Source organism: Dipodomys merriami, unplaced genomic scaffold, assembly GCF_024711535.1.
Source record: "Dipodomys merriami isolate MVZ:Mamm:240054 unplaced genomic scaffold, mDipMer1.0.p SCAF_16, whole genome shotgun sequence".
NCBI classification, from domain to species: domain Eukaryota; kingdom Metazoa; phylum Chordata; class Mammalia; order Rodentia; family Heteromyidae; genus Dipodomys; species Dipodomys merriami.
In genome coordinates this window covers 14,639,020-14,711,108 of record NW_027202937.1, presented here as the reverse complement: position 1 = coordinate 14,711,108, position 72,089 = coordinate 14,639,020, and the positions used below count along the sequence as shown (strand labels likewise).

The window sequence follows — 72,089 nt, the reverse complement described above, 5'->3', positions numbered from 1 at the left end:
CTTGGCTAGCTAAAATACCAAAAAAGCTTCAATTGTCACAATTATCCTGTCAGGAAAAAGAAGCCCTTACAGAATTTTAATCCCTAAAGTAAAACTTGCTTTTCCCTCCATAATTATCATATTTGTTTGGCTTAGAAGATGTCTTAGGGTAATTAAGTTTTAATTATACTGGCTAGAAGACTGAATTGAGAAAGTCAACCATTAGCAATGTGTCCCACTTCCTAGGACCGTCGTTACAACTTCAAGATGTCAATTAGCCTACCCACTAGAATCTGAGACACAGAAATAAGTCATTTCATTTTTTCCCCCTCAAGCCCCTTTTCAAACTCAGGAATGTAAAGTGATGATTAATATAAAGAACTGTGATTTCTCAGCAACCTGCGTACATAGACTTGAAGGAGACAAGTTATTTTGACCCACTTAGGCTGTTTGGAAGGTCAAAGTCTTTGCCATGTTTATTTATTCTGTTTATTAAATAGCAAGGCCAATAAATGCATCCATGCATAATGCACCAAGAACACTTTTCTAGTTCAAATATACCAAACAACAGTCTTTCTCTCTATTACTCACAATACTCTCAAAGAGGAACTCTGTAGTCCCTGATCTAACGGAATGGCAAAATATATGCACACAAGTCTGAGAGCAGAAGTAGGAGCAGCACCATTTTCTAAAAGTGTGAGCAGTGCTTGGCTGGCTCTGAGGCAGTCTCCTTCCTAGTCAGCAGTCTGATATTGTTTTTTTATGTGACGATATTTTCTTATCTATGAATGAACTTTGGGTAGAAAAGTATTATACTATACTTATGCCATACATGTAAATGGCATTTTGAGATAAATATGTTTGACCCTTGACTTCAATAAGGCAATCAAGGTTCAGAGGCAGATAGTATTTGGAAAATGGTATAAGTAAGAGTAAATGCAAATTGAAAGGTTAAATAATTATGTAAAATAATAAAATTTTCTGACATAATAGAGTGCTTTCCTTTTAAAATTTTATTAGATTATATTGCTTTGAAAATTCTTTGTAGACACAAATGCATTCATATATTTATATAAATATATATGAATAAAATGTATACATGTTATATAGAAATATGTATATATCTGTACCTATATATTTGCATACACATATCCATATATACTTATAATGGCACATATATATGGGTACTATATACAGAAATATGTGTTGTTCACTATATATTTAAAAATATCTTTCTTTTTTAATTTGTTTTATTGGGAAAATACTGTACAGAGGGGTTACAGTTACATGAGCAAGATAATGAGTAGATTTCTTATCAAGCATTGTTGCCTCCTCCTTTGTTTTTCCAATAAAATATATTTCTCTGCACAAATACTCATGCACACATACATATGTGCAGCACATGTATACACAAGCACATATTTTGATGTGCACATGTATGTGCACTTACATGTGTTCATGTATATTTATTCATTTACTTATTTTTTATTTTATTCATTTACTTATTGTTTATTGTAAAGGTGATAAACAGAGAGGTTACAGTTATGTAAGATAATAAATATATTTCTTTTGAAAAGTGTTTTTCCTTCCCTCATTCCTACTTCCCCCCACTTTCTTTCCTTCCCCCTTCCATCCCAACTCTTTTCCCCTCCAAGCTATAAAGTGTATTTCCAACATAGTATCTAATGAGTACCTCTATTGCATTGGTTCACTCATTGTCCAGCTGTTTCTGTGATTCCCCTTCTCTTCCCAGATCAGATAAATTTATATGAAAGACAAAGGTTACCGAAATAAAAAAGGGACCACAAGGAATAAACAAGAAGGGAAAATGAAAGAAAAAAAGAAATAACTGCCAACAGTATACTAAAACAACAACAAGAAAAAAACAACAAAAGCCCTCTTGTTTCCATATCTTGGAGTTCGTTTTGATTAGTATTATTTTATGTGATCGTATAAATAGCTATGTCCTATTGTGATCCTCTGTTAGGCCTATGCTAGGTGCATACTAATTTCTACAAATGAGGGAAACCATGGAGCCTGTTTCTTTGGGTCTGGCTTACTTCAATTAATATGATTTTTTCTAACTTTCCATTTCCTTATGAATGTTTTCTGATAGAAGCATAGAATTCCATTTGTGTGTGTGTGTGTGTGTGTGTGTGTGTGTGTGTGTGTGTGTGTGTGTGTGTGTATGTATATATCTCACATTTTTATTTTTAATCCATTTATCTACTGAGGGCCATCCGGGTTGATTTCTATATCTTAGCTATTGTAAATAATGCTTCAATGAACATAGTTGTGCTGGTAACTTTAGTGTGGCCTTGTTTGTGGTCCTTTGATTGAATGCCCAGGAGTGGGGCTGGAAAGGTGGCTCAGTGGTAGAGCGCTTGCCTTGCATGCCTGAGGCCCTGGGTTTGATTCCTCAGCACCACATAAGCAAAAAGAAAAAAGCCGGAAGTGGCACTGTGGCTCAAGTGGTAGAGCGCTAGCCTTGAGCTGAAATGCTGAGGGACAGTGCCCAGGCCCAGAGTTCAGGCCCCACGACTGGACCCAAAATAAAAAAAAAAAAAAGAATGAATGCCAAGAAGTGGGATTGCTGGGTCTTAGGGGAGTTCTCTGTTTAGTCTTTTGAGGAACCTTCATATTGCTTTCCAAAGTAAAACTATATAATGCACTCATTAGTTTGACAACTGGTTTGTTTTTCCCAAGACCACAGAGCCTTATTTACAAACATAATCCTCAAGGGAAGTACTTCCTTATCTCCTCCATTCAGACTTTTTGCTTGAATTTGTGAGAGAATGAGCAAGCTCAAAGTTTTGATATGTAATGAATCCACAAAGAATATAACTAATACATATTAGTTATAATTAATGTATAAATTATTATGTCATTTATAGTAAATATTATTCATGTTAATCATATATTATTTACTTATTCTTTTTTATTGTTACTTATTTATATATATAGAATATTTATATTATCTTTAAATAGTTGTACAAAAGAGTTGTCATTCACCAAAGCAGTTTTACTAATACTCTTTAAAAAGCAAAATTTAAAAGAGAATGAAGATAATAGTATTTAAAGCAGAATGTAATAATATATTCATTTCGATGTTCTGTACATTATGAAACTGAAAGATTATTAACAAATTTGGTGAATAGTTGCTGCCTTCCAAAGTACCTGTTTATTGGAAGCAATTGTCTTCATATATTCTGATGTGTTATGGATTTAAATAAATTCTATGAATAAAATTAATTTTAAACACAATTCATGGCTCCTTTCTCATATCATTTTTTAATCTTTGTTTTTTAAAACTATTATTCTATAGATGGTGTACAGAGGGGTTATAGTTACATAAATTAGGTAATGAGTACATTTCTTTTCCCTTACTTTTGTTCTTTTCCTCCTGACCTCCCCCTCCATCCAAATTGTATAATTCATTTTAGCATAGTGTCTAGTGAGTATCACTACTGCATTTATTCACACTTTCCCCCACCATTCCTGTGCTGCGTCTCCCTCTTACTCTACCTGAAACAGATAACCTTACATGAAAGACAAAAGGTACAGAAAACAAAAACAATGAAAAAGGAGAAAAAACACACAATAACAAAAACCTCTTGTTTCCATTTCTTAGAGCTCATTTAGATAAATATAATGTTATATGTACATCGTTGTTGAGCGCTTGTGATCCTCTCCTAAGCATATCCTCCTTTGGTGTGAATGTCTATAATTTAGGATGTCCAGTATAATTTATGATGTCCATGTGTATTTTTTTTATCTTTTACCATCCAGCAAGTTTACTTGTAGATTTATAGGCTCATTGAAGTTACAGAAAATGAGGGAAACCTTGCAACCTATGTTTCATTGGTCTGGCTTACTTTGCTTGATATAATTTTTCCAAGTCTTTCAATTTGTTTACAAATGGTCAATATCATTCTTGGTATGGTAACCATAGCTGATCATATATAATTTACAAGCAACCAAAATGAAAATTTTACCCTTCTTCTTGAGTGTGCTTTTATATTACCCTAGGTAAATAAATAATTGTTTACGTCATTCAGTGTGTCATCTTTCATTTTTCTGGCCTGTGGCAGCGGGTTCATGCTTTTCCATCTGTACAAACATCACAACCAGTTCTCTCTACCTTCAGAACTTAAGGTTTGCAAACAATTCCAGCCTGCCAAAATAGAGTGACTCTCATTCTCATGACTTATTTTCATCTCAGGGTTCTAATATTATTTTCCCCCCTCTACACAGATTCCACTGAACTTTGAGTTCAAGGTCAGGACAGAATGAAGTTATGAAAAGCTACCTCAAAAAGAAAAGGAAAAAATATATAATCAAAAAGCCAAGGAAGGTTTAAATGGTAGAGAACTTGAATGGCATATGTAAAAGGTATGTTTATAAAGCACAAACAGAATGCAGTAATCATTCATCCTTGTTAAGTAGAATTGTTTAAGTCCAAATATTCAGGCATAATAATGAAATCTAGTAGAAGAATTCTTTGAAGAATATCGTGTAAACCTATTTGTATCAAGGCAAAGATTTTGTGTTCTTAGCCTCTTATAACAAGTGAAATATCATAAACAGCTTTTCAAGATGTTCTCAACTGATACTTAATTGCTAAAATGACATATTCAACCCAAGTGTTTTATCATAAGAACTCAAGGATTGAATTTCTCATTTAAATTAAGAAATAATCATATTAATTTTCATAGACTCTCTCTCTCTCTCTTTTGTTAGACATGGAGTCTGAGCTCAGGGTCTACACTCTGTCCCTGATCTCTTTTGCTCAGGGCCACTCTACACAGTGCCACTTTTTGTTTTCTGATGGTCTATTGGAGATAAGAGTCTGACAGGCTTACCTGCTCTGGCTGATTTTGAACTGTGATCCTCAGATCTCAGTCTTCCTAAGTATTCTAGGACTATAGGCATGAGCCACTGGCACTCAGCCTCACAGAGTCTTTTATGATATAAAAAAGATTGATAGCATTGTATCGCTGAGAACACCAAGACACTAATAAGTGATATCCAGAAAGAAGCCACAAATGATTTACAAACATAATTTATTCTTTTTTTTTAATTCACATTTTTAACCACTTAGAAAATATGCAATAATAAAACAAATTTTTTGTTTTGTTGGTAGTGGGGCCTGAACTCTGGGACTGGGAGCTGTCCCTCAGCTCTTCAGCTCAAGTTGAACACTCTACCATTTGAGCCACAACACCACTTCTTGCTTTTTCTGCTTATGTAGTGTTGAGGAATCAAATCCAGGGCCTCATGCATGCAAGGCAAGCACTGTACCACTGAGCCACCTTACCAGCCCTAAAACTTTTTCTACTGTGTGTTCATTTATATTTTTATACAAAAAGTACAGTTTTTTCTATTTCTCACAGTTTCCTCATTTATTTAACATCAAATTAAACATATGACACTCCAGTTTGAATTCCATTGGTCTTGCATTTATCTCCAATTTTTCCATAAAATAAAAAGGCTTTAATTCATCAAATGTCTTTCTCTCTACATGTTTTCATCAAATGTTGTCAGAATCAAATTTAAACTAATGATTTCAATCTAAACACGTTATTGACCAGTTTACAGTAAAAAAACAATAAACAAACCCCAATAACTCATTCTGTGTATAGCACTATTCTAGGTGCAATAAAAAGGAATCTTAATCTATGCCAGGTGTTGATGGCTCATGCTTGTAATCCTAGCTACTCAGGGAGGCTGAGAGCTGTGGCTCTCAGTTCAAAACTGGCCTGGGCAAGAAATCTGAAACTCTTTAAAAAATTTAAATATATATTTTTTATTGTAAAGATACAGAGAGGTTACAAGTACATGAGCAAGGCAATGAGTCCATTTCCGATCGAGCATTGTTACCCCCTCCTCAGGGACAGCACTCAGACCCCAATTTCAAGCCCCACAACTGGCAGAACAACAATAAAAAGGAATCTTAACCTAGAAATATGTTTCAATTTATCAAATTACATTATCTCCTGTCACAAGGACTAAAAGTAAAAATCGCTCCTTCTTGTAATCTGGTCTATAGTCTCTTCTGGCTCACAGAAAGTTGATTTCTGGGGAAAAGTTTTTTAAGGTGATACATGAATAATTTGGACAAAACTTGTCAATTTGTTTTCTTCTTTCCTATTACTGGAACAGTGGCCATAAAAGCCTAGGCTCAGAAGTACTAACAGCAAAGCCACTTCATGAAAATTGTAGAGAATAAGATTTCTATTTCACTCTAGATACCTATATAAGCTCTGAATCAGCTCAGACAAGCAGGTCTAAAAGATTGCTGCCTGAGAAAATAAAAGATTATATGTCAACCTGTTTGGTTTGGTTTTATTTCTCAGACAGACTAACACAATGGAAAGGTTTTTACAGACTAGCTAAATAATGAATGAAACTCAGATATTTTGTGTTTAAAATCTCTGCACTGAACTTGGCACCATTCAGCCAGATGTCCATCTCTGTGAATCAGAACAAATGGACTGAAAATTGCATAACCAAGGGTCAGAAATTCTTGAACATTTATTAGTATGGAAATATGTTTGAAGGAGATAGTTAAATATAAAGAAATCACTAAATCTATCAAATAAAAGGAAAGAAAAGAAAGCATCAGAAGAAGAACACTTTGAGCAGCTTTCATTTCTGGAGGAGTTTTGTAGACAAACTGGGAGTTTTGAAGGTATAGAACACGCTGGTGATGCTTGTAGAGAAGAAATATCATGTAGACACTGGCCCCACCCATAGCACTCTGGGACACAGCATCTCTCATAGCCATGAAAGTGAGGAAAATGCTGTTGATTTTCTGACTTCCTAGCATAGTATAACAATAGAACTCACTACCACCAAATTGAAATTTGACTAAGCTGGTATTTCCAATGGAATTTAACAAGTTCATGCTGATGAAAGAATTGAATATCCAAAAGAAGAGCAACACGGGAAGGATGTGCCATGCAGACCTTGGTTTGAGCCTCCTCCACACAGAATCTCTGGGGCTGATGGTGCTGGCCTGGACCAGTGTGAGGAGACTGCTGGTGCAGATGGACAGACCCCGAGACACCCTCTCCAGGTAAATGATAATTCTACAGCCTATAACACCTAGAAAAGTTCCCAACCCCAAAGCTGCTATTGTCCATGGCAATCCTTTGGAAAGAAGTATTATGATATTTGTGAGAACCACATGGATGAGAATCAATTGTATAGATTTCTTCTTAGCTCCTCCCCATAAACTGCACATATAATTCACAAATACAGAGATGTTTCCTATAATCCCAAGTCCTGTTAGAAGGATGAAAGGCAGTGCCTTAAGTGGCTTCAAAGCCATTTATTACTTCATAGGCAGATCCAATCCTTTCAAAAGAATGCATCAGAAATGATCATTTTCACATCTTCAAAGTATTTTACACTATAACGCTTTCATGATATGCTTTTAGCACTCATGATATGTGTGTGTGTGTGTGTGTGTGTGTGTGTGTGTGTGTGTGTGTGTGTGTGTGTGTGTGTGTGTGTATGCAGAGTACATAGAGCTCGTTTCTTTTCTTGTGGCACTTTTTGTACTTTTTACAGTTTCTTGATGCCTACTTGGCAAAAATTAAAATTCTTCCCTCAGATTAGTAAAACCAATCTAGTGTTCACATCATTATGCATTATGTATCCCATCTAAGTTCAATCTCAACATGGCTGTATTGAACCCCAATTATTTTGCATCGTAATTTCTTCATTTTAAAAATTTTTATTGTGTCATGTTCATATCACCAAATTCCCAAAGTATACATTCCATGCTTAACCTGGTTTTTTTCTCCCATATATAACTTGGATAAACATATATAATCCTGTTGCTATACCTTCTTCCACATTTCAAATTTATATATGTTTTAATTTGCACAACTTTATTTTGCTCAATATTCCACTCTATCTCACTTTAAAAAAAAAACAAAACAATCCTGGGGCTTAAACCCTGGGCCTGAGCACTGTCCCTGAGATTCTTTTGCTTAAGGCTAGCACTCAACTACTTGAGCCACAACACCATTTCTGGCTTTTTTCTGTTTATGTGGTGTTGAGGAATCGAATCCAGGGCTCCATGCATGCTAGGCAAACACTCTACCAAAGACACATTCCCAGCCCTATCTCTCACTTTCTTTTTTTTTTAAATGCCAGTATTGAAGTTAGGACCAGGGTCTTCTTTCTTAGCTTCTTATTTAAGGCTGGCACTCTATTACTTTAACCACACTTCCACTTCAGGTCCTTAGCCAATAATTGGAGATAAGAATATCTGGACTTGCTCTTCCAGGGCTGGAATCCTAATCCCTAGATCTCAACCTCTTGAGTAACTTGGATTACAGGCATGAGCCACCAGCTTCCAGTTCTTTATCACATTTTGATGAATATGAGAGTCTAAGATTCAGGTTTTATGTTTATATTAATATTATCAGAGATGTGTGTGTGTGTGTGTGTGTGTGTGTGTGTGTGTGTGTCTTGGTTGGGGCTTGAACTCAGGCCTTACACACTGTCCCTGAGCTTTTGTACTGAAGGCTAGCACTCTATCACTTGAGCCACGTTTCCACTCCCAAAAGCTTTTTGGTGGTTAACTAGATATACAACTCTCATAGACTTTCCTGTTCAGGCTGGCTTCAAACCATGATCCTGGTATCAGGTTTTTAAAAAAATTATTTTATTTTATTTTTTTAATGAGATGAGCTGACTCCTAGGGCTTGAACTGAGGACGTGGACACTGTGCTTGAACCTTTTGCTTCAAGCTAGTGCTCCACCACTTTGAACCAAAATGCCATTTCTCGCTTTTGTTTGGTAAGATAATTGGACACAAAAGTCCAATTGTTCAGTGATTTTGTTTTATTTTTGTGTTTTAAATGTCAAGTTAAATTTTAAGCATAATGAACCAAAGACATCCAGGATCAAGTGCTTTGTCTGAAAAGTTTATATGGTCAACTGGCTGCAGCCAAGGAAGTACTCTTCAGGAACCTTAGAATTTTATTTGGCATCAGAAGGCCTATCAGAAGGCTCCACACTGGGCTGGGAAGGTGGCTCAGTGGTAGAGTGCTTGCTTTGCATGCATGAGACCTTGGGTTTGATTCCTCAGCACCACATAAGCAGAAAAAGCCAAAAGTGGCACTATGGCTCAAGTACTAGCCTTGAGCTGAAGAGTTAAGGAACAGTGAGTGCCCAGGGCCCAGAGTTCAGGCCCCATGTCTGACAAACAAAAATAAATAAAAAATAAAAAGAAGGTTCCACACTTCCCTGGTTTCCTCGTTTCTTTTTCTTTTTTCTTTTTGTCAGCTGTGAGGCTTGAACTCTGGGCCTGAGCTCTTCAGGTCAAGGCCAGCACTCTGCCACTTGAGCAGAGTGCTTCTCCTGGAACCTTAGAAATCTAAAAGTGTTTCAAGATGTTAAAGTTCCTTTCAATGACCTAAGATGACTAAAATAGCTTTCATCAGTTTGTATGTGTTGATAATTATCAAAATGGATTAGAGGAAGAGGATTTGGTATCAGCTGTCATGAGAAAAAAGGAATTTAATAATCTACAATAGTCTCTTGTAGGTAAGTAAATTGGGCATCATTACTGTGAACTGAGGTCATACAAACAGGAATCATGATGGCATTTGACCACAGCTATATGACCTTGTGAAAAACAATAATTTCTGTTTAATTAACAGCCTATTTTATCTGTGGGTTTTGCTTTTTTTTTTTTAAACATAATTAGTATTAGTTTTATTGTGATTGTTAACTCTAAGTTTCTGATATTCAGACTTTAGGCCTGGATAGGATACTTTTTCTTTCTTTCTTTTTTTTTGCTGCCAGTCATGGGGCTTGAACTCAGGGCCAGGGCACTCTGTCCCTGAGCTTCTTTTTTGCTCAAGGCTAGCACTCTACCACTTGAGCCATAGTGCCACTTCTGGCTTTTTTTGTTTATGTGGTACTGAGGAATGGAACCCAGGGCTTCATGCAAGCTAGGCAAGCACTGTACCAGTAAGCCACATTCCCAGCCTGGATACTTTTTCTTCACATCGAAAATCTCCAGCCTCATGGGGCTGGGAAGGTGGCTCAGTGGCAGAGTGCTTGCCTTGCATGCATGAGACCCTGGGTTCGATTCCCCAGCACCACATAAGGAAATCAAAAAGCCGTGACTCAAGTGGTAGAGTGCTAGCCTTGAGCTGAAGAGCTGAGGGACAGTGCCCAGGCCTAGAGTTCAGGCCCCATGACCGGACCCCTACCCCCAAAAATCTCCAGTCTCATATTATTTCAAACTATGGACAGTATATCCAGGTAAAGGAAGCCAGAATGATTGGCTCAAGCCTCATGATTTGTGTATATTTAATATACTTGTGAGGCAATTATCAAGACTTCTCTCTCTCTTTCTTCATTAAACATGAAAGGTTTTATTTACATTTCCTTGTTCAAAAGATCCCTGGCAGCATGAACTGTGAATATAGGTGTTTATCTGGGTTTGGCACCAGGTAGCTATATGACTGTAGGAATGTCAGTTAGTGCCTTTAACTCTGTTTCCTCCCCAAAATATACAGATAATAAAGATTGCCTCAATGTATTTAAGGAAGCAAAACATAATCTTAAATGTATAATATATGTAGAAAGAATATATTCATATTAATACAGATTTATAGGAAATAGGCAGCATAAAAGAAAAATGATGGTCTATTTTTTTTTTTTTATGGTTGTGGGGTCTGAACTCCGGCATGGGTGCTATTTCTCAGTTCTTTAGCTCAAGGCTAGCACCCTACCACTTGAGCCACAGCACCACTTCTGGCTTTTTCTGCTTATGTGGTGCTGAGGAATCGAACCCAGGGCTTCATGTATGTGAGGCAAGCAATCTACCACTGAACCAACTTCCCAGCCCTTTATGGTCTATTTTGAAATACAGAAATGTAACAAAAGTGAAGTAAGCATGTTTTATGAAAGCTAATAATTATGACAAGCATAATGATGATGAAATTGGAATCTAAAAACAAGCACAAAGCTCTTCTATCATTCTACTTTTTAAAGAACACACTGAAAATCTTACACAAAGACTCACCTTGAACATAGGAACAAAGAGGCTGAAGCATTTCTGCAATAACATCTGCTAAAAGCATCCCACTCATACTTCAATTATACATACCGAGCTATTAGAAGAGTGGAGTCCTTCTGGTTTATAGACCCTTTCATTAATTTACATACTAAAAGAGAAATTAAGATTATCCTTGTAAATAAATCTTACAAAGGACACACACACACACACACACACACACACACACACACACATATATATAAATAAATGTATCTTACTTTTATATATAAGTAAAACATTATCAGCTCTACTCACATTGGTATCTGTGGTACTGACAAACCCCTGGTTGGTGCTTCTGGCAAGAAGAAGCTTCCAGGTGTTAGTGGTAATTCTGGATTTGTAGAGTTGTTGGTTGTTTTAAGTACCATGAAGGCTTCCATTTTCACACTAGTCAGTTTTCAGCTTGTCAGAGGAAGGAAGCCCTGCAGAATCTTAATCCCTAAAGTAAAACTTTCCTTCTCCCTCCACAACTATTACAATTGTTTGGCTCAGTTATTGTCTTAGTATAATTAGGGTCTAATTATAGTGACAGGAAGACTGAGTTGAGAAAGTGAACAACTAGCCAAGTCTCTTTATCTAGACTTTCCCATTTCCTAGATCTGTTTTGACTGTCACAGTTTCAAGCTGTCCCTCGACTTGGGGATCACAGAGACACAGAATGAGTAATTTCTGCTCCCCGCCCCCCTCAAGTTCTTTTCTAAACTCACAAATATAAAATGATGATAAATACCAAGGACTGTGATTTCTCAGCAAGCTGCAAACACAGACTTGTAGGAGACAAAAGTTATCTTGTTCTGTCTAGGCCCATTAGAAGTTCATGGTGTTTCCCATAAGTGGTTATTTATTCCTGCTTTATAAGGAACTAGTAGTACTCAAAAACGACGTGAAAGTCGGGCGCCAGTGGCTCATGCCTGTAATTGTAGCTACTCAGGAGGATGAGGTCTGAGGATCTCGGTTCAAAGCCAGCCTGGGCAGGAACGTCCATTAGACTCTTATCTCCAATAAAAACCACTAGAAAACCGGAAGTGGCGCTGTGGCTCAAGCCGTAGAGCACTTGCCTTGAGTTGAAGAGCCCAGGGATGGTGCCCAAGCCCCAAGTTCAAGCCCTACATTGCACCCAAAACAAAACACAACCAAAAAAAAAACCACGTGAGCCCACATCTTGCATGAATCCACTTACCTTGCATAAGGCAACAGACATATTTGTAGTTCAAATATACTCAAGAATAGTCTATCATTCTAATCATGCTACTGTCAAAGAGGAACTCTGTAGTCCCTGACAGAAAGGAATGGCAAAATATTTACACCCAGGGCTGAGATTAGAAGTGAGAATAGCATTATTTCCCAGAAGTGTGACTAGCACTTAGATGGCTTGTGAAGTAAGTTCTTGGTGCAGTGTTCTGACTTTCATATGAGTTGATTCTCTTTACCTAGAAGTGAACTTTGCATAAAAAAGAGGTTGAAAACACTTGTGCCATAAATGGAAATGACAATTTGAGATTTGTGCCATAAATGAAAATGACATTTTGAGATTTGTTTGGGTTTTTTAAACTGTATTTTTTGGTCTTTTCTTTTTTGGTACTATGTACATCGAACCCAGGTCATTATACTTGCTAGGTAAACATTTTGCCATTGAGGTACATCCCAGCCTGAGATAAATAGAATTTTGTTCCTTGATTTTTGTATATAAGCAATCAAGGCACAGAAGTTAATACTTGGAAAATTATATAAGTGTAAAGGCTTGGGAAGCAATATGGAGGTTCCTCAAAAGACTCCACATAGAGCTCCCCTATGAGCCAGCAATCACACTTTTGGGCATTACCCAAATGATCACAAAAAAGGCTATATTAAAGCTACCAGCACGACTATGTTAATTGCAGCATTATTTACCATAGCTAATATATGGAATCAACCCAGATGCCCCTCAGTAAATGAATGGATCAAGAATGGAATTCTATGCCTCTATTAGAAAGAATGACATCACCCCATTTGTTAGGAAATGGAAAGACTTGGAAAAAATTATACTAAGTGAAGTAAGCCAGGCTGCCCAAAAAATAGGTCCCGTGGTTTCCCTTATTTGCAATAATTAGTATATGTGTAGGACAAGCAGAAAAGGTCAAAAGCTATGTACATATGACCATATAAGATGATGCTAAGTGAAATGAACCCCAAGATAGGGACACAAGTGGTTTTATTTTTTTTGTTATTGTTTTTTTTAATGTGTTTATAATGTACTGTGTGATTTTTTTGTTTCTTTTGTATGTTCTTCCCCCAAGGTATAACACCTGTTTTCACTGCATTTGATTCCAGTGTCCTGCATCTTGTATATACACTTCTCTAACTTGGGGAGGGGAAGGGAAAAAACAAAATGCTTAAATAGGAATACAAGTCGACCCATTGTAACAATGAGATGTACAAGACACTATGTTGAAAATGAGCTTTACAACTTGGGAAGTGGGGAGGATGGGGAGGAAGCGTTGGGGAGGTGAGGAGGGAAGGGATGGTAGGGGGAAAACAAAGGAAGAGGTAACAATGCTCAATAGGAAATATATTCATTACCTTACTCATGTAACTGCAACCCCTCTGTACAGTATTTTTACAATAAAAATATAAAAAATAATTTTCATTAGGCATCAGTGGTTCATGCCTGAAATCCTAGCTACTCAAGAGACTGAAATCTAAAGATCACAGTTTGAAACCAAGCCCATGCAAGCAAATCTGTGAGAGTCTTATCTCCAATTAAGCACCAAAGAATAAAACAAAAAACAAAAAAACCCAAAACCATCTAGAAGTAAAACTGTGGCTTATGTGATAGAATACTAGCTTTGCATATAAAAGCTCATGGACAGAGCTCAGATACTAGTTCAAGCCTTGGGATGGGCAAAAAAAACAAACAAAGAAACAAACAAATACCTTAACCTTAAAAACATGATTTTCCTGATGCAATAGAACACTTCTCTCTCACCTTTATGTTGGATTACTTTATTTTGGAAAATTAAAAATTCCCCACACATATTCATATATACATATATACAAACATAACTGAATTCATATATGAATTCACTATATACATAATTAACATATCTATTTAAAATTATACAATGCTCTTGTTAGTTGGACAACTCAGGTATGTTTTTTTTCCCCCCAAGACCATAGAGTGATGTTTGCAAATGTAGTACTCAAGGAAGATAATACTCTATTTCCTACATTCAATTTTTTTCATGGAACTTGTGAGAGAATCAGCAAGTTCAAATGTTTTTAAATGTAATGATATTTAGGTGTATTTTTAATTAATTTTAAAAGGTGTGAAAAGAGCCAGGCGGCAGTGGCTCAAGCCCGTAATTCTAATTATTCAGGAGGCTGAAAGCTGAGTTTTGAGTTTTGAAACCAGCCAAAGTAGGAAGTCCATGAGATTCTTATCTCCAGTTAACCACCAGAAGCCAGAAGTGGTGCTTGGCTTAAGTGGGTAGAATGCTAACTTTGGGTGAAAAATCTAAAGGAAGGCACCCAGGCCTTCAGTTCAAGTACTGGCACACAAAAAAGTTTTGAAGAATAATAGTATGTAAAATGCAATACATTATGATCCTCTAAAAAAATACAAAGAAACTTTTTTAAGATAAGTAATTGCTTCCTTCCAGTAACCAGTTTTTTTGTAGCCATACCAATAAGAATTTCATTTTTCTCTTTATATTTTATGATTTAAATGGATTTTATAAATGAAGTTAAATTTTGAACACAATTTATGACTTGTTTTGACACATTGTTTATTATTATTGCCTCTGTACTGCTTGATAATATCAGTTTCTATCTCTAGAAATGTACAAAATATTCTGGTTCTTAATTGATGACTTCCTTTTCATTTATCTTAAGTTGGAACCAAAACATGTATTTGTGTACAATGTTTTGACAAAAAATGTATGATGAAGTCAGTTATTTTTGGTAGTGCTGGAGGTTGAACTCAGAATCTAGTGCTTTTTAATCAAGTGTTTTATTGCTTGAGCAATGAATGCCTCCAGCTGTTTTGCTCTTAGTGTTTTAGAAATGGTAATTTGCCAGAACAGCTCTTGAACTGTGTCACCTCCTGAGTGACTACAGAACAGAGGCTTCCACCACTATGCCTGGTTTATTTATTTATTTTTATTCCACCCCCCCCCACCACGCCAAAGTTGTAAAGTTCATTTTCAACATAACATCTTGTACATCTCATTGTTGCAATGGGTCCACCTGTATACCTATTTAAACAATTTGTTTGACACAGGGTATCCCTGACATTTTTGCCTAGATTGACCTTGACCCACAATACTTATGTCTTCCCAAGTATTTGGAATTATACACATCTACCACTATGTAAGCTATTTATAAAACATTGTGATGCTTGCTGGTTCCACATATTCATAGTACAAAATATTGACATTAATATAAAAGGAACTTCCACTCCCAAATTAAGAATATTTCATCTATATCTCTTGTTTTGTGTATATTTGGGCATTCTAATTTACTAGAAGACAAAGATGAATGACAATTTTTTTGTTTGGTTGTGCCATCTTCACACAGGCTTTAAATAATTCACTAAGGGTTAGAAATTTGATATCTTTATAGCGTTTTGGCATATTTGAAGAGAAGAACATCTTATCTATCTTGGAAAATTATTTTTTAGGGACAGTTCTTTCCTAATATCTACCAGAAAAAAGAAAAGTAAGCAGGTCATTGGTAATTGATTCAAAATAAAAGAATTCAAATCCCGGAAATGTTCTAGAGAATAATGTCAAAAAATCACAAAGAAGAGGAGATGGAACATTAAAATATATAGTTATCTAGAAGAGTACATTTTGTGACTGTTGCCAGAATAAATACATAAACAAATAAATAAGTTATGTCAAGCTTAGCTTCCCTGTTACTCTATTTTCCCCAAAAAAGTCAGAATTGCTTAAAAAACATAAATCACATCTGGAATCAAGAGTAAAAAAATTGTCAGGAAGCTGGGTGCTGGTGGCTCATGCCTGTAATCCTAGCTACTCAGGTGGCTGAGAACTGAGGATCACAGTTCAAAGCCAGTCCAAGCAGGAAAGTCTAACAGACTCTTATTTCCAGTTAACTACCAGAAAAACCAGATGTAGAACTATAGCTCAAAGTGGTAGAGTGCTAGCCTTGAGCAAAAAAGCTGAGGGATATATAGTTATATATTATATATTTATATATATATTTAAGACAGAATGATATGATTAAAATTGTTACACATTTATTGCAGTAAAAAGTACTAAAAATTCTGGTTATGAGGACAGACTGACATGGCTTATTGAAGAGATATCAAAACAAGTGCCAGATGAGAAAAAACCAAAATGATTCTTCCTTGATTCTTCCTCTGACTCTTTTACCTAAGTCTGGACTTTCCTCTTAATAAGTTTAATCATCCTAATATCCTCAATGGAAAGGACCAGTGTAATACATTGTAGAGCACCAATGCAATCATGGTCCATGCCAACTAAATTAGGACAAGGCTCTGATATACTTACTCCAAGGAAGAACAAAGCATTGGCTGGCCTTGCCAACAAAAACAGATTTCTTTGTTTTCTTCTAGGAAGGTATAGAGAAAAATATACTTATGAGATTCAAAGCTGCATTAATACCAGGTACCTGTAGAAGTGTTAATGCAGAAAATCAATGTTATCATTTCTTCTAACACAGCTGCAATTGTTGTCACCACCTGAATTATTTTATGATGATTCCCCTGTCATTCAAGGTCATTTTGATCTGCTATCGAGGCAAAATAGAATGGTAAAACTGGTATGTAATGTGCATCACCACACTTGCATCTTTCAAGACCTTGGCAGTAATCCACAGTAATTCCTTCCAGGAGTTTGGTCTTACTTGTGATTCACTATTTTTCTAGATAAAGGCAGCTCTTTCTATAGTTTTTTTTTGTCCAAGTCAATATGGGGGAAAATAGATGAAAATTATGATATTTTATTGCATTCATTCACTAATACTTTTATACATCCCTTTTATATGCATAATCCTTCATTGCATTCTAAAGACAGAAATTTATAGACAGAGAGAATCAATATTTATTATTATTATTATTATGAAAATACCTTACAGGGGAGTTACAATTACATGGGCAAGATAATGAGTACATTTCTTTTTCTTTTAATTTTTATTTTTTTATTGTGAAAATACTGTACAGAGGGGTTACAATTATATGGGCAAGATAATGAGTACATTTCTTATCAAGCATTGTAGCCTTCCACCTTTGATTCCCCTTCCCATCCCTTCCCATCCTCCTCCCCCTGCCCACCCACCCAATCCTCCCCGCCCCCGCCACCAAAGTTGTAAAGAGTACATTTCTTATCAAGCATTGTTGCTTCTGTCAGAATTTGTGAGATTAAGCAATATTTGAGAATTTCTTGTTGACATGCTAGAATCCATTTGAGGGGAATTGACTAAGATGGAGCAAAAATCAAACAAATTTTTTTGTAGGAGCTCATTTCTGAAAGTGGAGACTCACCAAAGTACTAGGGTTCTAAAAGTGATTTTTAATATCAAATGAAAAGATGTTTAATTTACCTGATACTTCTGTGTCTGGATTCCTCCATTAAAATCAGAGTATAGAAATCATACTTATCTCAAAAGGTATATCACTGACAGCCTACATGATTTTTAATTTTTTTTGTTGTTGTTGTTGGTCATGGGGCCTGAACTCTAGGCCTGGGCGCTGTCCCTCAGCTCTTCAGCTCAAGAATAGCACTCTACCATGTGAGCCACAGCACCACTTCTGGCTTTTTCTGCTTATGTAGTGCTGAGGAATCATTACTTTGTAGTGTTCTACCATTGAACCTCATCCTCAGCTCCCACCAGTTTTTCAACTCACATTTGCTATTTAATGAACAAGAAATAAAACAACCATTTAATCCAAGTGCTGATGGCTCATGCCTGTAATCTTAGTTACTCCGGAAACTAAGACCTAGAGGATTGTGGTATGAAGCAAGCCCATGCAGCCAAGTTCATAGACCCCCATCCCCAAAATAACCAATAAGAAGCTGGCTAGACCTGTGGCTCAAGTGGTAGAAGACCAGCCAAGCAAGCAAGTATGAAAGGTTTAAATTTCAAATTCTGGCACTGTTTTTTTTTATTTTTTAGCTGATGATACAGACCTCCAAGTTCCAATGAGCACAAATAGAGCAAAATTATTCTTGTCCTGTTCAAATTCCTGGTTGTGACTTTCTCTGAAAGCAAAGCCCCCAATAATGACCAGCATTTATTAAGTTCTTGTGTTTAAAAAATGACTTGAGAAAGAAAGAAAGAAATAGCCACATTGTGTTTCCAAAGCTGTTCTCCATGATGGTTCATAGCTTAGAACTTTGGGCAGATGAAGTTGAACTTGCTTTGCTGTTCCCTTTCCTACTTCACATCATTCTATTAAAATAATGAATCCCTAATTAAGTCTGAGATAATTTCGAGCCAAACAAATGTAGTTAATTGTAGAGGGAGAAGAAAAGTTTTATTTCATTGACTGAGATTCTATAGAGGGTTTCCTTCTCTCTGACAGGGTAATAACTGTGAAAATTAAAGTCTTTATGATATTTCATAAGAGACAAGAACTCTACAAATTCTGAGTTACAAATATGACATGGGAAGCTTCATCATAGCAGGACTAACCCAATGCTTGTCTAGCCCATAGCTACAAGGTAAGTAAACCTAACAGTAATCTAATTTATTTCACAAGTGCCATGCGAGTTTCACTCGGAAGTATAAATGCTAATCTGTTTATGCTTTATATATTTGACTAAGTCTATAAAGACTTAATGAGAAGACCTATGATTTTAGTATTTTCTTTTCTTTTTTTTTTTTTTTTTTTTTTTTTTTCGGTCGTGGGGCTTGAACTCTGGGCCTGGGCGCTGTCCCTCAGCTCTTCAGCTCAAGGTGAGCGCTCTACCACTTGAGCTACAGCGCCACTTCCGGTTTTCTGGTGGTTTATTGGAGATAGGAGTCTCACGGTCTCTCCTGCCCGGGCTGGCTTTGAACCGCGATCCTCAGATCTCAGCCTCCTGAGTAGCTAGGATTACAGGCGTGAGCCACCAGCGCCCGGCCTTTTCTTTTCTTTTGTATTATCTAAAGCTATATACCAGATAAAACTAAGGGTATAGTCCTGTCCATTTCTCTATAGAAATGCTTGAACATCTTTGACTTTATGTTTAGCATCTGGCATTATCAGAGTTATAGGGTAGGTTTTCCACAAAGCTCTTTTCCTTATAGTCTTCAAAAAGGTAGAAAGATACAAGGAGTTTTCAGGCTAATAGCAAAAACTGTTTTTATTAGCCTCCAGTTTCACCAGCAAATATTATGACATTAGCAGGTTCATAATATTTTAAACTTAATATCTGGTTCATTTCTATATTTTTCTCTATAGGGCTATTTTATCTTTTTTTTTTTTTTTTTTTGGTCCGGTCGTGGGGCCTGAACTCTGGGCCTGGGTGCTGTCCCTCAGCTCAGCTCAAGGCTAGCGCTCTACCACTTGAGCCACAGCGCCACTTCTGGCTTTTTTCTTTTTGCTTATGTGTTGCTGAGGAATCGAACCCAGGGCCTCAGGCATGCAAGGCAAGCGCTCTACCACTGAGCTACCTTCCCAGCCTGGGCTATTTTATCTTTTAGAGGAGGTTTAGACACTTTAGAAAGGTAAAGTGAGTGCTGGAAAAGAATGGGGAATATATACCCACATAAAAATAAAAAATGTGCATATAGATATATATATCTACCATATATATTTGTGTATATGTGTATATATAGATACATATGCTATATACAGATATACTTGCCATATTTCAATGTGAGTGTGTGTATGATTTCTCTTGGTAGTCTTTATAGTTTCTGAGCTGAGTGAATGTGCTTCTCAGTTTAGTAACTCCTAGTCCTTAGACAATGTTTGTTTGGTGAGTGAGACCTACCCAAAACACAGGTAACCTTCAGGACATCCTTTTGTCCTTCATTCTTTCTGTCTCTACACATTCACGAAGGTTTGCCAGATTTTACCATTTCAGAGTAAGACAGAGCTAGATAGTCTCCCCTATATTTTAATCATTTTGTATTATTTAGCTATATTTAGTACTGCTAATAACAGTTCTTAGCTGGTGTAGGCCTCCCTGAGAGCTCAAATATGACATAAAAACATATGCCCCGGTGCAATTAAAGAAGGAGAAAAATGAGGAAGGAAGTAACAAGTTAGACAAGAAATATATTCACTACCTTACTTATATAACTGTAATCCCTCTGCACATCACCCTGACAATAAAATAAAAAAAATCATCTACCCTTTATTCCTCCAAACCTAGCTCACTTTGCTTAATACACTGGAGCTGGAGATTATAAATTATTTTTGAGCACTTATTATCTGGAGATGTTAAGAATCGTAGATACTAGAAGGAAAGACAGTATCACCCAGGTATTCTCAATGGAGATACACAGGTAACATAGCCTGACCTGATAAGTTCAGGAATGTTTATGGAGCTAGATTCTAGGCTGACTTATGAAGGATGGACAGAAGTTAGACACATAGTATGCTAGTTGAGTTAGATTAATCTAGGATCATTATGGATACTCATGTGGCAAGGTAAGTGCCAATGTTATATTTGTTTCTGGGAATTATAATAAATTCATACATATTTTTGGTAAGGAGAGGATTCCGAGTTGAAGAGAACAAATGTTGTTAAGATTGTCTTTACAGGCTGGGAAGGTGGCTCAGTGGTAGAGCACTTGCCTTGCATGCATGAGGCCCTGGGTTCCATTCCCCAGAACCACATAAGCAAAAAGAAAAAAAAAGCTGGAAGTGGCGTGGTGGCTCAAGTAGTAGAGCGCTAGCCTTGAGCTGAAGAGCTGAGGAACAGCGCCCAGGCCCAGAGTTCAGGCCCCACGACTGGACCCAAAAAATAAAAAAGATTGTCTTTACATGTTTTGCAAGAAGTGAAGCAAAAGGAGCAAATTATTCAATTCAAACATTCATTTGAAATAGAGAATATTTATAAAGTAGTTACATAATGTACAGTGTAAGATGCTACTAGGGATTGACTTACAGGTAGGGAAATTCCTGACTCAGATAGACATTAGACTTGACAATATTTAAAATATAGAATCAGAAGTTGTGTCTTTAGTTAGAGTTCTTAGGACAAGAGCCTCAATATCAAAGTGGGTTTTTTTTCATGACATTTCATTTTGAAGAGCCAAACTAGGGTATGTGTCAGAACAAAGTCAGCTGCAATCTGGTTCTGCATATGTAGAAGATTGTGAGCACAAATTAATTAGAATCTTACTCTTACCTTGAGGTAATGGGAACTGGGTTGTTCTCTGACACTAAACCAATTGTGTTGCATTTATGGCCAAGGTCTAAACTCGGTTGGGAGAAAGGGGACTTTGCATGATCTCCCTGCAAAGCTCTCAATTTGCCGAGGTATATTTTCTGGAGAAGCTACAAATTCCTTGTTTGAGGAATGAATGTGATTTTTTTGAAGAATGAACGTGAATAGAATGGGAAAATATCCTGGATAGAGAACCAACAAAATCCACGAGAGTCAGATAATTTATTAGGTATTCACTTTATATAGAGGGAGACATCTAAGCTGATTCTCAGGAAAATGGGTTAGAAATTAGTGAATGATGATGCTCTTTGTTTAGCTCTTGTCTATCAAGTAAATTTTAGACATACATGATACAAAGAAGGGTGTTTGGGAAAGGCAGGTGGAGGTGCTCACATAGAATTTGTCCAAATTGTATTTATCATCATTTCCATATGAGAGGCAGCAAGAAAAGATGATGAAGAAAAGCAAACAATGATATCATGTACCTGTTAGGAAATAAGTGTGCATATTCATGTATTTCAGAAACTGTTCTCACTAAACATAGAGAAAATCAATACACCGGAAGCATGCCTTTCCACTCATTTGTGTTTCTCAAAATGTATTTCCTAGTGCTGAGCATGAAGTCCAGAGATGGTGTGGAGTAACATCATTCAGAGGATAATCTTCCTTTCTCTTACTGGACCTGGAATTGTGGGCAACATCCTTGTATTTGTGAGACATGTGTACACTTTTTTCACAGGTCCTGACAAAAAGCCTATAGACCTCATCCTCATCCACTTGACTTTTTCTAATGGGATCATTATCTGTAGCACAGTTATCAGAGACATAGCCATAGTTTTCCCTTTCAGAAGCTTTATAGGCAATACAGGTTGTAAACTTTTGATTTATCTGGGAAGAGTGGCTCGAGGCCTTTCCATCTGCACCACCTGTTTCCTCAGTGTGGTCCAGGCCATCACCATCAGTCCCAGGACCACCCAGTGGAGAAAGCTCAAACCACAGACGGCATGGCAAGTTCTTCCCTATCTCCTCTTCTTTTGGATCTTTAATTCTCTGGTGAGTTTTAACTTGCTCCACTATATCAAAGCAGCCAGTAGCACAAACAGATCTGGAATTAAAAGGCATGCTCTGTATTGTTATATGCTACCATCTACGCAAATAGTTAGGTGGCTTTTCCTCTCCCTCATGGCTCTCCGGGATGTGATCTTTCAGAGTCTCATGGGCTGCAGCAGTGGGTACATGGCTTTCCATCTGTATAAACATCACAAGCGAGTCCTCTACCTTCATAGCTCCAGGTTGGCTAACAATTCCAGTCCAGAAATCAGAGCTACTCTAAGTACTCTCATTCTCATGACTTGCTTTCTGGTTTTTTATTGGGCTGATTTCCTTTTGTCTTTTTATATAGGTTCCACTATTACAAATGATTCCAAAATACAAAATATCAAAATCGTTCTAGTACTTGGTTATGCCAGTTTTAGCCCCTTAGTCCTGATCCTTAGAGATAGTCATGTTGCTAAATATTCAGATTCTCACTAGGAAATGTAGTTACTTTCTATACCCAGTACCACTCCCTCAAACCCAAAGTGTATAAACTAAGAACATCTTTCTACTATTGTTTTTTACTTTATCAAGATGTTAACAATAAGGCTTACTTTAACAGTTACAACTTCATTTTTAAAATGTCTGGTACTAGGCAGTCTATGACTAGTTTAGAGTTTTCAGCAAGTTGAAAATACATATTATTCCCAGGTTTTTAGCTTCTCATTCCAATGGGACATTCCAAGGGCTTCTTGTTTGCATGGAGGGAAAGTGCTGAAGATAACTTTCTTGCCGGAAATCAGTGTTATTTTTTCCAAAAGCTTTTGAATTAAACAGGAACATCCAAGTATTTTCTACCTTGTTTTGTTTTTTCAAATAGATTTGAAATATCTCCTTAATTTAGCTACTCAGTACTCATGAAGTATGTGCCAGGGGATACCCAAGAAACAATGAACAAAGTACAAAATAGTGATGTAGAGTATCAGGAAATACCGTGTATCTCTACTGGAAAAAATGGAGATGGTCAGTGAGAGACAATAGTTCACTGGAGTACAATGGATGTGGTTCACAATTTCTTGGTGTTATTGTTTCCAAAGATCTAAGGAACTTGTAACATATATAAACATAGTGAGTCAATTCAAAATACACTGAAGACTGAAGTATGGTCAGTAAATGCATAGGAAAGCAGAGGGAAAGATTCTCCTTCCAAGGATACTGTTTTGAATTCAAAAAGGATGCTCCTTTCCAGGCTCAAACTCACACCCTATGACATATACTTTGTGTAAGTACTGCAAACAACTTCTTTTTTGACCTCGATTTCTGGTTGAGTTCATTGCATGGCCTATCAAAAACATACAAAAGCTTTTGCTTGGAACCAAGGAGCCTAGGAATTTCCTGGTGCATGCTCATGGCTCATGTCTCTTTGATATGTCAAATGTGGCCTGGGTTCAGCTGTGGACTTCACTGGAACTACTTGTACTGAAGGTAAAGACAATGCTCTGCTTGCTGAAACTGTGATAGACACTCCCTTCCAAAATGACCAGAAAACCTGTGGGCTCCCGTGGAACTCCTAATGATTCAGGCACCTTGAAGAAGATTCCCAATGGTGACCTTGTGGGTGGATGGCCATCTCTTGGCTGTATAGATAAGAACAATTTTCCTTTCTTCTCTTCCTGATGATTTTATTTGTTGGTTTGTTTATATTGGGAATGTGATGTACAGAGAGATTACAATTACATAAGTCAAGTAATGAGTCCATTTCTTTTTGAACAGGGTCACTTGGTCTCTCCCTTTCTCCAATTTTTCCCCCTCCCGAACTCCTTCGCCCACAAAATTCATTTTCAACAGTGTCTAGTGTGCATCAAGCCGCATTTGTTCACCCTTTGTTTCACCATTTCTGTGCTCCACCTTACCTTCCCCTAAGTGATTTTACTTTATTCTTTTCTCTTTTGGTGCTATTTTTTTTGTAATTTCTCTACATTTTGTGTTAAAGGTAAGTTTTTCCTGGTGACTTTTTTCTGTGCCACAGTAAGATTCTTGTTGTAGAAAGCCTATTGGGTGTCATCGTAGGAGGAACTCCAAGCCCCTTCAGGTGTTTACTAAAGCCACTGCTGCCAGCTTGCTTACATTCTCCCTCCCTCCCAATACATATGCTAGAAAAATAAAGAGGAGGTATTGAACGGAGTGGTGCTTGAATTGAAATTTCTAGGGAACACAACTGCAAAGGGGTATGAAATGGGTCTCTGAAACTCTGGAAGTTTGTAGGTTAAAATCGAACTAGGGTAATATTTTGGTGGTGGTGGTGGTGGTGTGTGTGTGTGCACATGTATAAATATGTGTATATATGTATGTGCTTACATGGTCTATAACTTATAACTGTTTTCTGCCATGTTGTTTCAATTATAGATTGGCTTCTTTGTTGTACAGAAGCTTTTTATTTACATATAAACCTGTATGTTTATAGAGTTATTGCTTCAGTGTTTTCAAAATTCTTATTGCCCAGGACAATTTCAAGGAGCGCTTCCCAGTTTTTCTAGGAGTTTTATGGTTCCAGGTCTTATGCTTCAATATTTATAGCAATTTTAGTTGATTTTCCTATGTGGTTTGCAATAAAGATGGAATTTCATTCTCTGTGAACACTCAATTTTGAAACATCATTTACTAAAGAGACATACTTGAATTTTCTTCATTGTGTATTCTTGGTGTCTTGTAAAATCAATTGACTGTATATGTTTGAGGTATTTCTGGGCTTATTCTGATCCATTAATGTATATAGCAGTTCTATAATATTTTGATTATTGTAGCCTTTTACAAGTACTTGACTGTGCTGGCCCCTTTATATTCTCCAAAGTTATTTTGTATTATTCTTTCCTCCATTGTCACTGCTTTAAACAAATTTATGTACCTTTTGTCTTATACTCAAGTATTGTGATAACTCAATAGTTTAATTCTCAAAATTGATTTGGTCTTTTGTGCTTCCATATTTATTTGAAAAATTGTTTATTGTGGAAAGCATCATTGGAATTTTGTGTAATTCTTTGATTAGATTTCCTTGGATGTGTTAGTGCTATATATTATTTCAATTCATAACTCTCTTTCCTTCTGACAATCATTATTGCTTTTTTGGGGTTAAAACAACTTTTGATGAAAGCATGTCTAATTCTATGTCCGTATGCTGGTTTACAGTTTACAACTTTGGGCAGGTGTAGTTAAAAACTTGCTTTGTAGTTCACATACTCAGATCAAAATCTCCCATTAAACTAATTAATCCTTAATTAAGTATGAGATAATTTCTGAGACAAACAAATATTGTAATTGGGGGAGGGAATTGTACTTTAGGGACTGAGATTCTGCAGAGTTTTCTTTTTCCTGGCAGGATGATAACTATGAAAACTGAAGTCTTCATGATATATTATGGGCATCAAGAGTTCTATAAGTGTTACATGAAAAGCCTCAACTTAGCAAAAGAATTAATCCAGAGCTTGTCTACAGCACAGCTCAGGTAGGTAGATATGATTTTTTTGTTGTTGCTATTCACAGATGCCATTTGAGTATAAATGTTTATCTGTCTTTGACTAAAGCAGAAAATCGATAAGAAGGCCTATGAATCTTAGATACTACTTTCCTTTTCTAATATCTAAAGTATCAATTGTGAGTAAGAAAGTGAAAGGGACTATTCCAGCAGCTATTCCTCTAGAAATACTTGGACGTCTCTGACCTGAGGTTTAAGATCCAGAAGAAAGCTCTCAGTGGGTTTTCCATAAGATTCTTACTTTGTGTTTTCCCCAGTGTGAAGATAGGAGGGATTTATAAGTTATTAGGAAAACTGTTTTTCTTAGCATCCAATTTTGCCTGCCAATGTTATTACTGTCAGCGTGGTCAGAATCCATAAAATTTATCTAATATTTGATTCATTTCTGTTATTTTGCTAAAGATTTTGAAATTGTAAAACAGTGAAGCGATTGATGGAAAATTTTGGGACTCTATAGAAAGATATCATTAAAAATACTTATGTTAAGTCTGTTATGAGTTCCTTACCTTTTATGGACACTCATATTTTTGTTTGGTTGGTAGAGGGACTCACTGTGCAGCTCAGACTGGCTTCCAACTATCAAACCTCCTGTCTCAGCCTCCTGTGTACTGGAAGTCTAGTCATACAGCACCATGTCCAGCAAGTTCAACAATTTTTAAGAGCTATTGATATCAGACTAAATACTAACCACTTACTATTCCAGCCATACTAAGCAATTCCTTTGTTCTTATAGAAGCTTTGGCATAAGTCACTACATGGTAGACATTTGGGATTATGTTCTGCTTTCTTTAATGCATCTAAGAATCCTGTTTTAAGATTTTTTTATTATCTTTAAGTAGCTATATAAAGAGGTTTCAATTCAATATGCTCATTTATGAGTACAATGCATCTTGTCAGGAATTTTTTTTTTATTTTGAGAATACCGTACAGAGGAGTTACAATTACATGGGCAAGATAACAAGTACATTGCTTATCAAGCATTGTTGCCTCCTCTTTTTTTCCCCTTCCATCCCTTTCCATACTCCCCCCCCCACCTGATCCTTCCCCAGCCCCCACCAAAGTTGTAAAGTTCATTTTTCGACATAACGACTTGTACATGTCATTGTTGTAATGGGTCCACCTGTATCCCTAGTTAAACGATTTGTTTCTTCCCTTCCCCACCACAAATTATACCAACATCAAATACAGTGAAAGCATGGGTTATACCGTGGGGAAGGGACATACAAAGCAATAAAGAAATAAAGAAATCATCTCATAAATATGTCAGAAACAATTTGTCAGGAATTCTTTAGTCACTCAAATTTAGGGGACAAGGAAGAATCTAATAGACAATAGCTGCTGCTCCTAAAGTCAGCTGATACAAACCCACGTACAAGTCTATGTTCTTACAATCCATATTTCCAAGAGAGAAATAGGAGAGAAATATAATTAATGCATTTATATGTGATAGAGAAAGAGGAGAGGGAAATATAATAAACCCATTTATATGTGATAGGGAGTCGAAGTGGACTGCTTATCGAATTGCATTCTATGCATAGAGAATAAATGCAAATACTATGAGTGGACTGTATGTACTGAGTTCTTTTATTCTTTTAAAGTCTCCATAGTTTGGTTAAGTTTGTAGATGAGATAGGAATTTGGACCACTAAGATTTTATCCAGTCTTCAAGTCTGAAAATCAGCTTGAGCTGATAAAGACCAAAGAGGCCTCATTTTCTATCAGGTCACTTTTAATCAAAGTAATCAAGCTGAAATTTTAACTTTTTTTTTAAAATCGTTTCTCTCATAGAATTATGCAGTACCTCTAAAATACCACCATGGCCCACTATATGAGCAATCTCCTTTCAGAACAATTATGCTATTAAAGCTATTATCACAAATTCCTACATCTTATGAAAACATATTAACACACACTCCCTTCTAACAGCCTGAATAAACATAAACATGTCTCAAACCCATTCAGGAGTCTGTAACAGGTCCCAGATATAAGTCAATGCAAAATCAAACCTTTCTCTAAAGACCTCCTAGTAGCATTCCAATCTGTAGGGTATCATTCCTGGCTGTAGCCATTCACTTATCTAATTTTTTTTTTCAGATGGATACTTGGTGCTTGTCTTTGGTTGACTCAGTTTTAACTATTGAATCCTAAATGAAAAGGCTACAGAATATTTGTAAGTAACTAAATCACAGAATCAGTTTGGGGCTCAAATTTATCTCTGTGAATATTAAGATTAGGCAAAAAAAGAATTATAAAATGTGGAAGCAAAAACCAAACATGGAAATTATACTCATGAAAAGTAGAAAAAGGAAAATTGAAAAAAATGTAAGAGACAGAATTGAAGTTGAACTGTGGCAAAAATTAAGAAATATTAAAGAAGTTGAAGTGCCAGAATTCTACATATGTCTCTGTGCAGCATGTTAGGAAATCAGAAGGTTAAGCATGAACCCCAGGCATTTGTAAGTAGATATTGGAAACATGACAGAATAAAATAAGAAAAAAGAGGAAAATATCCTGGCCCAAAAATTGGGGCATTTACCTTAACCATGCTGAAATTGAAAGTAGATACAATATATTAGGATTTAAGCAAATTGAGTTCCTGGTTACTATGGACCTCAAAGGAAAATTTGGGTAGAGAATTTAGACTATTTAATATTAGTTTTCAGGATGACATTAGAGACCAGAACCAATGACCCACGAAGAATGAAAAAAAGAATTCAGAGTTACTGAACAAAAAGTTGATAATATATAAACTAGACAATATCTATCTATCTATCTATCTATCTATCTATCTATCTATCTATCTATCTATCTATCTATCTATCTATCTATCTATCTATAGAGAGAGAGAGAGAAAGAGAGAGAGAGTTTTCCCCTGTATGCCAGGAAATAGCTGTAGGATGAAGTGTTTTTTATACAGATACATTCAATCACTACTGATACTTTTCTTCAAAACAGGATTTGCTGCATCTAAGTTTTTCTCCCTATGAAGACAACAATGGCTTAGAACATTGCTAAGGAGAAAACTTCTTTATTACTGGACTTGGTATTGTGGATAAACCTTTCTGCTTTTGTAATTAATATGCTCAGTTTGGTGGGAAGCACAGAGAGGAAATCTAAGCAATTTTGTTTAATTCACTGGGCTTTTACAAAGACACTAATGCTGCTTTCCAAAGGAATTCTAAAGACCATAGTAGCTTTTGGTTTGATAAATGTACTAGATGCCATAAGCTGTCAGAGTGTTGTTTACGTGGACAGAATGGCCCAGGGCCTTTCAGTTGGTATCAGCATTCTCCTAATGGTGGTCCAGACCATCACCAGCAGTCCCAGAGCTTCATAGTGGGAGAGAATCAAGCTGGTGTCTCCATGGCACATTTTTTCCATGCTAGTCTTCTTTTGGATTCTTAATTCATTGATAAGCATGACTTTATCCATTCCAACAAAAAACTAGCATAAAGGCACCTAAAATTAGCAAAAGTGACAACTTTTGCTATTTTCCACCAGAAAGTCAGAACATGAAATGCATTTTTCTCACTCTTATGATTCCATGTGATGCCGTGTTTCAGGTTATCATGGCTAAGGCCAGGGCATTTCTTCTCCACATGGCACCGTTTTAGAACTCTGTGCTCTCTACCTTCAGAGCTCCATAGTTCTTTGCAAGCATCAACCAGAGATGAATGCTGACCCTTCTGATGCTTTGTTTTCCTTTCCTTTTAACTACACAGTTTATATCCTCTGTTCATATTTAACATTATCCTTAGAGAAAGATGTCTTAGCAATGAGTGTTTAAGGAACTGTGACCCGTTGTTTGCCAGGCCATTTGTACTAATTCAAAGAGCCGAATTTTGGCTGAAAGTTGGCATCTTAGTGGGAGAGAAAAATATTAGAACTTTTGTTTCATTCCTTTTTTTAGTATGAAAGCTTCAAGGTACTCTTTGTTCAGATATTCTCTGTGTAAAACAAAATCACATCAAGTAGCATAAATATACACATATTTATAGTTGAACAACAATCCTAGTAATCTCCAGCTAAGGCTGACACAGAAACTAGAGACAAGCAGAATGATCTAGAAATCTCATTTTTACTCTGCTACTCTTATTCCTTTCAAACTGGCTTTTATCATTTATGTGGGGGAGGAGAATCATTGTTACTGCTTCACACATGTCTATAATTTCAAGTCCTGAGACTAGTCTTTCACTACCCCTATTCTCATAATAGGGCTCCCAAAATCAATTTTGTAAATTTTAGTCAACCTTGTTAGATCAGAACTAATCATACAGAAAGTTTTGTGCTTTTAGAACTGTGTTATGGAAAATTTATACATTGTAGTGTTCCTTCTCTTGTAACACAGGTATCATAAATACTAAGAAAAGGATCTTTTGTGGCTAATTGATAGCATTTGGTAACCCTAGTATTTTCTGCATAGAATGGGATTGTGGAACTTAGAAAATAATAGTAAGTTCAGCATGTATTCATGTGGAATGACATAAACTTGTAATTTTACTAAGTAGGTAATACATGCCCTAGTAAAGGCATTCAAAAGGGAGTGAATTTGATGTTAGATCACCATTCAGAAACCTCTGTTATTTGGTCTGTGATGGAGTCCTTGTGCACAAATGTGTTTACTGCACTGAAGACATTCTTTTCAAATAAGTCAGAGGTGTATAGGAGTATGGGTGTAAGGACGCATTTATCCTATGTAATCTCTCCATAACATTTGTGCTTTTTTCCCCCATCAACCAGATGACATTTTTTAAAGTTTAATTTAATTTTATTTGTGAACATACTGTACAGAGGGGTTACAATTACATGGGCAGGATAATGCGTACATTTCTTACCAAGCATTGCAGTCTCCTTCTTTGTTTACCCTTCTCATCCCTTCCCAGCCTCCCCCCTCCCAGGTGACATTTTTATTTAAGCTTTTTTTCTTATTGATAGAGTTCCTCAGCCTGTTAAGGATATTATATTCTACCTTTATTAAAATATTTAGTATGTATTTTCTCTTTCCTGGATCCAATATATAATCTAATTTCTAATTACAGGGAAATAGACATGAGGATCCATAATAACACTACCAATCAGCTTAAGAAAATTATTATTTAGGGTCTCAGAAGGTGGCTTATTGGTAGAGCGCTTGCCTTGCATGCATGAGGCCCTGGGTTCGATTCCTCAGCACCACATAAGCAGGAAAAAATACTGCCGGAAGTGTCGCTACGGATCAAGTGGTAGAGTGCTAGCCTTGAGCTGAAGAGCTGAGGGACAGTGCCCAGGCCCAGAGTTCAGGCCACGACTGGATCTCCCCCTCCCACAAAAAAATTATCATTTAATATTTGCTTCTCACTTTAATAAGCACTAGATGCTTCAGTTCATTGAGTCAGCATAATACATCTGGGTAGTACAAAGAACCATAGTTAGTGTGTAGATGAGAACATTGGATCTGAGAAGCCATCTCCTTTGTTTTTAAAAGTCATTCATTTATGAGATGGGAAGGAAATCCAGAGTGTGGAATCTAGAGTGGCTAATTGGAAACCTTCTAATGAACCCCAAACATCATACTTCTCAAGTTTAATGATAGCTTCCATCATCTAGAATATGTGCATCTTCACCACAACTTGTTGCACAAAACTGTGACTTAACTAGATTCACAAAATCTGTGTTTGGTTGATTCTTACATGCTTGGAAAAAACTGATGCAATCTTGTTTAATTATTAAACGTATGTATCTTTTCTCAGCAGCCTTCAGAGGAGTTGTAGATGCATAGCTTTTCCAGCCCATATGTAACACTATTCAGGAAAAGAAAAACAACATCTTTATTCCAAAATACATTGATATCTTAACAAAGTGATGTCTATCTGAAAAAAAGTTCAGTCCTAACTTAGTAGAAGACACGGTTACTGAAATGTAACCATGATTTCTAAGTCTCTTTATGGATAACCTATGTCATTCATGGATTATCTGGATGGGTAAGTATAGAAACTCACCTTTTTACTTATGAGAAAACACTAAAATCCTGACTAAATATTTCATCTAAAGAAGATTATTTTCTATAGGCATTTAGATGAATATTCATGAAAACACACAGACCAACTCATGTCTCCCAGACAGGTTTATCAGCTCAACTCTGATTTAATGATAAACTTTAGTAAGAAGTGTGTTTAGTATTTAATAGCAGGTGCTATGTTAGATAACTTAGATGCTAGGATGGAAGCATATGCATAGGAAACTAGTTTGGTAAGCTTGGGAAAAGTGTATGAGATCAAATTTTAGGCTCATTTGTGATGAATATGGGGCAGTTAGCTGTGAAGTGTGATGGTTGGGCAAAAGATTGACTTGTGGGCATTATGATATTCTAAGTGTCAATGTCATATTTGTTTTGTGGGAGTTTAAATTAATTTGGAAGTAACTATGACAAGAAGCAATTTTCCAACTGTGGAAGAAAAATACGGTGACGTTTGGCATGCGAAGTTTTAGATTATTTGTTCTAAAATGCGAAGTTTTAGATTATTTGTTCTAAAATGCCATTTTGTTTATAAAAGGAGAAGAAATAAAAAGGGGCTTGATTTATAAAGTTGATATATAAATCACAGTGTGAATGATGAGAAGATATTGACCTACAGTATCTGTTGTTATTAGAGTTCTTGATTATAGCCATTCTAACTGGGTTGAGGTGGTATCTCAATATTGTTTTGATTTGCATTTCTTTTATGGCTAAGGGAGGTTGAGCATTTCTTCAGGTGTCTATTGACCATCTTTCTTTCTTCTTCTTCTTCAGAGAAGTTTCTCTTTAAGTCTTTAGTCCACTTATTTATTGGGCAGTTGTTTCTTTAAGGATTTGTTGTTGGGGGATTTAATTTTTTGAGTTCCAGGTATATTTTAGATTTGAGACCCTTGTCTGTTGTATGGCTACTAAAGATCTTCTCCCAATCTGTGGGCTTTCTATTGATCTTGCTAGCTATGTCCTTTGTCATGCAGAAGCTTTGCAATTTCATGCAGTCCCATTTGTCCAACCTTTTTTGGATTTGTTGTGTTTCTGGGTCTTTTTAAAGAAAATTTTGGCATATGCCAAGGAGACTTAGGGTTTCTTCTATTCCATCCTGTAATGTTTTCAGAGTATCTGCTTTGACTCCGAGGTCTTTGATCCATTTGGAGGTGATTTTGGTGCAGGATGATATATAAGGATCTAGCTTTAGTTTTCTACAAATGATTAACCAATTTTGTCAGTACCATTCACTGAAGAGGCTGCTCGAGGGGATGTGGACAGGAGGGAACTTTACTGCATTGTTGGTGGGAATGTAAACTTGTTCAATCACTTTCAAAAGTAGTATGGAGGTTTCTCAAAGACTTCACATAGAACTCCCCTATGATCCAGCAATCCCACTTTTGTGTATTTACCCAAATGATCACAAACATAACCATACTAAAGGCACCAGCACAACTATGTTTATTGCAGCATTATTTATCATAGCTAAGATACGGAAACAACCCAGATGCCCCACAGTAGATGAATGGATCAAGAAAATGTGATATATATACACAATGGAATTCTATGTCTCCGTTAGAAAGAATGACATTGCCCTATTTGTTAGGAAATCGAAAGACTTGGAAAAAATTATATTAAGTGAAGTAAGCCAGGTGCAAAGAAACATAGGTCCCATGATTTCCCTTATTTGCAATAACTAGTTTAGGTCTGAGACAAGCAGAAATGATCAGATAAGTTGTTAAGCAAAATGAACCCCAAGTTAAGGACTCAAATGATTTTTCTTCCTTGCTATTGTGTTTAACATATTTATAATATATTTCTTTGTTGCTTTGTATGTCCCTCCCCCATGGTATAACCCTTGTTTTCATTGTATTTGATGTTAGCATAATTTCTGGAGGGGAAGGGAAAAAACAAATTGTTTAAATAGAGATACAGGTGGACTCATTCCAACAATGAGATGTACAAGATGTTATGTTGAAAATGAACTTTACAACTTTGGCGCAGGGAGGAGTGAGGGGGGGCGACAGGGGAAGGGATGGGAAGGGGAAACAAAGGAGGAGGCAACAATGCTTGATAAGAAATGCATTCATTACCGTGCCCATGTAATTGTAACCCCTCTGTACAGTATTTTCACAATAAAAAAAAAAAAGAAATTGACCTACAGAGGAGGGACTTTCTGATTGAGAAAAATCACTTGATTTGACAGCATTTAAAACACAGAACCACTTAAGTTGTACCTTTGGTTGATGTTCATAGGACAAGAGCCTCCGTATCTGAATGTTTTTCTGGTGTTTTATTAGAAGAGCACTCTGGGGAGAAATGAAAAATAAGGAGAAAAGCATATAAGGAGAAGAATCAACTTCAGTGACCTCCAACACATGTAGAGGTTTGGAAATTCACATTAAACAATCTTAGTCGTACTTTTAAGGAGGTCGTACCACTAGGTCTACCCATAGGGCTGAGGAAAAGAGCACATGACTTCTCCAGGGAAGCTGCTTCATTTGATTAGATAAAATTTTCTAAAGCAATTACAATCCTTTGTGCTTAATAATTCTTTAAGGAATAAATATGTATAGCATGGTAAAACTAACATGGGTGGAGCACCAACAAAACCCACGAGAGCCAGATAACTTATTTATTAGGCATTTATTTTACAAGTAAGGAGGCACTTAATTGCATGCTCAGGAAATGGATTAGGAATTCAGTGAATGATATTGCCCTTTTTTTAGTAAAGACAATTATAATATAAATTTTAGATATGAAGGTTATAAAGAAAAGTGTTTAGGAAAGGCAAGTAGTGGCAGTTATATGAAATTTATGCCCAAGTTGACAAAGCAAGAAAAGATGAAAAAAAGCAAAAATGATATCATAGGCTGTTAGGAAAGAAGTGTTTACATTCATTTCAGAAACTAAGCATGGAAAAATCAAGACACCTGAAATATGTTCTTCCACTCATTTGTGTTTTTCAAACTGTGTTTCCCAGCGCTGAGCACGAAGTCCAGAGAGGATGTGGAGTAACATCATTCAGAGGATAATCTTCCTTTCTCTTACTGGACCTGGAATTGTGGGCAACATCCTTGTATGTGTGAAACATGTGTACACTTTTTTCACAAGTCCTGACAAAAAACCTATAGACCTCATCCTCATCCACTTGGCTTTTTCTAATGTCATCATTATTTGTAGCACAGGGGTAAGAGAGATAGCCACTGTTTTTTATGTCAGAAATTTTCTAGGTGATGTGGGTTGTAAACTTGTGCTTTATCTGGAAAGAGTGGCTCGAGGGCTTTCCATCTGCACTACCTGTTTCCTCAGCATGGTCCAGGCCATCACCATCAGTTCCAGGACCACACAGTGGAGAAAGCTCAAACCTGAGACTGCATGGCAAGTTCTCCCCTATCTCCTTCTCTTTTGGATTTTAAATTCTCTGATAAGCTCCAACTTGCTCCACTATATTACAGCAGTCAATAACACGAATGGATCTGGACTTGGAATGTATGTTGTATATTGTCATATGCTACCATCTATGCAAATAGTTAGATGGCTTTTCCTCTCCCTCATGGCTCTCCGGGATGTGATCTTTCAGAGTCTCATGGGCTGCAGCAGTGGGTACATGGCTTTCTATCTGTATAATCATCACAAAAGAGTCCTTTATCTTCATAGCTCCAGGTTTGTAAACAATTCCAGCCCAGAAATCAGAGCTACTCTAAGTACCCTTGTTCTTATGGCCTGTTTCCTTGTCTTTTATTGGGCAGATTTCATTTTTTCCTTCTATGTAGGTTCTGGCATAACTTTTAACTCCATCATAATAAATATTAAAGTATTTCTAGTTCTTGCTTATGCTAGCCTCAGCCCGTTTGTTCTGGTCATCAGAGATATTCGTGTTGCCAAATACTGGTGTTCTCACTGAGAAATACAGAAATTATATATCATTCCTCCATAACTAAAAGTATAAAAATGAGGAATTGGTTTGGCCATATTTTTAGCCATATTTTAATAGATTTATTTTCATTTTGAATAGATCTCATCCTAAGCAATCTAAAATGGATTCATTTGTTCCAAGAATTTAGCAGGAAAAATTCTTATCAGCCTCCCATTTCAGTCATCCCTATGATTTAGCTCTCAGTTTCTTGCTTTCATGGGGAAAAAACTAGAAATTGAGTCTGTTGCCATGATTTGTTGTTGTTGCTGCTGGGCCTGGAGCATGAACTCAGGGCCTGAGTGTAGTCCCTTAGCCTCTTTGCCCAAGACTAGCGCTCTAACTACCACTTGAACCACACTGGCACTTCTGGCTTTTTCTGAGTAGTTTATTGGAGATAAGAGTCTCCCAGACCTTCCTACCCAGGCTGGCTTTGAGCCATCATCCTCAGACCTCAGCCTCCTGAGTAGCTAAAATTACAGGCGTGACCACCAGCTCCTAGCTGTTGCCATATTTCTTGAGCTTAAGCTCTTCACCAAACAGAAACAACCAATTATTTTCCACCTTTGTGAACCCTCAAATGGATTTCATTGCTTATAGCTCACACAAGTTTTGACCTGAGATACTACTAGGTATATATTATGGCTCCCAAAGAACAATGACCTTAAGAGCAAGCTTATGAAGAAGATTTTCAGGTAATATCCCTTTTCTGAGTTCTACTTTTAGGACATACTGATGCTGATCTGTAAGAGACTCTAACTTTCTACACAACAAGGGATTCACCTGGCCCTTGCGTGGCATTGGTGGTTCCGGAAGTACTAAGGAAACTGACAAGAAAAAAATAGCATGAGCCAGTTACAAGCCTAGTGAAAACCATGAAGTATAAGCATCAAATATATAGGATAACACAAATAGATATGTCTTCCTTTAACAGAAGCAAACTCAGGTTTCAGAAAGATGCTACCAATTAGGCTTAACTTAATAACTACTGCTATATTAATGCCATGAGTTAACCAGTTGTAACTCTGGAGCACCAATCTTCCATTCCTGATCACAGTCTTTTTTTGGGGTGGGGGCAGTCATGGGTACTGACCTCTGGGCCTGGCCTCAGCTCTTCAGCTCCAGGCTAGCAGTCTTCCACTTGAGCCACAGCGCCACTTCCGGCTTTTGTTCTTTTTGCTTATGTGGTGCTGAGGAATCGAACCCAGGGTCTCAGGCATGCAAGGCAAGAGTTCTACCAGTGAGCCACTTTCCCACCCCTCACAGTCTTTTCATGGTCTACCAAGTACATCTGAGTTTTTGCTCAGATGTACTTGGTACATTGACTTACAATGGTTGAGGGATCTTGGGTACATGCTGGGATTGTACTACATTTTCTCTTGTCCAATGCAAAGGTATATATGGCCCTAACTGTTGTCCTCAATACAGAAAAAAACTAACATCAGTATAGAAATTTCTCAATAAATTCAAGACAAAAATCTGTATGACCTAGCCCTATCATTTCTGTGAATACTCAAGCCAGTTTACTGTAGAGGTATTTTCACACCCATGTATACCATGTCACAACTCACAATAACTGAACAACGGAACCTGTGTAGGTGTCCATTAGCAGATGAATGAATGAAGAAAGTGTAATATGCATACACAATGGAATTTTACTTACCTACAAAAAAGAAGGCAACTAGGTGGAACTGGAGATAGTAACTTTGACTGAAATAAATGAGTCTATCCAAGACAGGTTACATGTTTCTCTCATTTATTGGAGCTATGGAAGCAGAACACAATGAAACACCAACTAATGAAAGTAAAAGGGATGACTATGGAGATGCAATTGGAAAAAAGAAAAGAAGGAGGTGAAAGAAATAAGAAGATAATAGAGAGGTGAATATAATCCAAGTACATTATATGCATGTAAGGAAATATAACACAATTCTTTATTTTGTACAATTAATATATACTAATAAAATTTAAAATGGATCCAAAGGATGTGTGTGTGTGTGTGTGTGTGTGTGTGCATGTGTGTGCGGGTGTGTACATGCACACACATAATACTAAAATGAAATTAACCGAGTATTCTCAAGTTACAGTAACTCATAAACTAGTAAAATTCTCACCAGGAATTCCCATAAGAAACCATTTTAAGACATTGTATAAATTAAATTAAAATATGACTCAATTTGTGAGATGTTAGATATGAAAACAATACAAATTTTATAACATGTGTTTGTGGATTGTGAGGAATACAGAGACAGATGAAGCATAAGGCAAGGTTTTTGAAAATATTTGATGGGTATATTATCAAATTAGAATTTTAGAAAATATATGGAGAAATGTTGGTTGGAATATTTTGGGATCCAACTCAGCCAGACTGAGATTCAAGGTAAATTAAATGGGTAAGGATTTAAGCAAGTAGATCAGTTATACTATTGTGAATTTTATAAAAACTTGAGTGAGATTCTTCATATTTTAACATCGTTATCCAGAAGACATTTTAGACTACTTTAGATGGCCATGAAAATGCCAGAGAGCAGAAATGGTGCTGTGGCTCAAGTGGTAGAGCTCTAGCCTTGAGCACAGAGAGGCTCAGGAACAGAACCTAGGCCCTGAGTTCAAGCCCAGAGAACAGCAAAAGAGAGAAAAAAGAGAGAAGAGTGAAATAGAGGGAGAGAGGGTGGGAAGGATGGAGGAAGGGAAAAGGGAAGGTAAGGAGGAAAGAAATGAGGAAGGGAGGGAAGGAAAGAGGGACGGAAGGAGGAAGGAAATGCCAGAGAGAAAAGAAAAATTCTAAAGTTAAAAGCTGCACCATTACACATACTAGTAACTATCCTTTATTCTGTGGAATTGTGCTTAATATGAAATAGTTTTCTGATATATATCATCATCACTAATTGTAATAATGTTTACTGGATCTGAGTTTCTCTGTGTAAGAGGACTAATCACTGAAGTTTTTCAAAGGAATGGCTGATCTTTCTCTTTACAACTCACTTGACATTGTGGGAAACATCTTTGTAATTGTGAATTACATATGTAGGTTTGAAAGCCCAAGAAGAAAACCATACACTTTATTCTCATCTACTTGGCTTTTACAAATATCATCATGCTTCTTTCCGAAGGAATGCCAAAGACAAGAAGAGCTCTTAGCCTAGGATACTTTTTAGATGATATAAGCTGTAAGATTTTTGTTTATATGGCAAGGGTGGCCCAAGGACTTTCAGTAGTCTTCTCTCAGAAGTCCAGACGTCACCATAAGTCCAGAAACTCCATAAGGAGGTAGTTTAAGCTGATGTCTGAGTGGATTTTTCTCATTCTCATGGTTCTGAGGGTTGCTATTTTTCAGGGAATCACGGGTGTGGCCAGTGGCTACATGGTATTTCTTTTCCACAAGCACCACCAGTGTGTTTTCTACCCTCAGAGATCCAAGTTTCACCACAAGTATTATTCTTCTCACGCTTTGCTTTCTTTGCTTTATTAGGCAGGTTGTTTCATTTCTTGATGTTTAACACTATCATTAAGGAATGATTACGAATTGTAAATGTTCTTGAATTACTGACCATTGGTTATGCACTTTTCAGCCAATGTTTGTTGATTCACTGAGATGGTAAGTTTGGCATGCTCACACAGAGAGAAAGACCTTGTGAAAAGTTCTATTTCACCAATTATACAATTTCCAGTGAACTACACACAAACATGTATGTATGTACATATGTTTGTATGTATGTATAGCCTACTCAAGTTAGGCAAATGTAAGACAAGTGTTCTTACAACTTGGTCTATTTCTCCAACCCTTTAGTTTTTCTCAACTTTTTTATCTTTCTTTTTTTTCTTAAATATCATTTATTTGATTGTGAAGGTGATATACAGAGGGGTTACAGTTACATAAGGAAGGTAATAAGTACATTTCTTGTGGAATTCGTTACCCCTCCCTCATTTTTCTCTCTCTTTCTCTCCACCCAATCCCCCCCTAAGTTGTACAGATCAATTCCAACATAGTATGTGGTGAGTATCACAGTTGCATTGGTTCTCCCTTGTCTCACCATTTTGTTGTTACCCTTCCTTTCCCTAATTCAGATAAACCTATATATAATACCCAGGGTATCAAAATCAAATACAGTGACAACAAGAGATAAACCATAGGGGGAAGAACACACAAAAGAAACAAGAAAACACATAGTACATAAACAACAACAACAACAACAAAGAGAAACCTCTTGTGTCCATGCCTTAGAGTTCATTTCACTTAGCATCATTTTTTTTTTTTTTTGTCAATGTGGGGCTTGAACTCTGGGCCTGGGTGCTGTTCCTCAGCTCTTCATCTCAAGGTGAGCACTCTACCATTTGAGCCACAGCACCATTTCTGGGTTTCTGAGTAGTTTATTGGAGATACATCTCTTGGACTTTCCTGTTCAGGCTGGCTTTGAACCACAATCCTCAGATCTCAGCCTCCTGAGTAGCTAGGATTACAGGCGTGAGCCACAGACACCTGGCATCATCTTTTTGTTTTTTTAATTGTCAAGGTGATTTTCTAAGTTGTGAGACAAGATCTTGCTGCTACCTTGCCCAGGCTGGCCTCAAAGTGATGACTCTTCTGGCTCAACCACCCAAGAAACTTATAGCCACTATGCATGGCTCCAGTATTGTCGTTTTTTTTAAAGCTATATAAAAAGACTTATATAAAAATAAAATACATTAACATCACGTGACATATTCCTTTTGTTTTTTTCACATTTTGAAGGTATTAAAAATATCCATCCATGTGTAAGAATTTTCTTGATCATATGAAAGACTGGGCAAATTCCAATGGAGCTGATAAGTGCTGGTAGCTCAAGACTTACTTACAATTAATTAAATACACAGATCAAATTAACTATTTATGAATAGAGTAAAATAAAGTTTCATAAAGTTTAATGATCTGCTTGCTGTATTATTATATACTAAAGTATTATAAAAGGAAGAGAGTAGAATTTGTGTCTTCCAAAAGAAATCAGGTTGTGTCAGAGTTAGATTTAATTTTGTTGAGTATTTTCTTATTTGTTTTTTTTTTAACTTTTTATTATGAAAATACCATACAGAGGGGTTACAATTACATGGGCAAGGCAATGAGTACATTTCTTATCAAGCATTGTTGCCTACTCCTTTTTCCTCTTCACATCCCTGCTCATTTCCCCCACTCCCCGGCTCCCAGCCCCTGCCCAGCCAAAGTTGTAAAGTTTGTTTTTTGACATAACGACTTGTACATCTCATTGTTGCAATGGTTCCACCTGTATCGCTATTTAAGCAATTTGTTTTTGCCTTTCCCCTCCACTAATTATACCAACATCAAATATAATGAAAGGCAGGGGTTATACCTTGGGGGAGGGACATACAAACCAACAAAGAAATATCTTATAAATATGTTAGACACAATAGCAAGAAAGAAAAATAACTTGAGTCCTTAACTTGGGGTTCATTTTTCTTCATATCAACTTATCTGACCATTTCTCCTTGTCTCAGACCTATACTAGTTATTGCAAATAAGGATACTGTTTTGGATTCAAAAAGGATGCTCCATGCGAGGCTCAAACTCAGCCCCATGACATATACTTTGTGTAAGTACTGCAAACAACTTGTTTTAATCTCCATTTCTGGTTGACTTCATTGCATGGCCTTTCAAAAACACACAAAAACTTTTGCTTGGAACAAAGGGGCCTAGAAATTTCCTGGTGCATGCCCCAAATCCATGGCTACATGTCTCTTTCATATGTCAAATATGGTCTGGGTTCAGCTGTGCACTGCACTGGTACCACTTGTACTGAAGGTAAAGACAATGCTCTGCTTGCTGAAATTGCGATAGACACTCCCTTCCAAAATGACCAGAAAACCTGTGGGCTCCTGTGGAACTCCTACTGACTCAAGCACGTTGGAGAAGATTCCCAGTAGTGACCTTGTGGGTGGATGGCCATCTCTTGGCTATGTAGCTAAGAAGCATTTTCTTTTTTTCTCTTCCTGATGATTTTATTTGTTGGTTTGTTTATATTGGGAATGTGATGTACAGAGAGATTACAATTACATAAGTCAAGTAATGAGTCCATTTCTTTTTGAACAGGGTCACTTGGTCTCTCCCTATCTCCCATTTTTTCCCCTTCTGAACCCCTTCACCCACAAGTTGTGTAGTTCATTTTCAACACAGAGTCTAATGAGTATCAAGCCGCATTTGTTCACCCTTTGTTCCACCATTTCTGTGCTCCACCTTACCTTCCCCTAAGTTATTTTGCTTTATTCTTTTCTCCTTTGGCGCTGGTTTTTTTTTAAATTTCTGTACCTTTTTTATTAAAGGTAAGTTTTTCCTGATGATTTTTTTTTTCATGCCACAGTAAGATTCTTGTTGTAGAAAGCCTATTGGACGTCATCGTAGGAGGAACTCCAAGCCCCTTCAGGTGTTTACTAAAGCCACTGCTGCCAGCTTGCTCACATTCTCCAGACTCCCCTCCACCCAATACATATGCTAGAAAAATAAAGAGGAGGTATTGAAGGGAGTGGTGCTGCATTTTCTATGACTAAGTTATCTATCAAGTAAGGAATACACTGGGGATAACAAACCGTTTGCCTTGAATTGAAATTTCTAGGGAACACAACTGCAAAGGGGTATGAAATGGGTCTCTGAAACTCTAGAAGTTTCTAGGTTAAAATTGAACTAGGGTATTATTTTGGTGGTGGTGGTGATGGTGGTGTGTGTGTCTGCACATGGATGAATATGTGTATTTCTGTGTGTGCTTACATGGTCTATAACTTATAAATGTTTTCTGCCACGTAGTTTCAATTATAGATTGGCTTCTTTGCTGTACAGAAGCTTTTTGTTTACATATAAACCTGTATGTTTATAGAGTTATTGCTTCAGTGTTTTCGAAATTCTTATTGCCCAGGACAATTTCAAGGAGTGCTTCCCGTTTTTCTAGGAGTTTTACAGTTTCAGGTCTTATGCTTCAATATTTATAGCAATTTTAGTTGATTTTCCTATGTGGTTTGCAATAAAGATCGAATTTCACTCTCTGTGAACACTCAATTTTGAAACATCACTTACTAAAGAGACATACTTGGTTTTTCTTCGTTGTGTATTCTTGGTGTCTTGTAAAATCAATTGACTGTTTATGCTTGAGAGCATTTCTGGACTTGTTCTGATCCATTAATCTGTATAGCAGTTCTATAATATTTTAATTATTGTAGCCTTTTACAAGTACTTGACTGTGCTGGCCCCTTTACATTCTCCAAAGTTATTTTGTATAATTCTTTCCTCCAACGTCACTGCTTTAAAAAAATTTCTGAGAAAAAAGCCGGAAGTGGCGCTGTGGCTCAAGTGGTAGAGCGCTAGCCTTGAGCTGAGGGACAGCACCCAGGCCCAGAGTTCAGGCCCCATGACCGCACACCCCCAACCCCCAATAAAATTTCTGTACCTTTTGTCTTATAGTCAAGTACTGTGATAACTCAATAGTTCAATTCTCAAAATTGGTTTGGTCTTTTGTGTTTCCATATTTATTTAATAGGTTGTTTTCTGTGGAAAGCACAATTGGAATTTTGAGAGGTTCTGTGTTTAATCTGTATAATTCTTTGAATAGAATTCCTTGGATGTGTTAGTGCTATAAATTATTTCAATTTATAACTCTCTTTCCCTCTGACAATCATTATTGCTTTTTTGGGGTTGAAACAACTTTTGATGAAAGCATGTCTAATTCTATGTCCATATGCTGGTTTACAATTTACAACTTTGGGCAAGTGAAGTTAACAAACTTGCTTTGTGGTTCACTTACTCAGATCACAAACTCGCATTAAACTAATTAATCCTTAATTACCTATGAGATAATTTCTGAAACAAACAAATACAGTAATTGCCGAGAGAGAGCTGTACTTTAGGGACTGAGATTCTGCAGAGTTTGTCTTCTTCTTGGCAGGGTGATAACTATGAAAACTGAAGTCTTCATGATATATTTTGGGCATCAAGAGTTCTATAAGTATAACATGAAAAGCCTCATGTTAGCAAAAGGATTAACTGAGAGCTTGTCTACAGCACAGCTCAGGTAGGTAGATGTGACTTTTTTGTTGTTGCTATTCACAGATGCCATTTGAGTAGAAATGTTAATCTGTCTTTGACAGATGCAGAAATGCAGAAAATCGATAAGAGGGCCTATGAATCTTAGATACTACTTCCTTTTTCTAATATCTAGGGAACCAATTGTGAGCAAGAAAGTGGAATGGACTATGGAAGGGACTATTCCAACAGAAATTCCTCTAGAAATGCTTGGACATCTCTGACCTGAGGTTTAAGATCTGGAAAAAAACTCTTCAGTGGGTTTTCTATAAGATTCTCACTTTGTGTTTTCCCCAGTGTGAAGATAGGAGAGATTTATAAGTTATTAGGAAAACTGTTTTTCTTAGCATCCAATTTTGCCTGCCAATATTATTACTGTCAGCATTGTTAGAATCCATAAAATGTATCTAATGTTTGATTCATTTCTGTTATTTTGCTAAAGATTTTGACATTGTAAAACAGTGACGCAATTGATGGAAAATATTGGGACTCTATAGAAAGATATCAGTACACAAACTTATTTTAAGTTCATTATGAGTTCTATACATTTTAAGGACACTCATATTTTTGTTTGGTTGGTAGAGGGACTCACTGTGCAGCTCAGACTGGCTTCCAACTATCAAACCTCCTGTCTCAGCCTCCTGTGTGCTGGAAGTCTCGTCACACAGCACCATGTCCAGCAAGTGAAATAATTTTTAAGAGCTCTTGATATCAGACTAAATACTAACCACTTACAATTCCAGCCATACTAAGCAATTCCTTTGTTCTTATAGAAGTTTGGCATAAGTCACTACATGGTAGACATTTATGATTATGTTCTGCTTTGTTTAATGCATCTAAGACTGCTGTTTAAGATTTTTTTTATTATTTTTAAGTAGCTATACAAAGAGGTTTGTACTCACTTATGAGTACAATGCATCTTGTCAGGAATTCCTTAGTCACTCAAATTTAGGGGACGAAGCAGAGACAATAGCTGCTGCTCCTAAAGTCAGCTGATACAAACCCACGTACAAGTCTATGTTCTTACAATCCATAATTCCAAGTGAGAAAAAGGAGAGAAATATAATAAATGCACTTATATGTGATAGAGAAAGAGGAGAGGGAAATATAAAAAAACCCATTTATATGTGATAGGGAGTCAAAATGGACTGCTTATAGAATTGCATTCCATGTATAGAGAATAAAGGCAAATACTATGTGTGGACTGTATGTACTGAGATCTTTTATTCTTTTAAACTCTCCATAGTTTGGTTAAGTTTGTAGATGAGATAGGAATTTGGACCACTAAGATTTTATCCAGTCTTCAAGTCTGAAAATCAGCTTGAGCTGATAAAGACCAAAGAGGCCTCATTTTCTATCAGGTCACTTTTAATCAAAGCAATCAGGCTAAAATTTTAACTGTTTTTTAAAAAAATCATTTCTCACAGAGTTATACAACACCTCTAAAATACTACCATGGCCCACTATATGAGCAATCTCCCTTCAGAACAATTATACTATTAAAGCTATTATCACAGATTCCTACATCTTATGAAAACATATTAACACACACTCCCTTCTAACAGCCTGGATAAACATAAACATGTCTCAAACCCATTCAGCAGTCTGACACAGGTCCCAGATATAAGTCAATGCAAAATCAAACCTTTCTCTAAAGACCTCCTAGGTAGCATTCCAATCTGTAGGGTATCATTCCCGGCTGTAGACAATCAATTGTCTGATTTTTTTTTTTCAGATGGATACTTGGTGCTTGTCTTTGGTTGACTCACTTTTAACTTTGAATCCTAAATGAAAAGGCTATGGCATTTGGCCTGCTATTGAGGCTTACAAAGTACTACAGAATATTTGTAAGTAACTAAATCACAGAATCAGTTTGGGGTTCAAATTTATCTCTGTAAATATTAAGATTAGGCAAAAAAAGACTTATAAAATATGGAAGCAAAAACCAAACATGGAAATTATACTCATGAAAAGTAGAGAAAGGAAAATTGAAAAAAATGTAAGAGACAGAATAGAAGTTGAACTGTGGCAAAAATTAAGAAATATTAAAGAAGTTGAAGTGCCAGAATTCTACATATGTCTCTGTGCAGGGTGTTAGGAAATCAGACAGTTTAAACGTGAACCCCAGACCTTTGGAAGTAGATATTGGAAACATGACAGAGTAAAATAAGAAAAAAGAGGAAAATATCCTGTCCCTCAAATTGGCACATTTACCTTAAACATGCTGAAATTGAATATAGATACAACGTATTAGGTTTTAAGCAAATTGTGTCCTTGGTTACAAAGGAAAATTTGGGTAGAGAATTTAGACTATTGAATATTAGTTTGCAGGATGGTATTCGAGACCACAACCAATGACCCACCAAGAGTAAATAAAAAAGATATCAGAGTTACTGAATAAAAACTTGATAATATATGAACTAGATAATACTTATATATATACAAATATATGTTATATATATATGTATGTATATATATATATATATATATACACACACACACAAAGAGAGAGAGAGAGAGACAGAGAGAGAGACAGAGAGAGTTTTCCCGTATAAGCCAGGAAATAGCTATAGGATGAAGTGTTGTTTTTACAGACACATACAATCACTACTGATGCTTTTCTTCAAAACAGCATTTGCTGCATCTAAGTTTTTCTACCTATGAAGACAAAAATGGCTTTGAACATTGCTAAGGCAAAAACTTTTTTATTACTGGACTTGATATTGTGGATAAACCTTTCTGCAGTTGTAATTAATATGCTCAGTTTGGTGGGAACCACAGAGAGGAAATCTAAGCAGTTTCGTTTCATCCACTGGGTTTTTACAAAGACACTAATGCTGCTTCCAATACTAGATGCCATAAGCTGTCAGAGTGTTGTTTACGTGGACAGAATGGCCCAGGGCCTTTCAGTTGGTATCAGCATTCTCCTAATGGTGGCCCAGACCATCACCAGCAGTCCCAGAGCTTTCCAGTGGGAGAGAATCAAGCTGGTGTCTCCATGGCACATTTTTTCCATGCTAGTCTTCTTTTGGATTCTCAATTCATTGATAAGCATGACTTTATCCATTCCAACAAAAAACTAGCATAAAGGCACCTAAAATTAGCAAAAGTGACAATTTTGCTATTTTCCACCAGAAAGTCAGAACATGAAATGCATTTTTCTCACTCTTATGATTCCATGTGATGCCGTGTTTCAGGTTATCATGGCTAAGGCCAGGGCATTTCTACTCCACATGGCACAGTCTTAGAACTCTGTGCTCTCTACCTTCAGAGCTCCATAGTTCTTTGCAAGCATCAACCGGAGATGAATGCTGACCCTTCTGATGCTTTGTTTTCTTTTCCTTTTAATTAGACAGCTTATATCCTATGTTCATATTTAACATTCTCCTTAGAGAAAGATGTCTTAGCAATGAGTGTTTAAGGATCTGTGACCCATTGTTTGCCAGGCCATTTATGCCAATTCAAAGAGGTGAACTTTGGCTCAAAGTTGGCATGTTAGTGGGTGAGAAAAATATTAGAACTTTTGTTTCATTCACCTTTTAATATGTAAGCTTCAAAGTACTCTTTGTTCAGGTATTCTCTGTGTAAAATACAATCACATCAATTAGCATAAACATACATATATTTATAGTTTAACAACAATCCTAGTAGCTCCAGCTAAGGCTGACACAGAAACTAGAGCAAGTAGAATGATCTAGAAATCTCATTTTTACTCTGCTACTCTTATTCCTTTCAAACTGGCTTTTATCATTTATGTGGGGGAGGAGAATCATTGTTACTGCTTCACACATGTCTATAATTTCAAGTCCTGAGACTAGTCTTTCACTACACCTATTCTCATAATAGGGCTCCCAAAAACAATTTTGTAAATTTTAATCTACATTATTAGATTAGAACTAATCATACAGAAAGATTTGTGCTTTTAGAACTGTGTTAGGGAAAATTTATACATTGTAGTGTTCCTTCTCTTGTAACACAGCTATCATAAATACTAATGAAAGGATCTTTTGTGGCTAATTGATAGCATTTGGTAACCCTAGTATTTTCCTTAGGTATGTCTGCATAGAATAAGATTGTGGAACTTAGAAAATAATAGTAAGTTCAGCATGTATTCATGTGGAATGACATAAACTTGTAATTTTAATAAGTAGGTAATACATGCCCTAGTAAAGGTATTCAAAAGGGAGTGAATTTGATGTTAGATCACTATTCAGAAGCTCTGTTATTTGGTCTGTGATGGAGTCCTTGTGCACAAATGTGTTTACTACACTGAAGACGTTCTTTTCAAATAAGTCAGAGGTGTAGGAGCATGGGTGTGAGGACGCACTTATCCCATGTAATCTCTCCATAACATTTGTGCTTTTTTTCTATCAACCAGGTGACATTTACATTTAAGTTTTTTACTTATTGATAGAGTTGTTCAGCCTCTTAAGGATATTATATTCTATATTTACTAAAATATTTAATATGTATTTTCCCTTTCCTGGATCCAATATATAATATAATCTCTAGTTACAGGGAATTAGGCAGGAGGATCCATAATAGCACTACAATTAGCTTACGAAAATTATCATTTAATAACTTGCTGCTCACTCTTACAAGCACTACACACTTCAGTTCATTGAGTCAGCACAGTACATCTGGGAGGTACAAAGCACCATAGTTAGTGTGTAGATGAAAGCATTGGATCTGAGAAGCCATCTCCTTTGTTTTTAAAAGTCATTCATTTATGAGATGGGAAGGAAATCCAGAGTGTGGAATCTAGAGTGGCTAATGGGAAACTTTCTATTGAACCCCAAACATCATACTTCTCAAGTTTAATGATAGCTCTCCATCATCTAGAATATGTGCATCCTCACCACAACTTGTTGCACAAAACTCTGACTTAACTAGTTTCACAAAATCTGTGTTTGGTTGATTCTTACATACTTGGAAAAAAAGATGCAATCTTGTTTAATTATTAAACATAAGTATGTTTCCCCAGCAGCCTTCAGAGGAGTTGTAGATGCATAGCTTTTCCAGCGCATATGTAACACTATTCAGGAAAAGAAAAACAACATCTTTATTCCAAAATATATTGATATCTTAACAAAGAGATGTCTATCTGAAAAAAAGTTCAGTCCTAACTCAGTAGAAGACACGGTTACTGAAATGTAACCATGATTTCTAAGTCTCTTTAAGGATAACATATGCCATTCATGGATTATCTGGATGTGTAAAGTATAGAAACTTTTTGCCTATGAGAGAAAACTGAAATCATAATAGATTATTTTCTATAGGCCATTCAGATGAATATTCATGAAAATACACAGACCACCTCACATGTCTTCCAGACAGGTTTATCAGCTCAACTCTGATTTAATGTTAAACTTTAGTAGGAAGTGTGTTTAGTATTTAATAGCAGGTGCTATGTTAGATAACTTAGATGCTAGGATGGAAGCATATGCATAGGGAAATAGTTTGGTAAGCTTGGGAAAAGTGTATGAGATCAAATTTTAGGCTCATTTGTGATGAATATGGGGCAGTTAGCTGTGAAATGTGATGGTTGGGCTAAAGATTGACGTGTGGACAAAATGTCGAAATGTCAATGTCATATTTGTTTTGTGGGAGTTTAAATTAATTTAGAAGTAACTATGACAAGAAGGAATTTTCCAACTGTGGAAGAAAAATACGGTGACTTTTGGCATGCGAAGTTTTAGGTTATTTGTTCTAAAATGTCATTTTGCTTATAAAAGGAGAAGGAACAAAAAGGGGCTTGATTTATAAAGTTGATATATAAATCACAGTGTGAGAAATGAGGAGAAACTGACCTACAGAGGAAAGACTTTCTGATTGAGAAAAATCACTTGATTTGACAATGTTTAAAACACAGAATCAGTTAAGTTGTATCTTTGGTTGAAGGCCATAGGACAAGAGCTTCTGTATCTGAATATTTGTCTGGTGTTTTATTAGAAGAGAACTCTAGGGAGAAATGAAGAATAAAAGCAAGGTATATAAGGAGAAAAATCAGGTTCAATGACCTTTAGCCCATGTAGAGGTTTGGGTAAACAACATTCTTAGTCCTTTTTTTGGGGGGGGGTCTGGTCGTGGGTCCTGAACTCTGGACCTGGGCACTATCCCTCAGCTCATCAGCTCAAGGCTAGCGCTCTACCACTTGAGTCACAGTGCCTCTTCCCGTTTTTTTCTTTTTGCTTATGTGGAGCTGAGGAATCGAACCCAGGATCTCTGGCATGGAAGGCAAGCGCTTTACCACTGAACCGCTCTCCCATCTCTCTTAGTCTTATTTTTAAGGAGGCCGTACCACTAAATCTTCCCATAGGGCTACTGAAAAGGGCATATGACTTCTCCAGGAAAGCTGCTTCATTTGATTAGACAAAATTTTCTAGAGCAATTACAATCCTTTGTGAGTAATTCTTTGAGGAATAAATATGTACAGCATGGTAAAACTAACCTGGGTAGAGCACCAACAAAACCCACGAGAGCCAGAGAACTTATTTATTAGGCATTTATTTTACAAGAATGCTCAGGAAATGGATTAGGAATTCAGTGAATGATATTGCCTTTGTTTAGCTTTTGTCAGTAAAGACATTTATTATATAAATTTTAGATATGAAGGCTATAAAGAAAGGTGTTTGGGAAAGGCAAGTAGTAGCAATCATATGACACTTATGCCCAAGTTGACACAGCAAGGAAATATGAAGAAAAGCAAACAATGATATCATAGGCTGTTAGGAAAGAAGTGTTTACATACATATATTTCAGAAACTCTTCTTTTCACTAAGCACAGAAAAATCAAGACACCTGAAATATGTTCTTCCACTCATTTGTGTTTTTCAAACTGTGTTTCCCAGCGCTGAGCACGAAGTCCAGAGAGGATGTGGAGTAACATCATTCAGAGGATAATCTTCCTTTCTCTTACTGGACCTGGAATTGTGGGCAACATCCTTGTATGTGTGAGACATGTGTACAGTTTTTTCACAGGTCCTGACAAAAAGCCCATAGACCTCATCCTCATCCACTTGACTTTTTCTAATGTCATCATTATTTGTAGCACAGGGGTAAGAGAGATAGCCACTGTTTTTTATGTCAGAAATTTTCTAGGTGATGTGGGTTGTAAACTTGTGCTTTATCTGGAAAGAGTGGCTCGAGGGCTTTCCATCTGCACCACCTGTTTCCTCAGCATGATCCAGGCCATCACCATCAGTTCCAGGACTACTCAGTGGAGAAAGCTCAAACCTACGACTGCATGGCAAGTTCTCCCCTATCTCCTCCTCTTTTGGATTTTAAATTCTGTTATAAGCTCCAACTTGCTCCACTATATCACAGCAGTCAATAACACGAATGGATCTGGACTTGGAATGTATGTTGTGTATTGTCATATGCTACCATCTATGCAAATAGTTAGATGGCTTTTCCTCTCCCTCATGGCTCTCCGGGATGTGATCTTTCAGAGTCTCATGGGCTGCAGCAGTGGGTACATGGCTTTCTATCTGTATAACCATCACAAGAGAGTCCTTTATCTTCATAGCTCCAGGTCTGCAAACAATTCCAGCCCAGAAATCAGAGCTACTCTAAGTACCCTTGTTCTTATGGCCTGTTTCCTTTTCTTTTATTGGGCAGATTTCATTTTTTCTTTCTATACAGGTTCCGTTGAAACCTTTGACTCCATAATAATATATATTAAAGTATTTCTAGTTCTTGCTTATGCTAGTCTCAGCCCCTTTGTTCTGGTCATCAGAGATATTCGTGTTGCCAAATACTGGTGTTCTCACTGAGAAATACAGAAATTATATATCCATTCCTTCATAACTAAAAGTATGAAAATGAGCAATTGGTTTGACCTGCTGTTCTAATATTTCAGAACATTAATATTCATCTGTCCCTGTGTTTTTTTTGGGGGGGGGTCCGGTCATGGGGCCTGAACTCTGGGCCTGGGCACTGTCCCTCAGCTCTTCAGCTGAAGGCTAGTGCTCTACCACTTGAGCCACAGGGCCACTTCCGGTTTTTTTGTTTTTTCTTATGTGGTGATGAGGAATCGAACCCAGGGCCTCATGCATGCAAGGCAAGCGCTTTAACCACTGAGCCACCTTCCCAGCCCTAACATTAATATTCATTTAGACACATTTTAATAGGTTTATTTAAATTTTAATAGATCTCATCCTAAGGAATCTAAAATGGATTCATTTGTTCCAAGAATTTAGCAATAAAGATTCTTATCAGCCTCCTATTTCAATCATCCCTATGATTTAGCTCTCAGTTTCTTGCTTTCATGGGGCAAAAACTAGAAATTAAGTCTGTTACCATAATTTCTTGTTGTTGTTGTTGCTGGTCCCGGAGGATGAACTCAGGCCCTGAATATAATGCCTGAGCCTGTTTTGCCCAAGACTATTGCTCTACCTACACTGGAACCACACTGATACTTCTGGATTATTCTGAGTAGATAATTGGAGATAAAAATCTCCCAGACCTTCCTGCCCAGGCTGGCTTTGAACCATGATCCTCAGACCTCAGGCTCAAAAGTGTGAACCACTAGCTCCAAGCTGTCGCCATATTTCCCGAACTTAAGCTCATCACCAAACAGAAACCCCCAACTATTTTCCACCTTTGTGAACCCTCAAATGGATTTCCTTGCTTATAGCTCATACAAGTTTTTGACTTTGGATACATACTAAGTATATAGACTATGGCTCCAAAAGAACAATGACCTTAAGAGCAAATTATGAAGAAGGTGTTCAGGTAATATTCCTTTTCTGAGTTCTATTTTTAGGACAAACTGATGCTGATCTGTAAGAGACTCTAACTCTCTACACAACAAGGGATTCACCTGGCACTTACATGGCATTGGTGGTTCTAGAAGTACTAAGGAAACTGACAAGAAAAAAATAGCGAGCCAGTTACAAACCTAGTAAAAACCATGAAGTATAAGCATCAAATATATAGGATAGCACAAAGAAATATGTCTTCCTTTAACAGAAGCAATCTCAGGTTTCAGAAAGATGCTACCAATTAGGCTTAACTTAATAACTACTGCTATATTAATGCCATGAGTTAACCAGTTGTAACTCTGGAGTACCAATCTTCCATTTCTGATAGCAGTCTTTTCATGGACTACCAAGTACAGCTGAGTTTTTACTTGAGTTACAATGGTTGAGGGATCCTGGTACACGCTGGGATTGTACTACATCTTCTCTTTACTAAATTTAGTCCTCAATATAGAAAAAACCCCAACATCAGGATGAAAATTTCTCAATAAATTCAAGACAAAAATCTATATGAACTAGTCCCATCATTTCAGTGAATATTCAAGCCATTTTACTGTGGAGGTATTTTCACACCCATGTATACCATGTCACAACTCACAATAACTGAACAACGGAACCTGTGTAGGTGTCCATTAGCAGATGAATGAATGAAGAAAGTGTAATATGTGTACACAATGGAATTTTACTTGCCTACAAAAAAGAAGGAAACTAGATGGAACTGGTGATAATCATATTTACTGAAATAAATGAGTCCATCCAAGACAGGTTACATGTTTCTCTCATTTATTGGAGCTATGGAAACAAAACTTAATGGAAGACCAAGCTCATGAAAGTAAAAGGGGTGACTATGGAGATGGAATTGGAAAAGAGAAAAGATGGAGGTGAATATAATCCTACTATTTTATATGCAAGTAAGGGAATATAAGTAAATTCTTTCCTTTGTACAATTAATATATACTAATAAAAATTAAAATGGATCCAAAGGATGTGTTTGTGTGTGTGTGTGTGTGTGTGTGTGTGTGTAGGCACACACACATAATACTTAAATGAAATTAACTAAGTATCCAGGTTACAGTAGCTCATAAACTGGAAAATTCTCACTTGGAATTCTCATATGATTCGCGTTCATAAGACATTGTATAAATTAAAATATGACTCAATTTGTGAGATGTTAGATATTAAACCTATAGAAATTTTGTAACATGTGTTTGTGGATTGTGAGGAATGCAGAGACAGATGAAGCATAAGACAAGGTTTTTGAGAATATTTGATGGGTATATTATCAAATTAGACTTTGAAAAAAACATATGGAGAATGTTGGTTGGAATAATTTGGGTTCCAACTCAGCGAGGCTGAGATTCAAGGTAAATTAAATGGGTAAGTATTTAAGCAAGTAGATCGGTTATACTATTGTGAATTTTATAAAAACTTGAGTGAGATTCTTCAGATTTTAATATGTTTATCCAGAAGACATTTTAGACTACTTTAGATGGCCATGAAAATGCCAGAGAGCAGAAGTGGTGCTGTGGCTCAAGTGGTAGAACTGTAGCCTTGAGCTCAGAGAGGCTCAGGAACAGACCTCCAGCCCTGAGAACAGTAAAAGATAGAGAGCGTTAGAGAGAGAGACAGAGACAGAGACAGAGAGAGACAGAGACAGAGAGAAACAAGGTATAAGCCATAGGGAGGAAGAACACACAAAAGAAACAAGAGAACACGTAGTACATTAAAAACAAGCACCTAGAGAAACCTCTTGTGTCCATGCCTTAGAGTTCATTTCAGTTAGCATCATCTTTTTTTTTTTTTTTTTTTTTGGTCAGTTGTCGAGCTTGAACTCTGGGCTTGGGTACCGTCCCTGTGCTCTTCATCTCAAGTTGAGCACTCTACCATTTGAGTCACAGCACCATTTCTGGTTTTCTGAGTGGTTTATTGGAGGTAAGTCTCATGGACTTTCCTGTCCAGGCTGGCTTTGAACCACAATCCTCAGATCTCAGCCTCCTAAATAGCTAGGATTACAGGTGTGAGCCACAGACACCAGGCATCATCGTTTTTTTAAATTTTTAATTGTCAAGTTGATTTTCAAAGTTGTGAGACAAGATCTTGCTGCTACCTTGCCCAGAATGGCCTCAAAGTGATGACTCTCCTGGCTCAACCACCCAAGAAACTTATAGCCACTATGCATGGCTCCAGTATTGTTGTTTTTTTAAGCGAATTAAAAAGACTTATATAAAAATAAAATATATTAATATCCAGTGAAATATTCATTTTGTTGTTTTTTCACAGTTTGAAGGTATTAAAAATATCCATCCATGTGTGAAGGTATTAAAAATATCCATCCATGTGTAAGAATTTTCTTGATCATATGAAAGACTGGGCAAATTCCAATGGAGCTGATAAGTGCTGTATCTCAAGACTTATTTACAGTTAATTAAATACACAGATCAAAATAACTATTTATGAATAAGATAAAATAAAATTTCGTAAAGTTTAATGTTCTGCTTACTGTATTATTATACACTTAAGTATTATAAAAGGAAGAGAGTAGAATTTGTGCCTTCTAAAAGAAATCAGGTTGAGTCAGAGTAAGTTAGATTTAATTTTGTTGTATATTATCTTATTTGTTATATATTTAAATGTATTCGTATAAAAATATATGGAAAATAATGTTCAATACTGCTTGAAGCTTATTTCACAACATCACTTGTTAATGGTTTTACATTGCCTAATGCTCTTAAGTCTGTGTCTTTACATAGTCACAAATATTTCGGTTCCTTTCTTTTGTTTTGGTAGATCATGGGGCCTGAACTCAGGGTTTCAGCACTGTCTCTGAGCTTTTTCATGTAAGGTTAGCACTCTACCACTTGAAACTACAATACCACTTCCGGTTTTCTGGTGGTTAATTGGAGATAAGAGTCTCATGGACTTTCTTGTGTGGGCTGGCTTTGAACTGCAATCCCCAGATCTTAGCCTCCTTAGTAGCAAAGATTACAGGTATGAGCCACCAGTGCCCAGCTAATACTTGAGTTCTTCATTAGTTTAAGTGAAGCATTTTGTTTTTATTTTTCTTATATTAGAACCAAAACTCCTATTCTGGTAAAATATGGAACTATGGTTTTAGCTCTTGACCAAGTCTTTTTTTTCTTTGGTCTGGGTATGGGGCCTGAACTCTGGACTGGACTGGGCCCTGTCCCTCAGTTATTCAGCTCAAGGCTAGCACTCTACCACTTGAGCAAAAGCACCACTTCCGGCTTTTTTTTTTCTGCTTATGTGGTGCTGAGGAATAGAACCCAGGGCCTCATGTATGCAAGGCAACGCTCTACCACTGAGCCAACTTTCCAGCCCTTGACCAAGTCTTTAAATCAGTCTATGATTTCCCTTTACTGATTACATATATTCATAGTATAAAATATTAGAATCTATATGGAAAGATAGCGTTACCCTATTATTAAATAGTAAAAGTACTTCACTTCTCACTTTTATATTTGAAATCTGTGGGAGAGAGGAGCTTGCTGGTGATTAAGCCCATGGCCTTATGCCTACTACCCACGTATTCTACTACTGAGCTATATTTTAACCTTCTCTATGCTATTATTAAAAATGTCTCATCAGTAGCTCCCACATGACTTTGTATACTTGGATATTTTACTTCGTTAATAATAGTAGTCAATGCCTATTCTTTCTGGTTTCGGTCATGCCATGGTTGCACATTGTTTTTATTTGTCAGTCTTAGGGTTTGAACTCTGGACCTGAGGGCTGTCCCTCAGCTCTTCAGCTCAAGGGAGCACTCTATTGCTTGAGCCACAGTGCCACTTCAAGTTTTCTAGTGGTTTATTGGAGATAAGAGTCTCACGGACTTACCTTTGGGCTGACTTTGAACCATGATCCTCAGATCTCTGCCTCCTCAGTAGCTAGGATTACAGGCGTGAGCCACCAGTGCCTGGCATTGCACAAACTTGAGGTTATTAATGTTACTATATCTTCTTATATAACTGTTGTTATTTATATTAGTTCTACAGTTATCTACTGTAACTGGCTTTTTTTTTTTCATATTGCATAGAGAACCAAGCAGAGAGGTCCTTAAACAAGTCAGTGGTAATCAATCCAAAACAATGTAATACTAGGACTTGGAAGGTGGTTCAGTGGTAGAGCCCTTGCCATGTATGCTTGAGACCCTGGGTTCGATTCCGCAGCACTAATAAGCAGAACAAAAAGCTGGAAATGGTACTGTGGCTCAAGCGGTAGAGTGCTAGCCTTGAGCTGAACAGCTGAGGGACAGCGCCCAGGCCCAGAGTTCAGGCCCCACAACTGGACCCCCCCCACCAAAAAAAGAATGTAGTACTGGAAATGTAATTAAGAATGACATCAAAGAGTTAAATTAGGAGCCACACACCAGTGGCTCCCATCTGTGATCCTAACTACTTAGAAGGCTGCAATCTGAGGATCACTGTTTGAAGCCAGCCCAGTCCTAGCCTGTGAGACTCTTATCTCCAATTAACCAAAACCTGAAAAGTGGAGTTGTGGTTGAAATAGTAGAGTGCTAGCCTTGAGAAAAGAAGGGGAAAAAAGGTTAGTGACAGTATCTCGACCCTGAGTTTGGACTGGCACAAGAAGGATGAGTTGAAGAAACAATCATCTGGACTGGACTTCAGACAATACTGAGTCACCATACCCCACCAAATACTTCACAGTACTAATTAGGATCCGGATATTATTGTCAGTTTATATGCCAAGCCTCTAAAGCTCCAAAAATGTATGTTTCTATCCTTTCCCCACTATCTGGGTACTCGTTTAAATGCTTACCTGTCCCCTTGGAGAAGGGTAGGAAGATTTTTAAGTTTACAGAAAGAAAGGATCAAATATGTTTTAAAATATAAAAAATGTCCCATGTTCTAGTAAAGCAAGCGAATCATAGACAATAAATAAGGACACAGGGACTGAACAATTTACTTTTGAATGATGAGTGGGTCACCAAAGAAATAGGAGGTGAAAAATCAAGAAATGGCAAAGATCAAAGGAAAATGAAAACAGTACCCTTGGGACACAGGAAAAGAATGAATAAAAGGAAAAGTTTATAACTATGAATGCCTACATGGGAAATTAGAGTAATCTCAAATAAATAGCCTAACAATACACCTCCACATCCTTCTATAAACATAATTAAGTCTTCAATTAGCCTCAGATAACTTCTGAGCCAATCAAAAGTAGTAATTATGGAGGGAGAAGAAAAGCTGTACTTCAGGGATAGAGATTCTTCAGAGGCATCCTTCTGTCCAACAGGAGGACCTCTGTGACCTGAGTGAAGTCTCATTCAGCCCAGATCTCCACAAACCATGGAGGTATAAATAGGCTCTGGAAAGATTCAGCTTGCCAGGACTACCCCAAAGCTTGTCTGCATCACAGCTACTTAGGTGAGTAGACTTGAAAATTTTGTTATCACATAGGCCCTGTAGTATTTCTCAGACACATTAATATTAAGCTGTCTTTAGAGAAGCCCTGGAGTATCTAACAGAGTCTTGAACCTTCACTCATTATTTTACCCTTACAACGGCATGTCCCTGAGACGAGCAACAAGAAGGACCATGTCTAAGAAAAACACCCTAGAAATATTTAGTTAATTCTCTTTTTTTTGTTCAGGATTAAATAACAAGCTTCTACTCCAGGATGAGTTTTGTATAAAATTGTCTGGATACTCACTTCAAAAAATCAGAAAGATATAAAAAATTTTCAAGGTTCTAATTTTTTTTAAGCCTGGGTGCTGTCCCTCAGCTCTTCAGCTCAAGGCTTGCACTCTACCACTTGAGCCACAGCGCCACTTCCGGCTTTTTTCTTTTTGCTAATGTGGTGCTGAGGAATTGAACCCAGAGCCTCAGGCATGCAAGGCAAGCGCTCCAACACTGAGCCACCTTCCCAGCCCTTTAGCTTCTATTTTTACTGACATGATAACTGACTATTCATAATTAGCTTTTACATCATTTCTTTGCCTAATGTTTAATGTATTGTTATGTTTCCAATGGGTTATCCTTTGTTCTTTCAAAATAATTCTGTTATTAGTGTATTACATTTAATTTTGAAGATACTCTTTCTGCATCCATTCTTAAAACCTCTCAACACTTAGACACAACATTATATCACACAGTGTTGTCAACTAAACTTACATGCTTATTTATTGGTGGCCCTATTCATTAAAATATAATTTCATATTATGGGTATTCTTTAGAGAATTCCTATTATGTTTCAGACAGGCTGCTTGTAAGTATAATTTGAGAAAACTCAGCTTAAATTGATCCTAGTTATGATATTAGGGCTACTGATCTCATATTTTAATTGAAAAGATTGGGCCTAAGATGGATGCACTTATTGGCCTATGCTGTGCTTATTAGGTCTAGATGAGATATTATGCCCCTAGCCAAAATAATTTCCTGCATTATTTCAAAACCAATCTGTGACAATACACTTCTTGCTCCTTTCTTTTGGCATCCTTCATTTCATTCTGTCAGAATGAGAGGGAACTTACTAAGTGTCTGAGAAGGGGATTCCAAATATTATTTAGAGTCAGAGAATTTTAGGAACTTGAGGAAGGGCTAGAAAAACAATGGAAAAAGCAGGAATGTTTCAGTAAAAAAAAAATGAAACAACCAAAAAAAACTTAGATCAGTCCATCAGGCAACTGAGGAATACTGACTCCAGTCATCTGAAACAAACTCAATGTCTGGTTGTGTGTTTAATAATTTTGTAATCTAGTTTTGTTACACAAAATAACTGTGCAAAATTTTGATGATCATAGCATAATTCACTATATGCTAGACATTTAGGATTGTGTTTCTTAATGCTTAAATCCAGGCATTAATATCCCCATTTGTTTTTTGTTTTTTTTTTTCTGGGTCTGGTTTGAGGCTTGAACTCTCGGCCTAGGCGCTGTCCCTCAGCTCTTCAGCTCAAGGCTAGCACTCTACCCCTTGAGCCACAGTGCCAACTTCTGGCTTTTTTCGTTTTGCTTATGGGGTGCTGAGGAATCGAACCCGGGGCCTCGAGCATGCAAGGCAAGCGCTCTACCACTGAGCCACCTTCCCAGCCCCTAATATCCTCATTTGTGAGAAGAGAAAATAATAATTGGATGGCAATAATTGATACTTGCAGAATTATTGAAATGTGTGACACGATTTGATACTCACATAGTTCATCCTGACAGAGACCTTACAGACAGAGCTGTCTAAAGCAATTCTCTAATGTTTAGTAAGAAGGAAGAGGGAAAGGCTTATAATTCTTTATAAAATATGCAAATCCTGTTTTCATTTATTCTAGAGAAATTGTATGTGCTTTGTTGAATATTCTTAAATGAGATGTTAGATCTGACTTTTTAGAAAGGGAAACTAAAACTTTATGCAGGCCTGAGATCTGGAAATCAGCTTGGACTGATAAAAAGGACAGACAATTCAGTAAACTGTTGGTATCTTAAAACTTGCAGGAGCTTTGTGTTGGAAAAACTATGAATGCTCAGAATGCCTGGCATTGAGAACTTTAAAATTATTTAAATTCCCTATAGTACATCTAAGAACCTGTAACTTGAAAGTGCATAGAGTAGGCTACATTACTATCATCACACAAAAAATATTATTATAACATACTGATACTGTTCACTGGCAAACAAACTTAAAATCACAAAAACTCTACTTGTTGGATTTTGAGTTTTATTCAGCCATGTTGATAATTAAGGTAGGTGGGACAGATAAGGAATGGCACTAGTTAGGTGGTTTTACTAGTATGAAGTATGAACAAAACCGAACAGGTGGAGTGCTGTGCATTGATGGATCATGCCTATAATCCTAACTACTCAGGAGGCTGAGAGCTGAGAATTGCAGTTCAAAGGCAGCCTGGAGTAATACTATTACCTCCAGTTAACCAGCAAAATCCCAGAAGTGTGGCCAGGTCCTTGTGGCTGAAGCCTGTAACCTGAGCTACACAGGAGACTAAGATTTGAGGATCATGGTAGAAAGCCAGCCCACTTAGGAAGTCTATGAGAATCTTATGTCCAATTAACCACCAAAAAAAGAAAAAAGGAAGTTGAGCTGTGGCTGGCTCAAAGTGAAAGTAGTAGGCCTATAACCTTGAGCACCCAGCTCAGGGACAGCATTCAGGCTGGGAATTCAAGCCCATAACCACCACCAACAACCAAAAGTAGATGTGCTGCTCATGTGGTAGAGTGTTAGTCTTGAGTGAAAAAGCCAGGCCAGAGTGAAAGACTGAGTGATCAAAAAATTTTTAATGCCCATTTCTTTTGTTGTTGTTGTCATTTCAATTTTATTTTATTGCAAGGGTTATGTACTGAGGGATTACAGTTACAAAGTAAGGTGATGAGTACATTTCTTGCCAAACATTGTTTCCTCCTCCCTCATGTTCTCCCACTATCCTGCCCCTCCCCCCTCCTCCCACCAAGGGGTTCATTTCCAAAGTAGTGTTTTGTGAGTACTGTTATGTCATTGGTTCACTCTTTGTCTTTTGTCTCATCATTTTGTTATTCCTCTTCCCTTTCCCAAATCAGATAAACATACATACAAGACCCATGGCACCAAAATAAAATACAGTGACAACAGCGTGTTATTATTCTAAATGGCATTTCACAATAATAAAAGAATTCAAAAGGATTGCCACACAAAGGAAGACTTTGAGGTCAAAAACTCTGTGTCATTCTTATGAAATGAATGTCCCTATACTTGAGAAAATTGCTGAAAACAGGAGCTATTTTTTGCAGGTAATTACCACCATTACTGATGCTTTTTCTTCACAAGGGCATTTGGTGGATCCCAGTTTTTCTGACATGACACAAGAAAGTATTTTGAATCTTGTCAAGGGCACTATCTTCCTCTTTGTAACCGCACTTGGCATTGTAGGGAATATCATTGTTTTTGTGAATTTTGTATGTAGTTTTTGGAGAGGTGATCAGAAGAAATCTATACACCTTATTCTCATCCACTTGGCTTTTGCAAATACCATAATACTTCTTTCCAAAGGATTGCTAAGAGCAATAACAGCTTTTGGTTTAAGAAACTTCCTGGATGATACAGGCTGTAAGATACTTGTTTATCTGGAGAGGGTGGCCCGGGACTTTTCCATCTGCACCAGCACTCTCCTCACTGTGGTCCAGGCCATCACCATCAGTCCCAGAAGCTCTCTGTGCTGGAGATTCAAACCAAAGACTCCATGGAAAATTCTTCCCCTGTTTCTCTTCTTTTGGATCCTCAATTCCTTGAAAATCATCAACTTACTTCATTACATCACAAATAACAGGAAAAACATGTCAGAAGCTGCTAAAACTAACAATTATTGTTCTTTTCAACCAGAAAGTCAGGAAATAAAATGGATACTTCTTATTCTAATGGCCATACACAGTGCTATGTTTCAGGGTGTCATGGGTGGGGCCAGTGGCTACATGCTATTTCTTCTCCACAAGCATCACCAGCGTGTTCTCTACCTTCAGAGCTCTCACCTTCATAAAAGTCTTCCTGAAATGAAAGCTGCTAAGAGTGTTCTCCTTCTGATGTTCTGTTTTCTTTTCCTCTATTGGACAGATTACATTTTTTCTTTCTTTTTAAATTCTTTCTTACAGAATAATTCTATGATATTAAATGTCCAAGAATTTTTGACCATTGGTTATCCATTTCTCAGTCCCTTTGTGCTGATTCACAGAGAGGGAAATCTGGATAGTTGCAAGCCTTGGAGGAGACCAAGGCATTAAGAAAATGTCTATTTCAATGACTTTATAGTAAGTTTGAAAGAGTTCTTAATTCTGTTTTGCTGGTTATCAATATCATTTTAAAATAGGCTAATATATAAATTTTTATTGCCAGACACCGACTCTTATGATCTGTTGCCCTGAGTTGACAGAGAGATCATAGAAAAACAGAATGATGGGGCTGGGAAGGTGGCTCAGAGGTAGAGTGCTTGCCTTGCATGCATGAGGCTCTGGGTTCGATTCCTCAGCACCACATAAACAAAAAGAAAAAAGGCGGAAGTGGATCTGTGACTCAAGTGATAGAGTGGTAGTTTTGAGCGGAAGAGCTGAGGAACCATGCCCAGGCCCAGAGTTCCTGCCCCACGAGGGGACCCTCACCAAAAAGAAAAAGAAAAACAGAATGACATAGAAATCCCTTACTCTACTCTCCCCTCTTACCTTTATTTCTAATATTTTTGAGTCTGGGTTTTTCATTACCACTAAATATGTAGTAGGTAGCCAGGAAACAATTTGGCAAATTTTCTAAAATATTCCTGTATATCTATCCTTTGTGGCAAGAATCCAGTTTCTAAGTGTTGATCCTACATTTGGCTCATTATTTCATAAACACAATTTAAATTCTAGCAAGAATCCAGTTTCTAGGTTTTGATCACACATATGGATCATTATTTCATAACCACAATTTAAATACTAGCAGAACAGGAATTTTTGGTTATGTTAAAATATCCGTAAGCATTTATTCATAGAATGAATGCAGTGGAACACAATGATGAAGTTAAAGTCTGTGGACACCTTGAAAACATTACACGATGGAATAGGAGAAACCCTAGTTCTCCTTAGCACAGTCCCAAATGTTTTTAATAGAGACCCAGAAACACAACAAATCAAAGAAAAGTTGGACAAATGGGATTGCAGAGCTTCTGCATGGCAAAGGACATACCTAGCAAGATCAATAGAAAGCCTACGGATTGGGAGAAGATCTTCACTAGCCATAGAATGGACAAGGGTCTCATATCTAAAATATACCTGGAACTCGAAAAATTAAATCCTCCAACAACAAATCATCAAAGAAACAACTGATCCAATACATAGGTGGGCTAAAGACTTACCGAGAAACTTCTCTGAAGAGGAAAGAAGGATGGCCAATAGACACATGAAGAAATACTGAACCTCCCTAGCCATAAAAAAAAATGCAAATCAAAACAACACTGAAATACCACCTCACCCCAGTTAGAATGGCTATAATCAAGAATTCTAATAACCACAGATGCTGGATGGGATGTGGATAGAAGGGAACCTTACTGCATTGTTGGTGGGAGTGTAAACTTGTTCAACTACTTTGGAAAGTAGTATGGAGGTTCCTCAAAACACTCTACATAGAGCTCCCCTATAACCCCGCAATCCCACTTTTGGGCATTTACCCAAATGGTTACAAACAAGACCACACTAAAGCTACCAGCACAACTATGTTTACTGCAGCATTATTTACCATAGCTAAGATGTGGAACTAACCCAGATGCCCCTCAGTAGATGATTGGATCAAGAAAATGTGGTATATATACACAATGGAAATCTATGCCTCCATCAGAAAGAATGACATTGCCCCATTTGTTAGGAAATGGAAAGACTTGGAAAAAAATATATTAAGTGAAGGAAGCCAGGTCCAAAGAAGCATAGGTCCCATGGTTTCCCTTATTTGCAATAACTAGTATATGTCTGAGACAAGCAGAAACGGTCAGATAAGTTGATGTTAGGCAAAATGAACCTCAAGATAAGGACTCAAATGTTTTTTCTTTCTTGCTATTGTTTCTAACATGTTTATAAGATATTTCTTTGTTGCTTTGTATGTCCCTCCCCCACGGTATAACCCCTGTTTTCATTGTATTTGATGTTGGTATAATTTGTGCATAGGAAGGGAAAAAACAAATTTTTAAAATAGGGATATAGGCTGATCCATTCTAACAATGAGATGTACAAGACAAGACATTATGTCGAAAAACAAACTTTGCAACTTTGGTGGTGGGGAGTGGGGGGGGGTTGGGGAATAGGGGAGAAATGGGAGGGCAGGGAAGGTAAGAGGAAACAAAGGAGGAGGCAAGAATGCTTGATAAGAAATGTACTCATTACCTTGCTCATGTAATTGTAACCCCTCTGTATGGAATTTTCATAATAAAAAACAACTTATTACTAATAATTAAAAATAGAAGCAGGACATTAACTTGGTAAGTTTTTCAACATTGCTACTTTATTTTTTGTATTTTTGCAAGGAACTTCATTTCTTTTTATTTTAATAATTTTTTATTGTGAAAACACTGTACAGAGGGGCTACAATTACATGAGCAAGGTAATGAGTACATTTCTTATCAAGTATTGTTGCCTCCTCATTTGATTTTCCCCTACCATCCTACCCCGCCAAAGTTGTAAAGTTCTTTTTTCGACATAACACCATGTACATCTCATTGTTGCAATGGGTTCACCTGTATCCCTATTACAACGATTTATTTTTTCCCTTCCTCTCCCCAAATAATAACAACATCAAATAAAATGAAAACAAGGGTTATACCATCACCTTACAAATATGTTAGAAACAATAGCAAGAGGGCTGGGAAGGTGGCACAGTGGTAGAGCGCTTGCCTTGCATGCTCAAGGCCCTGGGTTCGATTCCTTAGTACCACATAAGCAAAAAAAGAAAAAAGCCGGAAGTGACGCTCTGGCTCAAGTGGTAGAGCACTAGCCTTGCGCTGAAGAGCTGAGGGACAGCGCCCAGGCCCAGAGTTCAGGCCCCACGACCGGACCCCAAAAAAAAAAAAAAAAAAAAAAGAAAGAAAGAAAGAAACAATAGCAAGAAAGAAAAAAAATCACTTTTGTCCTTATCTTGGGGTTCATTTTGCCTAACATCATCTTATCTGACCTCTTCTGTTTGTCTCAGACATCTACTAGTTATTACAAATAAAGGGACTTTATTTCTAACAATTGGTCATACATGTATACTTAATATTTGAGAATTATAATCTAAAAATTATATATTGTGTGATTCATTATTTTAAAGACACTATGAAAAGGGTAGCAGATATAAATTTGTACTTGAAAATAGTCACAAATATTCATCCATAGAATAGGACTGATTGTATGCAGATGATGAAAGGATAAGTTCAATGCCTTCTCATATCAAATGACTTTTGACATATAATTTTACTCAATAAAAAGCAGTCAGTAATGGGATTAAAATTCAGGGAAACATATTTGTTTTATGTGATATGAATGAAGAATCTCTGGACAAACATAAGAGAAACTATATATGTGAGAGACACAACAGCTGAAATTCCAGTTGACTCCTTTCTATGTTTTCCATTGTAGTTAACAATATAAATTAATCTCTTTTAAAAATGGATCAAAACGTCATATTGCGGGAAAAACACATCGAGTTTTTCTAGACACCATTCATTAGGGCCCTGGCATGCTCCTCATGCTATCAATGTCTTTATCTTCAAAGACCTATAAATTAATATGATTCTACATTAAACAGGGGTTGCAGTTAATTTCTTAAGACAGAACCATTCAATACAGGTATATGTGTAGCATACATAGTTTCATCAGTAAACTAGCTGATAAAGATATTTAAAATATTGATGCCATTTATTATAGGCACAGAACACAAAATCTTTGATCAATTTGGTAGAGACAGGCTTACAAATTTATGCTTTTAGAATGCATCGACCAAGCCAGGTTCTGGTGACTGACACTTATAAGCCTAGCTTTTCAGGAGGCTGAGATCTGAGAATTATGTTTTCAAAGCCAACCTAGGCAGGAAAATCTATGATATTTTTCTCTCTAACCAACCATAGGCTAAAGGTGGAGCTATGGCTCAAGTGTAGAATGCTACCCTTGAACAGAAAAAGTTTAGGAACAGCATCCAAGACCTGAGTTTAAGTCCCACATTGGCAAAAAAAAAAATATTCTATTACTTAACATTATTGTCCATATAAACATACAGGTTTACATTTCCCTACTTAACAGTAGTAAATGGCTGTTCCTTTTTTAGTTAGTTGTACTATACATAAAAAACTCTTAAATTACTTGTATTACTATAAGTACAGACCCTTTATTTTTAATATAGCTGTGACTTGCTTGAAAACAAACAGTAATTTATCTTTCTTTCACAGCTTTTTGTAAAAGTGTTTTCTTGCATTCAACATAAAGAACAAAACAAAGCAAATACTTTCTCAATCAATTATTGGTATTAAACTCAAACAAAGTATGTCACAATTTGGAAATGAAATGCTACCATATGAAGTTTGTATCATGAAGAATATATTACTGAATATTAAGAACAGACAGGAAGACTGGGTGTGGTGGTATACAGCTGTCAACACAGCTGTGGGGATCTGGGGTTAGGGGTTCAAACAACAAGCTTAGCTTAGCCTGAATAGAGAGACTCCATCTCAAGAAGAAAAAGGGGGATGTTACACACAAGTAAAATATAATTCCTGCCTGATGTTTTGAATTGCTAGGCCTCGAATTTGAGTTTCCCAACATTTATATTTCAGAACAGAGCTGACAACAGTTAAAATACATCTAAATCATCAGAAGAAAACTACTAAAAAATTAACATAGAATTAAACATTTTATACATCAAAATGGTGGAAGGTAGCAAATAAAACACAGAATCATACAATTCTACAGTTTGCCCACATGGAGAGAAGTCACATCATTTGCTTTTCCCTTCTCATACATCCACAAGTACTGTTTTCCAATACACTAGACATGAACTCTGCATTGATTTTTTCCTGTGAAATCTTATGAAAGATTGAGGAAAAAATTAACTGAAAACTTCAAATGACAAAATGAACTTTCAAGTTCAAGAGGTTCAGAAAACCCTAAGAAGGCAAACCTCCAAACATCAACACTGACAATAAAGTATTTTTTAAGAAATATACTCATTACCTGACTTGTATAACTATAAACCCTATGAATATAACTTTTATATCAATTAAAACATTTCAATCCAGGAATAGGAGAAACCCTAGGTCTCCTTGGCTCAGGCCGAAATTTTCTGAATAGAGAACCGGAAACACAACAAATCAAAGAAAGGTTGGACAAATGGGATTGCATAAAGTTGCAGAGTTACTGCATGGCAAAGGACATAGCTAGCAAGATCAATAGAAAGCCCACGGATTTGGAGAAGATCTTCACTAGCCATACAACAGACAAGGGTCTCATATCTAAAATATACTTGGAACTCAAAAAATTAAATCCCCCAACAACAAATCCTCAAAGGAACAACTGCCCAATAAATAAGTGGGCAAAAGACTTAAAGAGAAACTTCTCTGAAGAAGAAAGAAGGATGGCCAATAGACACATGAAGAAATGCTCAACATCCCTAGCCATAAAAGAAATGCAAATCAAAACAACATTGAGATACCACTTCACTCCAGTTAGAATGGCAAAAATCAAGAACTCTAACAACAACAGATGCTGGAGGGGATGTGGACAGAAAGGAACCTTACTTCATTGTTGGTGGGAATGTAAACTTGTTCAACCACTTTGGAAAGCAGTATGGAGGTTCCTCAAAAGACTTCACATAGAGCTTCCGTATGACCCAGTAATCCCACTTTTGGTCATTTACCCAAATGTTTACAAACAAGACCACACTAAAGCTACCAGCACAACAATGTTTATTCCAGCCTTATTTACCATAGCTAAGATATGGAAACAACCTAGATGCCCCTCAGCAGATGAATGGATCAAGAAAATGTGGTATATATACACAATGGAATTCTATGCCTCCATCAGAAAGAATGACATTGCCCCATTTGTTAGGAAATGGAAAAACTTGGAAAAAATTATATTAAGTGAAGTAAGCTAGGCCCAAAGAAACATAGTCCCATGGTTTCCCTTATTTGCAATATCTAATATATGTGTGAGTCAAGCGGAAAAGGTCAGATAATGTGATGTTAAGAGAATGAACCCTTAGATATGTATTTTAATGTATTTTTTCTTTCATACATTTGTTTCTAACGCATTTATAAGATTACTTCTTTATTGCTTTGTATGTCCCTCCCCCACAGTATAACCCCTGCTTTCACTATATTTGATGTCAGTATAACTTGTGGAGGAGATGGGGAAAAACAAGTCGTTTAAGGATACAGGTGGACCTGTTGCAACAATGAGAAGTACAAGTTGTCATGTCCAAAAAGAGCTTTACAACGTCGGTGTAGGGGGGTGGGAAGGATGGGGGGGGAGGGAAAGGATTGGGATTGGGATTGGGATTGGGAGTGGAGAGGCTGGGAAGGGATGTGAAGGGTAAACAAAGGAGGAGGCTGCAATGCTTGGTAAGAAATGTATGCATTATCCTGCCCATGTAATTGTAACCCCTCTGTACAGTATGTTCACAAATAAAATAAAATTAAATTAAAAAAAGTAATGAAAATTATTTACATTAAATCCATAATGGTTCTTTTCTAAAAAAAAAAAACAAAAAAACCCATTTCAATCCATACACATACCCATCACTTAAAACAAGATTCTACAAGTTGAAACAACTCAAAACGGTGAAAGAGTTCTCAGAGAAATAAGAGATTTACCTCAAGAGAACAAAGATCCTCAGATATGTCTTATAAGAAAACATGAGTCTGAGACAAAACTCTGGTAATTAAATTTCTTTATTAAAGCCATAATCCTATAGTTCATAGGAATACTTTGGATCTCCAGAAGATAATTTCTATTCAGAGTTGGTATTCATCCATCTCTAAGAAATCTAAGTAGATCTCCTGTAACACAGCACACTAATGAATGACTGCAGTTGTTTTTGTTCAGGCCTGGCTGTAGATTGGCAGCACACCTTTGTTGTGATGTCAGTGTGATGGGGCTCTGGCTTCATCTCCTTTGAAGGGGTTATGATATGGATTCAAATCTGAAAATTGATTATGATACATTTAGTGACTCAAGCCAGATTTCTGTTTAGTTGCTCTGTGTGTTTTTCTCATTGTGTAGATCAATTAAGCTCTTTCCTCCTACAGTGTACATACAGATACCACAGAACAAAATCAGCTAATCACTGCTGAGATCTCTGTGATTGAAAGTATTCTGATTGTGACCCATTGCCATAGCCACACCCACCATCTCTATGGTGACCAGAGCTATTCTAGGATGCATAGGTAATCTATTCTCATGGAATAGTTGTCACAGAAAGGCAGGTAGTTTGGACAACCAACAGATTCTGCTATCAGTTCCTCTGGCAAGTGTAGGAACTCTCCTCTCTTCTCTGCTCTCCCTAAATACAACTGTGGGTTGTGGGTTAAAAAAGAAAGTGTCACCTGAATGTTAGGTCTCTTATTCCCCTCACTTCACTGCACTCCTTTACTTCAGGAAATTTTAGGCAATGGGAGGAAAAAAGTGTGATTTAAGATAAATCTGCATATCTGCTTGTGGTGAATATAGAATTACCTGCCTTCCTCTCCTTAGATCCTTTGTGGTGTCCAATGAGAAAGAGACCATTTCTGAAAATGGTATTAGGGATACAGAACTGAGGTGTGAATCTCATAGGGAAGCCTACACACATCCTGGCAGTTCTCCTGGGCAATGACCACAGAAGTTGAGCATCTAAAAAGACAATCATGCTGGGGCTAGTGGCTTACACGCGTAATCCTACCTACTCAGGATGCTTAGGGTTTAGGATCACAGTTCAAAGACTACTCTGGAAGGAAAGTGTAACACTTCTATCTCCAAATAACCACCAGAAAACCTGACTTAGAGCTGTGCCTCAAAGTGGTAGAGTGCTAGCCTTGAACAAAATAGCCCAGGGACAGCATCCAAGTCCTGAGTTCAAGACCCAAGAACAACAACCAACAACAAAAAAAAGACAATCCTGGTTTGGCAGTGAACATTTCAAGGAAAAATACCTATAACAAGGAAAATAGAAGTGAATACCTCAGTAAAACACATGAAGGAGCCCAAGAAAACAGCCAGAAGTGAAATCAGGACACACACCATCCCAGCTCTCCATAAGTCCCCAACTGCCATGTTCTGGACAATATGTGCAAGAATAGATCTAGATTGTACCATTTGATGAGCTTTGCTTTGCTTTTTTCTGTTGCACACAGTTTGATGATCTTTTCTATCAATGAAGGTGTACTCAGAAAATATTCAGAAAGTGACCTCTGTGGATTCTCAGAAGTTTCTTTAACATTACTTCCTGGCTTTGATGATGAATGGAGGATATGGGATGAGAGCAAAACCAAGTTGAAGAAACTTGGACTCTTTAGGGAACTCTTCATCATCACCGTGACTCCTCATTATTGTACATTCACTCTAATTCACTCAGCAAGTTTCTTGCCTCAGCAAATTACAGAGTAGTAAGAAGACAGCAGAATTGTGCCTCAGGGATGGAGAGGTGCAGAAGGAGCACTTTTCCCCTGGTGAAGATAAAACTCATGACAGTGACATCTTGACAGCAATGGAATTGGTTATAAGCACTGAGTCTAAGGAAGGATAAATACAACCTGACTCTTACTGTTTAATCACAATTTCCAAGTTGAGTCAGCTGCGACATCTATGTAGGTAAGTGATCCAGTACTGAAGGTTGGGGCTACCTTTGGCTTTAAAAGGGAAGCTGTGGAGACACAGGTCAGGGGCAGGTTGTGAGAGAGAAGGGTCTGAGACATTTGACCATTTGTAGAATAGGAAGGTATCAGACAGAACTGCGGTAGAGGAAGACTTATTAATTCCTCTCTACCTCTAACCTCTGTTTTTCTCTCTATAAGAAGTCATTGAGTTAGAAGGAGATAAGAAGCTTATAAAATATTAATATACACATCAATGTCTCTGCTAAAAAGGTTTTAGAGTAGATATAGGTATATGGCTTTTCCAGCCCACTTGTAACATTCATCAAGACAACAAAGATACTCTTTCTTTATTCTAAGGTTTCTTTATTCTAAGATTTATTATGAATATTTCAGAGAACCAACATGTATATTTTTCTAAAGTAAAATCTTAGCCAGAGCAATACCGGGGGTATGGCAAGTAAAAATTAACTCTGATTTATGAGTGTCTTTAAGGATAGTCCTCGTCATTTCCTGTATCTGTAGAAACCTGTATGTTCACCTCATCTCTACATGTGAGAAGACACTGAAAATGAAATCAAAGTGCATTGACTTCTCCAGGCCATTCAGTTTTAACATCTATAATGAAACATAGGGAACCCAAATACCTTCACAATCTGTTTAGCTGATACGTTGCTGAGCTGAGTTTATTGTCAAGATTTGAGTCATATGCTTGAATTCCTAATTGATTTGTAAGCTGTTTTTCAAGCACTTAATAGCAGGAGATTATGTCAGGAAACATATGTAAATAGACTCAAAAGTGACATCTCCAAGTAGTTTTCATTATGCAGGTGAGGATGATGGCAGCTGGCAGACATCCAGCCAGCCAGGGAACACAGCCCGGTGGGGTCAGGTAATAATACTAAGGGACAAAATTCCAAGCTGATTTCTGACCCATAGCCAGCATTGTGCTAGGAAGGTTACTGGTTGGGAAAAAGTTCACCATGGAGACATTCTGCATATTCTTTTTGGCAAAGTGTCTATATGATATCTTCTGGGGGAGCTGATGGGGAAAAATGTTGAAAGTATTGCACAAATAAATTTAATAAACAAGAAAATTGTGGAGG

The 72,089-nt window shown here is 36.9% G+C and overlaps 5 protein-coding genes across 5 annotated transcripts; 4 read left to right on the top strand and 1 right to left on the bottom strand.

Moving 5' to 3' along the window:
- Nucleotides 1-6,367: 6,367 nt before the first annotated feature.
- On the bottom strand, nucleotides 6,368-7,312 carry LOC138827689 (vomeronasal type-1 receptor 4-like). The gene has a single exon (XM_070023307.1). It carries the CDS (start codon nucleotides 7,310-7,312, stop codon nucleotides 6,368-6,370), a length of 945 nt encoding a protein of 314 aa, XP_069879408.1.
- A 14,732-nt stretch (nucleotides 7,313-22,044) lies between these two features.
- Nucleotides 22,045-22,947, top strand: LOC138827688 (putative vomeronasal receptor-like protein 4). The gene has a single exon (XM_070023305.1). It carries the CDS (start codon nucleotides 22,045-22,047, stop codon nucleotides 22,945-22,947), a length of 903 nt encoding a protein of 300 aa, XP_069879406.1.
- Nucleotides 22,948-34,965: 12,018 nt separating this feature from the next.
- Nucleotides 34,966-35,865, top strand: LOC138827687 (putative vomeronasal receptor-like protein 4). The gene has a single exon (XM_070023304.1). The coding sequence runs from the start codon at nucleotides 34,966-34,968 to the stop codon at nucleotides 35,863-35,865; it is 900 nt and encodes a 299-aa protein (XP_069879405.1).
- Nucleotides 35,866-50,808: 14,943 nt separating this feature from the next.
- On the top strand, nucleotides 50,809-51,708 carry LOC138827686 (putative vomeronasal receptor-like protein 4). Its single transcript, XM_070023303.1, has one exon. It carries the CDS (start codon nucleotides 50,809-50,811, stop codon nucleotides 51,706-51,708), a length of 900 nt encoding a protein of 299 aa, XP_069879404.1.
- Nucleotides 51,709-61,387: 9,679 nt separating this feature from the next.
- LOC138827684 (vomeronasal type-1 receptor 4-like) lies at nucleotides 61,388-62,425 on the top strand. The gene has a single exon (XM_070023302.1). It carries the CDS (start codon nucleotides 61,388-61,390, stop codon nucleotides 62,423-62,425), a length of 1,038 nt encoding a protein of 345 aa, XP_069879403.1.
- Nucleotides 62,426-72,089: the final 9,664 nt, after the last annotated feature.

Excerpts from the sequence above, each read along its gene's own strand:
- LOC138827687 (XM_070023304.1), top strand. The coding sequence starts at position 34,966 with ATGTGGAGTAACATCATTCAGAGGATAATCTTCCTTTCTCTTACTGGA.
- LOC138827689 (XM_070023307.1), bottom strand. The coding sequence starts at position 7,312 with ATGGCTTTGAAGCCACTTAAGGCACTGCCTTTCATCCTTCTAACAGGA.
- LOC138827688 (XM_070023305.1), top strand. The coding sequence starts at position 22,045 with ATGGTGTGGAGTAACATCATTCAGAGGATAATCTTCCTTTCTCTTACT.
- LOC138827684 (XM_070023302.1), top strand. The coding sequence starts at position 61,388 with ATGAATGTCCCTATACTTGAGAAAATTGCTGAAAACAGGAGCTATTTT.
- LOC138827686 (XM_070023303.1), top strand. The coding sequence starts at position 50,809 with ATGTGGAGTAACATCATTCAGAGGATAATCTTCCTTTCTCTTACTGGA.